The sequence below is a fragment of the Podarcis melisellensis genome, assembly GCF_964234715.1.
Source record: "Podarcis melisellensis genome assembly, chromosome: 7".
NCBI lineage: Eukaryota > Metazoa > Chordata > Lepidosauria > Squamata > Lacertidae > Podarcis > Podarcis melisellensis.
In genome coordinates, this window is record NC_138539.1 from 82,123,734 (window position 1) to 82,195,822 (window position 72,089).

The window sequence follows — 72,089 nt, forward strand, 5'->3', positions numbered from 1 at the left end:
GGCTTTAAAGATAAAGAGTGAAATTCAGACTGGAATCTGGCAATTCTAGCAGACCATAATCCTCTTCACACATTCAAAACGATGTAAGAGATATAGAGGGAGTAGGTGAACATGCCCCCAACATCTCCATTCACCCTATCTCCACCCCCTTGCCATTTTTAGCTGGAAGGTCTGAATGGAGCTTCTTCTTCTTCTTTGGTGATCATTCATAGCCGAGTAAGATTGTCTTCCATGAAAACAGCCTTAACAGTAAATGCATAAGTGACAGCGGAGGCCAATTTTGGATCCACACATCCTTCTACAGTGGGAACACAGGTTTCCAGGTGAGAGTTGATCATGGTGAGGGTTTGCCAGATGTCACTTCCTCTTTGCACATTTCTCCCTTTCATCCTGAGTTCGAGCGTCTTCAAAGTCCACTTCAGACCTTCTCATGAAACTCAGGAACATTGGGGTATAGAAGAAGAGGAGGAGGAAGAGGAGTTTGGACTTGATAGCCCGCCTTTCACTCCCTTTAAGGAGTCTCAAAGCGGCTAACAATCTCCTTTCCCTTCCTCCCCCACAACAAACACCCTGTGAGGTGAGTAAGGCTGAGAGACTTTAGGCTGAGAAGTGTGACTAGCCCAAGGTCACCCAGCAGCTGCATGTCGAGGAGCGGGGAAGCGAACCCGGCTCACCAGATTATGAGTCCACCGCTCTTAACCACTACACCACACTGGCTCTCAATATAGCAAGTGTACCTGTGAATGTCGGGGACAAACTGGTATACATACAGGCACACCCCATAGACACTTTATGCCCACATGCTTCTTTTGAATGTGGTAGAAGGAGCAGTAGAGATATTGGGAGAGATTTTCTGCAGTGGGTGATGTGGAGCAAAGGAGCTGGTGTTAATGCTATGCATACATTACCATCGCTACTCACTGCTCGCTGGCAGTACAGAGTGAACGTGGTGTCTGAAAACACCCTGGGGACCAGCATTTGGACATGATAATACCACTCATAAGGAGCCAGCCATGTCCGTAGATAATTCATATATTTCAACAAAGTGTCCTCTTGGAGCTTTTGTGAGCTCTAGGCTACAACCGCTGTTCTGAAGCATGCTTTGTCAAGCTTACGCTGAATCAAGAGAACTGACAACATAATTGGTTTATCAAGAGGAGAATCTACTTGATGTCCCTTTTTTGATTCTACCCAACTGGCTGCTCAGTAGAAAAGAACAAGAGTTCAGAGCAGATTTGGTTGGGTTTAGAACCATGGGGACCCTACTCTGCCTCCAGATGAGCATGTCAACAATGCGTCTGCCATGTAGCTTTGTGAATATGATGCTACTCTGGCCTTATGAATTAACTGCCAAGTACATTCTTGAGGCTTCATGTATTAAATATAGGAGAACCAGAAGATGCTTTCAGCACAGAAGGGTTTCCAGACAAGCTAGGTCAATACCCTCTAAAACTGTTCATTTCTCTACTAATGGATATGCCAGAAAGTACTTTCATTAATATCTATTCAGGTTATTAGGTTTATACCCTGCCTTAAAATTACCCAATGGATCCTCAGGTTGCCGGAACTTGAGGTTTCCACCCTTAAAGTGGATTAAAGAGCTCTGTCACCTTAGTGCACAGATCCACTGGGAGGGGGGGAATTAGACTTTTCCCAATCAGGAAAAGTAACAGAGAACTGCATTGAAACATGTGGGAGGAATGAACAAAAACAGGAAGACATATGAACACTCCACAAGCAAATCAGAATGAATGCTCATTCTCTTATAACTGCCAATCAGACAAATCGGAACAATTGCTCAAAAAAGGCAGGATATAATCTAAACTCTGTGTAACCTTTGTGCAAGCAAATCGAGATGAAGTCTCAATAAACAATCATCTGGAGAAACCCAGAGGGTGGCTTACAGCAGTAATGCAAAACCCACACTTCTAAAAATAACCAGTACATAATTGCCTTTACAGTGGTACCTCAGGTTACATACGCTTCAGGTTACATACGCTTCAGGTTGCAGACTCCACTAACCCAGAAATAGTGCTTCAGGTTAAGAACTTTGCTTCAGGAAGAGAACAGAAATTGTGCTCCAGCGGCATGGCAGCAGCAGGAGGCCCCATTAGCTAAAGTGGTGCTTCAGGTTAAGAACAGTTTCAGGTTAAGTACAGACCTCCGGAATGAATTAAGTACTTAACCTGAGGTACCACTGTATAATCACTGTGAAATAATAACTTACTCAGTACAAAATATCCTCTTTAAATTATTGTCTCTGTCTCTGTCTCTGTCTCTGTCTGTCTGTCTGTCTCTCTCTCTCTCTCTCTCTATCTCTATCTCTATCTCTATCTCTATCTCTATCTCTATCTCTCTCTCTATCTCTATCTCTATCTCTATCTCTATCTCTATCTCTATCTCTATCCTACCCTTCTTCCCAAAGGAGCCCAAGACAGCAAACACATCCACAACAAAAAAACATTTCTAAAAACAGTTAAAATATTCCAAAGACAGTTACAGTTAAAAACAGTTAAAACATTATCTTATCCAGTGATCTCAGGGTTGCCAGGAAGAATGTCTTTCAGCCATTAAATCCCTGGATGAACAGGAATGTTTTCAGATTCCTCCTGAAAGTCAATAGTGAAGGCGAGAGGCAAATGGGGAACTGCCAATGAAAGTAATACCCTGGCAACCAGTCGATGCCAAATGGGTAGCCAGTAAAAGGATTAGAGCTCAGGAGTTTGCAAACATTCTCAATAAGATGTGCGGAGTATAAATAGTGAAATTATCGTTATAGAATGGGACACCCCTATTTTCATCGGAGAAATGTTGGAGGGTATGTTCTCCCTGTTCCCCTCCTGACAGCAGGCTTAATCAGTGTTCAGACTCGAAACACTGTGCAAGAGATATGATTAGTTTCAGGGCCCCCATTCGGGTCGAGTCGGCCCAAGGTGAGATTGGGGCTATTCTGAAGCACTGGGCTAGCCACCAAATTGGGTCTGCGGGGCCATGCACATCCCAACTTTAAACAATGAGGGGAAAAAGCTTAAAAATAATTACAGTGGTACCTCGGGTTAAGTACTTAATTCGTTCCGGAGGTCCGTTCTTAACCTGAAAATGTTCTTAACCTGAAGCACCACTTTAGCTAATGAGGCCTCCCACTGCAACCGCGCCACTGGAGCACGATTTCTGTTCTCATCCTGAAGCAAAGTTCTTAACCTGAGGTACTATTTCTGGGTTAGCGGAGTCTCTAACCTGAAGCGTATGTAACCTTTAGTGTTTGTAACCCATGGTACCACTGTACCAGTACTAGTTATAATTAAGTCCCCCTTTTTGCCAGTAAAGATCTCTGAATCATTTATCTATCATTTCAGTCTACTTCAACTGATAGGATATCTGATGCACGCCAACATTAATATTTTATGCATGAGTTTAAAATCCTTTACCAAGAGAATCCCTGTGAGGAGCATTTAAAATAATTGCATTCCCACATTAGTTCATAGTGATTTAAGGTACTTATGTCTGTCTCATGGGTGCTTTGAGGAGAGTTTTTACATAGCAGAGGCCAATGCTTGCAAGCTGTTCATATGTGGAGCATCTGCAGGCATTCCTGGTGTCAGGGGAGTGGGGAGGGAGGCCAAATAATAACTCTGTGAGTGATGCAACAGTGTTCAGGGAGTTCAGAAAAGTTTTGTGAAGACTGGACCTTTGCTTATAGCATTTCTTCTACAAGTCGATAAGATCTCAAGGAACCACCAGACATTTTTCAGCCTAGTGAAACCAAGGTACTGGAAACTAACCGCTCGCTTGTTTTGGTGAAATTGTGCATGTAGAAATTTCATTCATTTGTTTGCAAATTATCAGAAACTTTGGCAAAAAATCGTCCTCATAAGGGTGAAAATACATTTCAAGGGACTAACGCATGAATCCAAAAATTCAGTACAGTGGTACCTCGGGTTACATACGCTTCAGGTTACATACGCTTCAGGTTACAGACTCTGCTAACCCAGAAATAGTACCTTGGGTTAAGATCTTTGCTTCAGGATGAGAACAGAAATTGTGCTCCAGCAGTGCGGCAGCAGCGGGAGCCCCCATTAGCTAAAGTGGTACCTCAGGTTAAGAACAGTTTCAGGTTAAGAACGGACCTCCAGAACTAATTAAGTTCCTAACCTGAGATACCACTGTATTCCTAACTTCAGGAGACATCTGTGAGATATTCTATGTAATGTTTAGGATCAGGTGTCAACAAAATGCAGATGACACCTAATCCTGTTTTGCTGGTGTTTTTCCCCATCCTGTTTAGGTGAAGCAGCGATGAGGTGAAAACAGCAGTGGGGTAATAATGGGCCAAACAACTGAAGCTTTTTGCAGACGAGATGGAGATATTGTGGATAAGAAGTGTATCTGCCCAGGTTGGTGGTGTTCAGGCTGCCAGGATGAAGTTTGCCTCCCTCACAAGTCTGGGGGTGCTCACAAATCCATTGTTGTCACTAGAGGTGCAGGTTGCCTCTCTAGCCCATTTAGGCTGTTCCTGTTGAAGGATCTTAGCCAGAACCTGTTGAATATAGCAGAGCATACGCAGACTGCCCAGAAGCAGTCAGTTGCAGGCAGGATGAAGCAGGAACTAGACGCTGCTACTAGTAACTTGGGTAAAGGTAAAGGGACCCCTGACCATTAGGTCCAGTCGTGGCCGACTCTGGGGTTGCGGCGCTCATCTCGCTTTATTGGCTGAGGGAGCCGGCGTACAGCTTCCGGGTCATGTGGCCAGCATGGCTAAGCCGCTTCTGGCAAACCAGAGCAGAGCACGGAAACGCCGTTTACCTTCCCGCCAGAGTGGTACCTATTTATCTACTTGCACTGCGTGTTTTCCAACTGCTAGGTTGGCAGGAGCAGGGACCGAGCAACGGGAGCTCATCCCGTCACGGTGATTCGAACCGCCAACCTTCTGATCGGCAAGTCCTAGGCTCTGTAGTTTAACCCACAGCGCCACCTGCATCCCTTTTAGTAACTTGGTTACTTAGAGGTTTATTATTTACAGCAGAATCACAAGTTACTATATACAGGATATAGACACAGATCTTAACTCTCTCACTGAACAAACTCCAATGAACTCTCAAACCACACACTGATCAACCAACTAACCACACAGGAAGGTCATGAGTCATCATGCATATGTGGAGATCTCGACCATTAGCAGAGTTGTATCCAAGGTCCCATATCTCTAGGCAGAATAACTCCCTCTGCTCAGTCTTCTTGGCCTTCGGCCAACTTCTTAATTGCTTCTGTGGGAAGCTGCATCAAATAGCACTTGGTCAAAAATCCCAACAGTTTCATCAGCTGCAACTTCCTGGACAGAGATCCATGCCTTGGCAACTTCCACAAATGGTTGGCATCCGTCAGTCTCAGCTACTATAATATGTTATACATGGGAATGCCTTTGAAGATCAGAAACACCCACTAAACCAAAATGCAGCTGGGAGGCTGTTAACTGGCATTCAGTTATGGTCACATCGCATGTTATGGACCTATGCATATACTCAGATTTTCAAACAGAGGCTCTTCTTTGAGTATAGTGGGTGGCTACAAGGTAGGGTTTCCATGTAGCTTCTTTTTCCAGGACACATCCTCTTTTTCAGGTATAACATTTATGTCCAGGTGGATTTTTTAAAGTGTCTCTGGCTATATTTTCTGGATAAGACATAGACATAACTGGTGGTTGAAGACTTGTTTTCCTCCTCCTCCTCCTCCTCCTCCTCCTCCTCCTCCTCCTCCTCCTCCTCCTCCTCTTCTTCTTCTTCTTATTATTGAAATTTACATGTAGCATATAATACAAAACACATACAGCACAAAACCACAACACCATACACTACACTACAATACTATACACCATTACACACTACAGTTTAGTTCAATAAGGTAAAGGTAAAGGGACCCCTGATCATTAGGTCCAGTCGTGAACGACTCTGGGGTTGCAGCGCTTATCTCGCTTTATTGGCCGAGGGAGCCGGCGTACAGCTTCCGGGTCATGTGGCCAGCATGACCAAGCCACTTCTGGCGAACCAGAGCAGCGCACGGAAACACTGTTTACCTTCCCGCCAGAGCGGTACCTATTTATCTACTTGCACTTTGACTTGCTTTCGAACTTCTAGGTTGGCAGGAGCAGCGACCGAGCAATGGGAGCTCACCCCGTCACGGGGATTCGAACCGCCAACCTTCTGATCGGCAAGTCCTAGGCTCTGTGGTTTAACCCACAGCGCCACCTGTGTCCCTACAGTTTAGTTGAATACAAACCTATATAATATCAACACCATAATGTAAAACTATACTATACATACTATCTATTTATCTATTTCCTCTTCTCTTATCCTTCCCTCCTCAGCAATATATCACAGCTTTTATAGCCTACATATAGTCGGGGTATTTAAAATGAGTGTCAGGCTGCTGCCAGCGACTCCCAGCCAGGAACGTACAAAGACAAGGAAAGGTTTCTTACCGTCCACTTTTTATTCAGTATTTACAGAGAGAGGCTATACAACCCAGTTTCTTGGATAATGGCGTTGTCCCGAATGAATCTCCACCTCCCGTCTCTCCCACTTCCTCATTTGTCACTTCTACGGGTGCTGCTAAGTGCCCTCTGTCTTTGAGCTCTTTGCTCTGCTACTCACAGGGTTCTGGGAGATGGGGGGGGGGTCTGGAAAGCTTTCTAAAGGCACCGTGTCCATCAGCTGTTGCCCCTCTAGTGCTTCCTCCTCCTCCTTGCCCATTATTTTCCAACTTTCCCCCTCATCTGCCCCTGAGCTGTGACCTCCTTCAAGCCCCTGTTGTAAATCTAAATTGTAATAATAATAATAATAATAATAATAATAATAATAATAATAATAATTTATTTGTACCCCGCCCATCTGGCTGGGTTTCCCCAGCCACTCTGGGCGGCTTCCAACAAAGATACACTAAAATGTCACATATTAAAAACTTCCCTGAACAGGGCTGCCTTCAGATGTCTTCTGAATGTCAGGTTTATCGCTTTGACATCTGGTGGGAGGGCGTTCCACAGGGTGGGCGCCACTACCGAGAAGGCCCTCTGCCTGGTTCCCTGTAACTTGGCTTCTCGCAGTGAGGGAACCGCCAGAAGGCCCTCAGAGCTGGACCTCAGTTTCCGGGCAAAACGATGGGGGAGGAGACGCTCCCTCAGATATACTGGACCGAGGCCAGTATATATATATATATATATATATATATATATATATATATATATATATGCAGGTTTTGGTGTCCTCGGGTGTCTTCCCGTGTAAAAGTTGGGGTGTCTAGGCGACGTTTCGACGAGGTCTCACTCGTCATCTTCAGGCTGGTGCTTTCGGCTTCTTGTTACTGGAACAGAGCAGGATCTCAGTGTTTGAGTTCCTATAAATACTGTTGAGGGGGTGTGGTGTATAGCCTCCAATGTTCTGGGCAGAGAGGAAGTTCCCAGGCTAGTGTGCCTTTTCTTCTTTTGTTCCTTAATTACTTGAGGGATATCTTGAGTGATTTCTTGAGTGATATCCTGAGTACCACTTAGGTGGGTCATTAGGTGTGGATTAGTTGCTAAAGTCTTTGTGTCTTGACCTCTTGAACTTTGTGAAGAGTTTTTCTGAGAAGATGGCTGTACTGCACTTAGTTGTGCTCTGGCTTGGCTTCGTGTATAGGGGCGAGCTGTGGTTTTGTGGCCTGTGTCAGCCAGATCTGTGTAGGGATTGCAGGGGGGTGCAGCATCCGGAGGTGCCACCATGGTTTGGCTACTGGATGGTGTCTGTAATTTATCTGTGGAGAGGGTCTGGGTTTGGGTTTGGTGTGGTTGATTGGTGATGGCGTTCTGTGTGCCTCTGGATCTGGTGTCAGTTTTTGTGGGGAGGGCTAATTTCCAGATGTCTGGCAAGCGGGATGTGTCGTCACGCTTGTTCATGTTGTGAGGGTGTTTCTCTATCTCGATGGCTTCCATGATTATTCTCTTGTGGTGATGTTCCATGTTAAAGAGCAATTTGGAATCTGCAAAATTAATTTCGTGTCCTGTTTCTTTCATGTGTTGGAAAAGAGAGGAAGTTTTTTCTTCTTTTTTGACGGCATTCTTGTGTTCTGCGATACGTGCATTTATTCGTCTGTTTGTTTGTCCAATGTACGTGGCTGGGCAGACTTTGCAGGGTATTTCATAGACCCCTTGGTTTTCCAACTGGATTTTATCCTTGGGGTTTCTGAGGATATTGGCTATTTTTTGGTTGGTGCAAAAGGCTGTTTTGATATTGTGTTTATGGAGGATTTTGCTAATTTTATCTGTAGTGCCCTTGATATAAGGAAGGAGGGCCATGCCATTGTTTTCTTCTGTGTCTTGGTTTTTTGGGGGTGTTTCTTTTTGGATTAGCTTCGTAACCCTGTTTTGCTGGTATCCATTGGCAATTAACACATTTGAGAGATTCTGTAACTCAGTTGTCAAGTGGTCTTTGTCAGCCAGGCGTTTGGTTCTGGAGATGAGAGTCTTGGCTACGGAGTTTATTTGTGCAGGGTGGTGGTGTGATTGTGCATGTAAGTAGCGGTTGGTGTGTGTTTTTTTCCGGTAGATAGTGTGTCCTAGGGAGCCATCAGGTTTTTTGTAGATTAGGACGTCAAGGAAGGGAAGTTGGTTGTTGGCTTCTATTTCCATAGTGAATTGTATTTTGGGGTGTAGGCTGTTGAGATGTGTGAGGAAGCTATCCAGTTTTTCCTTCCCGTGTGGCCAAATTACAAAGGTGTCGTCAACATATCTGAGCCAAAGTTTGGGTTTGTGTTCTGACTTGTCTAAAGCATTGGTTTCAAAGTGTTCCATGTACAGGTTTGCGATGACCGGTGAGAGGGGTGATCCCATAGGTGCTCCTTCTATCTGTTTGTATCTTTGTCCATTGTGGATGAAGTACGTGTTGGTTAGGCAGTGGTTGGTCAGGTCCAAGATGTATTCGGGGGGATTGTATTTGTTTTGAATGGCTGTCAAGGCTTCATTAATGGGCACTTGTGTGAAGAGAGATACAACATCGAAGCTCACAAGTAGGTCATTAGGATGTAGGTTTTGCTTCTTTATTGTTTCTATGAACTGGAAGGAGTTTGGAACGTGTGAAGAGATGGATTCTGCATAGGGCTGAAGTTGCTTGGCGAGAAATTTAGCGAGATTTTGTAGAGGTGAGCCTATGGAGCTGACTATTGGTCTGAGTGGTGTTCCTTCTTTGTGTATCTTGGGGAGGCCGTAGAGTTTGGGGCATCTGGATGATTTTTCTCTGGGGATGATTCTTAGCTGGATTTCTTCACTGATAGGAGAGGCTTTTATTTTGGATTTGGTGGTTTTTTCCAGATAAGTGGTGGGATCTGTTTTTATAGGTTGGTAGGTAGGATCTTGGAGTAGATTTGATAGTTTTGCTTGGTAGTCCGATGTGTTCATCACAACAGTGGCATTACCTTTGTCTGCTGGGAGAATGATTATGTTGTTGTCTTTCCTCAGGTTGGTGAGTGCTTTCTGTTCTTCTTTGTGTAAATTGCTTCTGGGTGGTTTGCTGGAGCAGAGGATGTTGGTGACTTCAAGTCTGATTTTATTGGCTTCATCTGGGTTGATTTTGGTTAGGCTAGCTTCGACTCCGCATATGATGTTTTCCGTGGGGATGCGTCTCGGGGCGACTGCAAAGTTGAAACCTTTGGAGAGTACTTTGGTTTCAGTTGTGGTGAGGATCCTGTCTGATATGTTATGTACTGTTTGTTTCATGGGTTGTTGTGGAGGGTGGCTGGGCTTCTGGCGTTTCTCTAGTTTGTGGAGTTTGTTGGTGTGTGTGTCTGTCTTATGTGAGGTCTCCGTTTCAGCTCTCCAGACGGCTAGTTGTTTGCATTTGTCCCAGAGAGCAGGGTGGATTTTGTTACAGAGTTTGAGGTGAAGAGTGAGCAGATCTTTGTTGGTTTGGTTTAGTAGGTATCTTTTCTTGTGTAGTTCGTTTCTGATTAGGGATAGTTCAGTTCGTTTCAGGATCCTTTCGGTAGCTGGGGTTTTAGAATGGAATTTAAGTTGGAAGCATGTGGGAATTAAGTTGTTGTCTCGGCAGTTGCGTAGGAACAAGAGATCACATAAGATGGTGGCTCTTCGGACTTCTAGTTTCTGGCTGACAAAGACCACTTGACAACTGAGTTACAGAATCTCTCAAATGTGTTAATTGCCAATGGATACCAGCAAAACAGGGTTACGAAGCTAATCCAAAAAGAAACACCCCCCAAAAACCAAGACACAGAAGAAAACAATGGCATGGCCCTCCTTCCTTATATCAAGGGCACTACAGATAAAATTAGCAAAATCCTCCATAAACACAATATCAAAACAGCCTTTTGCACCAACCAAAAAATAGCCAATATCCTCAGAAACCCCAAGGATAAAATCCAGTTGGAAAACCAAGGGGTCTATGAAATACCCTGCAAAGTCTGCCCAGCCACGTACATTGGACAAACAAACAGACGAATAAATGCACGTATCGCAGAACACAAGAATGCCGTCAAAAAAGAAGAAAAAACTTCCTCTCTTTTCCAACACATGAAAGAAACAGGACACGAAATTAATTTTGCAGATTCCAAATTGCTCTTTAACATGGAACATCACCACAAGAGAATAATCATGGAAGCCATCGAGATAGAGAAACACCCTCACAACATGAACAAGCGTGACGACACATCCCGCTTGCCAGACATCTGGAAATTAGCCCTCCCCACAAAAACTGACACCAGATCCAGAGGCACACAGAACGCCATCACCAATCAACCACACCAAACCCAAACCCAGACCCTCTCCACAGATAAATTACAGACACCATCCAGTAGCCAAACCATGGTGGCACCTCCGGATGCTGCACCCCCCTGCAATCCCTACACAGATCTGGCTGACACAGGCCACAAAACCACAGCTCGCCCCTATACACGAAGCCAAGCCAGAGCACAACTAAGTGCAGTACAGCCATCTTCTCAGAAAAACTCTTCACAAAGTTCAAGAGGTCAAGACACAAAGACTTTAGCAACTAATCCACACCTAATGACCCACCTAAGTGGTACTCAGGATATCACTCAAGAAATCACTCAAGATATCCCTCAAGTAATTAAGGAACAAAAGAAGAAAAGGCACACTAGCCTGGGAACTTCCTCTCTGCCCAGAACATTGGAGGCTATACACCACACCCCCTCAACAGTATTTATAGGAACTCAAACACTGAGATCCTGCTCTGTTCCAGTAACAAGAAGCCGAAAGCACCAGCCTGAAGATGACGAGTGAGACCTCGTCGAAACGTCGCCTAGACACCCCAACTTTTACACGGGAAGACACCCGAGGACACCAAAACCTGCATATATATATATTGTCTCCCTCTTCCTCCTCCCTGGAAGAGTCAAGCTGGGGAGGCGGTCTCCACCATTCCTCCTCTGTCCAGTCTCTGGCAATGAGAGTCATCAGACCATCCCCTTTTTTGCTCTTCAAAATATTTGGAGATTCCATTCTACCTTTTGTTGCAGATATGTGGGATTGTTACATGTCACATGTCTGTTTATATTCCAGCACAGATTGCTGGGTCCCATGAGCGGAACATCCGCTCTATGTCTTGCTTTTGTTTTTGAGTTTCTCTCTGAGAGGACGGTAAGGAGAGACGACACGTTACTTGGTCCTGATTTATGTAAAATAAATCCGTAGTTTTAGTATGTATCTGCAGCCTCAAGCCTCTTCTGTTGTACAGTTTACTCTGCTAAGTAAAGGGTGCTCAAGTCAGCAAGCTTGAGACGCTGATTTACGTTGGAGCCAGCAATCGATGAATCTCCACAGTGCGAAGGCTGAGAGGGAGACGATCCATCTGGGGCCGAGCCAGCTGGCCAATCGACCTCCAGATGCCGACACAAAATATGTCAATAAGGGAGAGGGCCTACTTTTTGGTTTCACCCTGACTACAGAATACCTACCTTAATGTCATTTTGGTAGGCGCCAAATATCTTCTTTTATTTTCCTCAGGCATATGTCCCTCTGCTATTGCTTTCATGGTGCTTTAGATAGGTTTTATTTCTTCTGACGGCCTTTATGATACTCTTTTACATTGTGTTTATTACATTATTTTTTTTTTAAAAAAAATCCAAGCCACCATTGTTTAAAGAGCATAAATCCCTAGAATAAATAAATAACTAGCCTTTAGAACAGGGGTAGGCAACCTAAGGCCCATGGGCCACAAGCAACCCACGGGGGTCATTTAACCGCCCACGAGCTACCCCTGAACCGAGCCGCCCACTCGGTGAGTCCCTGTGTGCTGCACTAAACTGGTGCAGTGCGGCATGTGGACTCGCTTCTGTGGCGCCAGAAATTGTGTCTGTGCATGCGCAGATGACAAAAATCGCATCTGCGCAGACACAGACACCGGAAATTGTGTCTGCGCGGATGCAGATGCTGGAAATCGCAGGTGTGTGTGCTCACACACACACACGATCCGGCCCATGGAGGGATCTCCGCTGGAGTGAACCAGCCCAGGTGAGATAAATCTTGATGACCCCTGCTTTAGAAGCACAGGCAAAGTTCTTTGTGGAACCGTGATGGAAGAGAGGGAGAGAGCCCAGCAAGAGGCTGTGACTCTCCTGTGGGGGCAATTTTTGGAGCTACAGGCCAAAGAGCCCCAAAGAGCCTGAAACACTATGTGCATCCCTAATGCTGCACTTCTGGCGTGGCGCAGTGGTTGTGGGAAACCCAGATTCACACACACACCTTCAGAGCCAATTTAAACTTCATAAAGGCAGGCATGTTTCCAGTGAGGAACGTACAGAGGCCACCATTTACTAAGTTCTTATTATGTGCACAGGTGGGAATCAAACCACTTGCGGAACGGCAGTGCCCTTGAAGCTAATGGGATATCTCTGGAGAAAGTGGTTTTTGGAGATGACTGCATGGCGACCACTGCACAGAAAGGAAGACTGAAGAGCAGAGATCTGAGTCCCAAACATTTTCTTTTCCCATTGTCCCCTTAGAAAGAAAACAAAAAGGAGAGATAGTAATGTGAAAGGGTAAAATTTCTATCAGAATTTATTCAGAAGCGAGACACGGGCGGGAGGTGGAAGCATGTACTAATATGGTCCATGGCACTAAAGTTTAATATTACTATCCAAATGCCATTTATCTTTCCCCTTTTCCCCATCAGAGTAGGGGGTTTATGTTGGAGATAATGTGATATTGCAGCATAAGCCCTCCTCAGATTTCAAACAGGTCAACTTGTCAAAGCTTTTTAAGGGAGCCAATTACATTAATTTTCCACAGCAGAGAAATACATATTTCATTTCCATCTCCCACTAGAGATGGGGCCCAGGGATTCTGTTTCTAGAGGCTCTTATCACTAAGTAACATTCATACCCCCAAAGGAACCTTTGGCAGTCACTGGTCCATTGATATAATTGAGCAAGCTATGCGCCGTCTGACACTGCCATGGCACTCTTCAATGGTCCTGTGCGCTAAGCACTCAGAACAATGAAGCTTTAGAAGACTGCCACATTGTCAATAAATTTCAATTACACTAATTGCCAAGAGTTCAATGAGTGCATTTTGAAAAAGCAGGGGAAAGGACGAATTAAAAAAATGGAAAGAAAGAAAGAAAAAGAAAAGCACAGGCCTACTGAGACTATAGAAAAGGAAGCAGTAAAAAAGAAAAATGAAACTGCAGTTTGTAATATGGGCATCGGTGTGTGTGTGTGTGTGTGTATGTATGTTTAAAAGCATGATTTAACAAGATTTTACAAGCTGGTACCAGTTTCAGGGATCTTGTTTTACATTTCTTTGTTGCTGTCACCAAACTACACATGCAGAGAGACACATTTATGTGGCATTGTCTTTCAAGGCAGAATCATTTTCTTAGTTTGGTTTTGCCTTGTTGTTGTTGTTCATGTCCTGTTTAAGACGGATAATGCTCCTGAAAGCAGAAGGCAGCAATGTCAGTTCCATGAGCAAATTAGACGGCTTACTAAATCAGCACAGTCAAGCCAAATGTGTCACCTTATGTCAGGGCAGGCATCCCAAATTAATTACAGCTCAGCAGGAAAGCACAGTACACAGACGTATATGAACAGACTGCAGCGGGCATCAATATTGAATGTACAGCATTGTGCACTTTCTGCAGGCAAGTGTTAAGGGCAGGTCGACACAACTTATGAACCACCAAACTGAGCACAGCCTGCCAGTGTCTCAGTGAGCATTCTCTTCCTATATGTGAGCTATTATTTACAGTACATTCCTATACGTGTCTACGCATGTAGAAAAGTTCATTTATTTCTTTGTTTCGGGAATTCTATACCGCCCTTCACCAAAAATGGTCACGTAGCAGTTTTGCAAATAAAGAAGTGATATGATACACAACCAACAGCAAAAATTTGCATACTGTACTTTGCATACCTTTACTTGCAAGACATCGGAGACATCACCTTGCCAACAAAGTTCCACATAGTTAAAGCTGTGGTTTTCCCATTAGTGATGTATGGAAGTGAGAACTGGACCATAAAGAAGGCTGATCGCCGAAAAATTGATGCTTTTTGTTGGAGATAAGCAGTGTCCAGTGCACAGCGGAATGATGAGAAGTATGAGCCAACATGCTCTATACTACTTTATTTACAGTTCAAAGCTGGTAAGTTACAGAAAAACATTTTCCCTCTGCCGGAGCAGAGAAAGCGTCATCTCTCCTCTAAGGCACGGAGAGAATCACAAACTGAAACTGCAAAGAGCAGGGAAAAACAGGAAACCAGTGTACGTCATATCCAGTCTCCCGTTCCCGTGGGAAAACCTCCAACAGTACAGACTCTGTGGAATGTAAACAACCTGTCTCGTGACAAGCACTTCGCTGCACAGAGAAGAAAGCAGAAACCAACATCCTCCCCCTTTCTGTGAACATCTCTGGGCAGCGTGTTCGTACAATATCAGTACAAACCCAACTTCTGCACATAGGTACAGTGTTGATCCCTTGATACAATCTTGGACAATACATCAGCAGGAATTTCATTACCTGGCATATAGGACACCGTTACGAGTCCCTTCTGAATACGTTCCCTAGCATGTTGCACCTTCAATTGCAAGTGCTTCGTGCTTTGCTTACAACCTTCAGAATTCAGCAAAGCCAAACATGCTTTGTTGTCCTGGTAAACCTGGATTGGACATTTGACAGGAATTTTCATGTCTTTGCACAATTGTAACAACCATTCACAATCTTTAAGTGAATAAGACAGTGCATTCAGTTCAGCTTCACAAGTACTTAAGCTAACTGTTGTTTGCTTCTTGCACGACCAATCAAATAGACCCTGATTGTACTTATAGCAAACTCCAGACGTACTTTTCCTGTCTGTAGTGTCACTTCCAAAACTTGCATCTGCAAATATCTCAAGACCACCAGACTTCTGATTGTTAAATCTCAGTCTGTAATGCATAGTGCCTTTCAAATACCGCGCTATGCGTTTCAGAGCTTTCCAATCCTTAACAGTAGGATTGTTGACTTGTCTGCTTAGCAAATTACAGCTTACAGCAATGTCTGGTCTTGAACATCTGGCAATGAAGTTTAGCTTGCCTAGCACACTTCTGTACAGTGTAGTGTCAGAAAATGCTTCTTCAGTGTCATCTACCTGATAACCTGTTATCATCGGTGTGTCCACAGGGTTAGCATCCATCAGGTTTAGTTTGCTTAACACATCAGCAATTTTCCGTGACTGGTGTACTAGAATGTTACCATCTTGATCTCTCTCTATTTCCAGAGATAGGTAGTTGTTTACCTCACCAAGATCTTTCATGTCAAAGTGCTCTTTGAGTTGAGCTAGGGCGTTATTGTACATTGTGACATCTTTCCAAAAGAATAAAAGATCATCAACATAAAACAAACAATAGTTTCTTTTGCCCCTCCTCTTTGACAAATACACATGGATCAGATTTCCCTTGCTTAAAACCTAGAGAAAACAATACTTCAGTGAGTTTTGTGTGCCAACACCGTGCACTTTGTTTGAGACCATAAAGGGACTTTTTCAGAGCACAAACAAATCCCTGTTTTACCTGTACGCCATCAGGTGGAAGCATATAAAGAGATTCACCTAGAGATCCGTACAGAAAAGCTGTATTCACATCATGGTGACTAATGTGTAGATTTTCCTCTGCAGCTAGCTTGAGCATAAGCCTAATGCTCTCATACCTCACTGTGGGTGAGTAGGTCTCGTGATAGTCTTCACCTGGTACCTGTGCAAAACCTCTGGCTACCAATCTGGCTTTGTGTCTGACTATCTTGCCATTTTGATCAGTCTTCGCTTTGAAGACCCATTTGCTTCCAAGCAATTTCATTCCTGGAACTACTGGAACAAGTTCCCATGTTTTGTTCCTTTCCAAGGAATCAAGCTCAGCCTTCATGGCATTTAACCATGGCTCAGCTTCCTTTGAATCCAAATCTTGGATTTCTTGGAAACTTGAAGGTTCAAAAACCTTCTTGGAGCTTTTAACAGCTGTTACTGCTATCTTAGCAAACTCATCAGCAAATCTCTTTGGAGGTCTGCCTTTTGTGGCTCTCTGTGACCTGCGAATTAGCCTTAAGTTTTCAACACTCTCCTCTTCCTTCTTAGGAGAAAAGTGACCTATTGTGAACAATGGTTCCTCCAATTCTTGATCAGAGCTTTCAGAGGGTCGCATAGAGGCTTTCGCACTCTTGAAATCCTCTGAATCACTCGATTCAGTTTCAGACTCAGAATCAGAACCTTCATCAGTGGGTGTGGGTTGTTGCGGTTGCTTTTGACTATCCTCAGTCTCATCACTGTCAACAGGATAACATTGGAAAATTCCCACATTCTCCCCCCACTTGGCATTGTACTCAACACTTCTTGTGAGCTTAATTTCCTTAGAGTCAGTCATCATTATTCTGTAAGACCCTTTCTGATAACCTAGAAAGATACCATGCAAACCACGCTTGTCTAACTTGGAGTGTTGTGGTGAGTGAACCCACATGTCCGAACCAAAAATTTTCATGTGTTTGATGTATGGCTTCTTGCCAAACATCTTCTCATAGGGGGTACAACCAATCGCTGAAGACAACCTGCGATTATAACTGTAAGTGAAACATGAGAGAGCTTCGGCCCAATAACTCTCTGGAAGATTTGCATCATGCAGCAAGGTTTTTAACCCTTGAAGCAATGTTTGATTTGCTCGTTCCGCAAGCCCATTCTGCCATGGCGAGCGAGGACTAGACAAATCATGTTGAATTCCTTTCTCAGCCAGAAAAGCTTCAAACTGCTGAGAAGTGAACTCTCCCCCCCGGTCGGTGAAAAGATTCTTAATCTTCTTACCATGCACATTTCCCAACCAAGCACAGAATTCCTTGAACCTAGGAAAAGCCTCTGATTTCTGCTTGAGATTGTACACAAAAATATACCTGGAAAATGCATCAATAAGAACCATGAAGTACCTATTCCCACCCAAAGAGGGCGCTAGTGGTCCAACCAAATCAGCATGAATAATTTGGTATGGTTCTGTAGCTTGCCTACCAGACACCTTACCTTTCGCAGCCATTTTCACCTTGTTTGCTGCGCATGCCTTGCACTTCATGTGGTACCTGCAGGGTTTAATTGTCATACCTTCAACCAAGGCAGGCATTTTAGATACTGCCTCAAAATGCAAATGAGCAAATTTCCTGTGAAAATCGTGAATACATTCTGCATGCAAACTTTTGTTAGAACCTGCAATGCAACAAGTGTCATCCTGCACAACATCATCATAATACAAAACAAACAAACGATCAACAAATTCAGCATACAATTGATAATCATTTTTCTTTGTGATGATACATCTATTGTTCTTAAAGGAAACGTCAATCTTCTTCTCAATCAGCTGTCCAACGCTGAGCAGATTATGTTTCGCATCCGGCACATAAAGAACATCCTGTATCGATAAGTCCAAACTGTGAAGAACAACAGTTCCGTAGCCTTTACTGGGGATTGTGTGGTCATCCGCCTGGTGAATCGCACCTTCCTGCGGTGTAAAAGACACGAACAGTCGCTTATCGTTGCACATGTGATGCGTTGCAGCTGAATCAACAACGAAGAAAGATCTAGACGTCTTCTGGACCTCTGCAACCTCTGCAACCTTTGCAACCTTTGGAGCGTAGCGTGAGACCATTGCCTTGTGCTGCGTTGTCCTGGACACCGGACCTTTGCCTTTGCTCTGGCCTTTTCCACGCGATGAGCTTCCGCTGCGCTGCTCTGTCTTGGCCCTGGGATATTTGCAATCCCTCTTCATATGGCCTAGATGTCCACACGAGTAGCATTTCACTGCCTTCAAAGCTTTGGCGCCATCTGGTGGTTCCACTGCACTATGGGATGACATCTGTGAAGTCTCCCCATTTCCCATGCAGCCAGCACCCCGCCGATCTGCTCCATTCTGAATCATGGCAGTTTCACAGGCTACTGTGAGTTGAGCATTTGGCTGATCAGTGGTATCAAATTCCCCACTTGCTTCATCCAGCCTTCTGCAGCTAGCCATCACTGCTGCTTTAAATCAAGCTGCTGTATACATGCTGCTTCTGTGTACAGCTGCTTCAATCCAAAGGCAAAATCAAAACAGCCTCTGCATGTGAGCCTGTGCCGCTCTGTATGCTGCGTTGCTTATCTGCAGCTGTTTCAAACTGCATTCCAAAAGCAAGCTCAAAAGTGAAAGTCCCCAAGTGCTTTCTCTATGCTGTGCTAAATTCTTGCTGCGTCATAGAGCTGCAGCTGCACTTTACTTTCGTTTTCCCCCAGCATAGTGTCCCTTTGAGCCATTTGCCTGTGCCGCGGCAAAACCGGCTATAAAAGTTCAAAGTCCAGCCATAAAGCCATTAATTAGAAGCTGGCAGGCTGCCCGGAGCAGTAGCACATACCTTCATCAATCATCTTGACGCGCAGAGCAGATACCTTGCGATCCGTGCCTCTGCCGCTGTTCCGATCCTCTTTGCTCCTTTATTCCTTTGCCAGGAGCCCGACTTCTGAAGACCAATCTCAAAACACTGCATTTTTCTGGGCCCATAACCAAATGTTGGAGATAAGCAGTGTCCAGTGCACAGCGGAATGATGAGAAGTATGAGCCAACATGCTCTATACTACTTTATTTACAGTTCAAAGCTGGTAAGTTACAGAAAAACATTTTCCCTCTGCCGGAGCAGAGAAAGCGTCATCTCTCCTCTAAGGCACGGAGAGAATCACAAACTGAAACTGCAAAGAGCAGTGAAAAACAGGAAACCAGTGTACGTCATATCCAGTCTCCCGTTCCCGTGGGAAAACCTCCAACAGTACAGACTCTGTGGAATGTAAACAACCTGTCTCGTGACAAGCACTTCGCTGCACAGAGAAGAAAGCAGAAACCAACACTTTTGAATTCTGGTGCTGGAGGAGACTCTTGAGAGTCCCATGGACTGCAAGAAGAACAAACCTATCCATTCTGAAGGAAATCAGCCCTGAGTGCTCACTGGAAGGACAGATCCTGAAGCTGAGGCTCCAATACTTTGGTCACCTCCTGAGAAGAGAAGAGAAGACTCCCTGGAAAAGACCCTGATGTTGGGAAAGATGGAGGGCACAAGGAGAAGGGGACGACAGAGTACGAGATGGTTGGACAGTGTTCTCGAAGCTACAAAGATGAGTCTGACCAAACTGCGGGAGGCAGTGGAAGACAGAAGTTCCTGGCGTGCTCTGGTCCATGGGGTCACAAAGAGTCAGACACTACTAAACGACTAAGCAACAACAACAACAACTTGCAAGTAAGGACCTCTCTTGTTCTGTTTTGGGCAGGAGTCAAGATAATCAGCAAGCCTGTGTTCCCCCATCTTCCCCTTGACAAATGTGCTTGGTCCCCCCAAAAAGGCCTGAAGCTGGGTTGAAAGAGATCTAGATTAGGGTTAGCGACTGTGGTACCTTCCTTATGTTTTGGACTACAACTCTCAACCATCCCAGCCAGAATGGCCAATGTTCAGGGGTGATGGGAGCTCTAGTCCGCAGCAATTGGGTGGCTGTTCTGCTGTCACTTTCTCAAGGACCCTGCCATGAGACCTACACTTTTGCACACTATTCCATAAATCACAACAGGGCATACTTCTGGATAATCACGTATAGGATTTCTTTGCATATCTCACTAAGTTAGTCTCAACTGGACATTTAAACTTTTTACTAGGGGTGGGCACTGACCACTGGATTCAGTGTGGACTCTGATTCTGCACTTCAGAAATCAGCCTACCTTGGTCCAAGGTATCCAATTATTTTTGAGGTCCATCCAAGTCTGCCTCCTTCCCTCCCCCTCCTTCCCTCATGTCAGGGAACTGCCATCACAGCCAGGAGTGGAGGTAAGGCTCCCCAGCAATGCCGGAGAAGGGCCCAGCAGGGAGAGAGGGAACTCTTCCACTGGGGAAGGAAATCAGAGTGACACCAGGAAGAAAGGGGAGCAGGGGAGGGCTTTGGAGAGATGGCTCCAGGACTCTTCTACAGAGACCAGCGGGGAGAGCACAGGTCCTCCGCTGGCCACGCCCACCCTGCGCAGAAGACTTCCACGCAGGGAGGCTAGGCGGAGACTTGGCGTCAAAGAACTTTTATGCTGGAAGAAGTTCAGGAAACGCCCACTGACGGATTCTGCCAGTGACTGACACAGCCGCGGAGTAAGGGCTGTGCAGCCAGGGAAAGGTTTAACCAGGCAACTTGGCCACGAGTAGCAGCAACCTACGCACGAGCAACCCCAATTCCCATTACACCTCACTACTGAGAAATCAAAAAACAACTGTAACTTGATTCCTCTTTTGACAAAAGTGGATGAAATTTGCAAGCATACCAGCCCATCCAGAGCGGATAAGGTGTGCTGAAGTACAGCCAAATAAGTTTAAGGGCAGTTGCGCTGCACAACTTTTAAAAAAGGTTTTTGGATGAAATTGGATGAAATTTGCAGGCTTTACCCTGTCGGAGAGCATGAATCCTGCCAAGTTTCAGGATAGCTGCAGTGTTTTTTCAACGAAGTATAGTCTTGGTAGTTTGGGGGTTTTAAAAGGGAATCTCTTAATCTCCCTAAAATTCCATAGGCAACTTTTTTAAAAAAATATTTTTTTATTAAATTTATGGGCAACTGGCTTGAAAATTGCAGACATGCAATTTTCAAAATGCAAAATGTCAGATAAATAGGTCCAAAAGCTTTTATGCTAGGCACCTCTAAATTGGTTTTTGTTTTAGATTGAAAAACTAAAAGGGATTCATTCTCCAGTAAAAGTAATTCCTTCAGGTTGCAAACCTCACCTGTCAGTCACAATAGCAATAGTCCTCCCACATTCACTCTGTTTGCTCTTCCAGCAACCATCACCCCACCCTGGCATTATGCAAACTTAGAGACATCACTTTCATTTTAGCAGATGCTTGTCTGCAGTAATTTTTTCCATGTTGGGATTGCCAAGGTGCTTTAAAGATCCCTGATTCAACTTATGCCACATCATACAGATCTTGGTTCACCCCCAGATAAGCCAAATATCCCTCTGTTTTGCCTCAGGATTTGGGTCATGCATTTAATGCACCTAATTTTTACAGGCTGCCTTGAACTGCAAAAATAGGGGAGCTGGTTGCCAAACCCACAAAAAAAGAGCAGACCAGAGAAAGTTTGGTGGGTTGCATTAGGATTGGTGGGTCATAGGTTGTTCCAACATGATTGATACCAGTTTCACATAAAGGTAAAGGGACCCCTGACCGTTAGGTCCAGTTGCGGACGACTCCGGGGTTGTGGCACTCATCTCACTCTATAGGCCGAGAGAGCCGGCGTTTGTCCGCAGACAGCTTCCAGGTCATGTGGCCAGCATGACTAAGCCGCTTCTAGCGAACCAGAGCAGCACACGGAAACACCGTTTACCTTCCCACCAGAGCGGTACCTATTTATCTACTTGCACTTTGATGTGCTTTCAAACTGCTAGGTTGGCAGGAGCAGGGACCGAGCAACGGGAGCGCACTCCGTCACAGGGATTCGAACCGCCGACCTTCTGATCGGCAAGCCGTAGGCTCCGTGGTTTAGACCACAGCGCCACCCGCGTCCCACTCTGTTTCACATAATTAATCATTATCCCAGACTACTACTGTCAGGAGCGAAGGAGGCAGGTATTCAAGTCTTCTCTTATAATAACACTTTTTTGAAATGTATATTGACCTTTCATAACAGCACTCCAAGGAGTATCACTTATTTACGGATGGATAACTGAGGCTGAGCCATAGAGTACTATCTGGTCCCTCTGCATATATGCAGAGTGTGAAAAGGCTCTTCAGATCACACACTCACTGCAATTCTGCCATTCCATGGTGTTGCACCATTCCTGGTAAGCTAAGGCCAACTAGCAACGTATATATACTTCTCCCCAGAGCCTGAGTGTGGAAGCTTATTAAGGGCTCCGTGGGTCTTGCAAATATCTGCGTGAGTGAGACACAGGAGGTCCTAGGCTTGGCAGGAACACAGCAGCTGGATCATGTCTGGCATTATACTGGCTTGGAAGGGAGAGGCGCAGGCTGCAATATGTGCTATGAAAATGTACATTTTCTACAGCAGCTTTCCCCAACCTTTATTCCTCCCGATATCCTAAGAATACAATCCCCATCATTCCTGGCCATTGTGGCTAGGCAGGGCAGCCACGAGGTGGAGTGAAGGAGCAGTCTTACCTTCACTGCTATCAGAGAAGTGGGGCTGGCACCAGTGCTGATTTCTGGTGAGATCTCACCGGAATCTACCGTCACCACCGCCATTTTGCAACGCCACAATACAATGCAGGCAAAGGATGCTTCAGCAGGGTTGCAGTGGCACGGCACTTCCCATTTTGCCTCAAGTGACAAAACAGGATGTGCTGCTTCTGTTGCTAAGGCTGATGGGAACTGTAGTTCAAACAATCTGGGGGGCTCTAGGTTGGAGACAGTTGAGCTTCTTTGGAGGTTATAGCAGGGGAGCACAGCTATTATATACCCTTGACCGAAGAACAGTACTGTGATAGCCTGGGATTCGGACTCAGAGGCTGAATGTGAGGAATCCCAGCCTGTACAGGAGTCCCTGCCTCCAGAACCAGCTGAGCCTGAAGGGTCCTCACCTGTGCTGGATCCTCAGGTGCAGGCACCAGCAGAGTCTGCTCTGGCTCCTGAAGTGATGGAGACCCATTGCCTGCAGGTGCTCCACTCTCAGCCCCGTCAGGGGAAGCTGAGGTTGCCTCTGGGTCCGGTAACCCTCCAGCCTCTCCTGAGCTGCAGAGGCTCAGGGCAGAGAGGTGGAGGGAACTAAGTTCTTGCAGGAGGAGTGCTTGCCTCCAGGCCAGGAGAGGCGAGCCACCTGTGGACTGGGGCCACCCTATGCCTCAGAGGAGATAAAGGCAAGCCTGCCCAGTCCCAGGTTGCGGCAGCAACGTTGTTGCTAGCCTGTTCCTGCCTGCACCCTGCCCTGCTCTTCTGCCAGAGTTCCTGACCCCACCTGACTCCCCGCCTTGGACCCAGCTACAGCTTTGACGGACAGCCTCCATACCGCACCATTGACCTCAGACTGGACTCGGACCTCGCCTCTCAGTTAGTCCCCCAGGACCAGCACAGGTACACTCCTTCTATCTGGGATGGTCGTCCTCTTCCACCAAGCGTGCAGCTTGGGGAGGGACGCACATGGAGCAGGGAGGGAGCCAGCCAGATCAGCTGAATCAACCCTGGCGATCAATGGGGTGACAGATGTCGCAGCCAGATCACCCTCACATCCGCTTGGAGACAGTTGCTCTACAGCAATGTCCACATTTGGATGGAGGCTTCCCAGCCCTGTTTTATAGGCAGGCCTGGTCAGGGGGAGCCTTCTTGAGATGTAGAGCCATGATGGAAGCTGGACTGCAAGAACAACACGGTCGCTTTTCCTTCCACTCAGCAGTCTCAAGGGCTTCACCACATGGGGCAGCAGTCAACACAACCCAGAAGACTTGCCATCTGAGTCATGACTGGTCTGACAAGTACAAAGATGGATTTTTTGAAACCTCGCATTTGACAACCTAAGCAAATAGTAGGGAATATTTCTTTTTGTCAAGGCCTAGTGTTGAGAATAATTCCAACTAAATTCATGAGAGGAAAAATGTAATGCCAGAGCTGAGGTTGATGGAATGGAAGCATAAGAACTTGAATGAAGGCCTAGGAAGGTGGCGGTGGAGGGGAAGCGTATAATTTGGAAGTGATCACTGAAGCAAGCTACAACATAGCCAGCCAGCTCTTGCTACGTAAAGCTTGTTGAGAAGTCAGTTTAATATTTAAACCAGAGACATGGGTGTTAATATAAAATTGCAGATGAGCTTCAGTTGGAAAATGACACGCCCTGTCAGCATAATAATGTCAAAAACTGCTGTGACATTGAAAAAGGATAAAAATAAGTTAGCAGAGTCGAAGGAGTAGCAGACTACATTAAGGGGAGCGGGGCTATTATCAGATAATGTGGAAAGCAGATAAGTCTACTGTGAGAAGTGATGTGGTCGGAGAAGTGATGAATTAAAATTTCCCCCTCGGGTATGATTGCTGCATTTACATACAAGGAAAAAGAACCAGGCAGAAGTGCCTTTCCTGAGGCCACACACGAAAAATATTTCAGGCTTAGGAAAAGAAACCTGGATTCCTGTAGGGAAACATATATGGATGGAAGGATTTCTGATAGGGCTGGCTAAAAAATAGATGGTTTTCCTGTCCTATTTTTTTTAAAAAAACAAACTAACTAACAAACAGAAATAGATAATAATTTCTTTAAAGAGATCTTTTGGTTTGATCTTAGACTTTGCATGCAATACAGTGGGCTGCAGAACCCTTTTTTGGCTAGCAGACCAGATCTTTATCTCCCCCACCACATGGACCACCTTTGACAGATGTGTGGTACCACCTACATGTCATTCAATGCACATCATTAGGTGATTGAGAGGCAGGTAGTCCCACCCACCTGTCAAAGGTTGTCTGCCAGGTGGGGGGGAGCTACTGGCTTCAAAGCACCACACTGACTTGATTTCCACCTCCTGGACTAAGGCGTGGATCAGAATATAGATATTCATGGGAATTTGCACTTGTGTGAACATTGCATTGTCGTTTTAAGTTTAAAAGCCATATAAAGATATTGTTGTGTTTTGAAATGCACTTATTGAGAGAAAGTGGGTTTATCCATGTGTAAGCTGAAGAAAAATACATTTCAAGTACACATACAGTGGTAACTCGGTTGTCAAACATAATCCGTTCCAGAAGACCATTTGGCTTCCGAAACATTCGACAGCCAAAGCGCAATGAGCGTTTGGAAAATTCAATTGAGAAAATTGAGAAATGCGCCGCAGAAGCCGTTCGACTTCTGAGGCACGTTCAAAAGTGGAAGCATTCACTTCCAGGTTTTCGGCGTTTGAAAACCAAAATGTTTGGCTTCCGAGACACTCGAAAACCAAGGTACCACTGTATATATAAACTTATTTAAAAGCAAATTTTCACAATTCTTGTTTTTAAATGCAAAAACAACAGGCGCATGCAAAAGTTGACATGAATTGCAGATCCATTCTTATCCAGCATAACTCATGGCTCACAGCTGATTTGGAGTTCACTTCTCCATTCCAAACAAAAAACTCACAATCCAAATACTCTTGGAGGAAGAGAGGTTTTAAGAACAGGGTGAGGGAGAACAACCACATAGAACATTTGCAAGAAATGATCAAGAAAACTAACCGAAACAGATAAGCAGTCTGGTTATTTAGTTCATGGCATTCAAAGGGGTTAACATTAAAGAACATCTGTGCTGGCTTTGTAGTTAAGGTAGTTTCACAGAAATCAAGGAGAGGTCTATCCTTCCTATTTCATGGAGAGTGAGATGAAATAATGTTGCAGTAAATGTTAACAATTATAAATACGTAGAGGCCAACATGAAATAACTTTTGTCCAAGTGTTTACAAAGCATCCTGCTCATCCTGACCACATATGTGGCAGAACTGGGTTTCACGTTCCCAGAAATAAAAACAAATCATGGGAGACATTATGCATAGTTAGTAGCATAGCCAAGCAATACGAGTTGGACAAATCTCGTATTGGGTAATTATGAACATCATCTCTAGGACGTTTCTGAGCAATAATTCTGCTGCTAATGATCATAAACACAGGCTGGATCCATTCATCACACATTATAAAATGTGCCATAAGTCGAAGGGAGAATCATCCACTACAGAAAGACTGCTAACAACGTGTCCTAGTTATTCTAAAACATAAAAAATGTTATCAGTGGTGTGTGTGTATGTGTATTCCTTTTTATGAAATTGTTACCAGGAGTTTAATGGGCCACTCTGATGTCTCTCACATTTATCGCAACTTCTTTTCTCCCTATACTATATTAGTACTAGTTCGTCATCATGCAGGTGACACACAAGTTTCTTGCCAATGTGTGTGTGTGTGTGTGTGTGAGAGAGAGAGAGAGAGAGAGAGAGAGAGAGAACACGTTGTCCGTTCATCTTTGAAATGTAGCTGGAGAACTAGAATTTCTGGTCATGCTACATTAAAATGAAAGTGTGTGTGGGAATCCTTATGGCAAATAAGGAGTTTCAATCATTTCCTGTCGTCATTCATTTGTAACTGCCAATAGCCACTGCTTAAATCAATGGCCCTGAAAAATACTGCTTGGCTAGGGAAACCAGAAGGAAAAAAAACTTCAAACAAAAATAAATAAGAATTTATTAGGAATGGATATCTGTCTTCACTGGTTGCATTCATTTTTCAGAAATGGATTTTCCTTAGTTGTTGTCTGTATGGTTTTATAATTAATACTGTCTTAAAACAATAATATTGCTATTATTATTAGTCACACAGAGTACAAGAAATTTTCTACACAGACAAGACAACAGAGAAAAAGGAGGAAAGTAAAGGCAGGAATGAACAGAAAAGAACATGTGTACCGTATTTTTCGCCCTATAGGACACACTTTTTCCCCTCCAAAAATGAAGGGGAAATGTGTGTGTGTCCTATGTGGCGAATGCAGGCTTTCGCTGAAGCCTGGAGCGTGAGAGGGGTCGGTGCGCACCGACCCCTCTCACTCTCCAGGCTTCAGGAAGCTATCCCCCCAGCCCGGCAAGCTCCTGGAGCGATGGCGAGGTTGCGTTGAACCTCGCCTTCACTCCTGGACCCCCAGCCCCAAGGCTAAAAACGAAGCCAGGACAGCAAGCGGGATCCATCCCACTCGCTGTCATGGCTTCTTTGCTCTTTGGGGCTGGGGGGGAATAATTCCCCCCCCCAAATAAGTGCATCCTAAGGGCCTGTGCGCCCTATAGGGCGAAAAATACGTGTGTGTTTTTCAGTTACCACATACCTAGCATTACGCATACAGGATGGGCACATACAAATTCTTTCAAGGGGGAGAGACTCCTGGAAGCAATGCATGGTATTGTTTTGTTTTAACGTCTCTTCTGTGTGGCTAGGACAAGACGCCATTATAAATAGTAATATGTAAACTGCACCCAATCAGGGATAGAACTGTACATAAAATGGTCTCTGGAGAGATGTATTTGATCAATTGCTATCTCTTCTTCTTTTGCAGCATTACAAAACCACAGCACGTCCTCTCTGGCCCTTTGTCAAAACTTCTGGTTCCTACCTTGGTCATCTCTTGCCTTACTCTTGTCATATCTTGGTTCTCTTCACTCCACCAAGTAATTCATTCACTGTTCTCTTTGCTCTGGTCACATGGCACCCTTGTACTGGCTTCTCCCAGATCCAGCACTGGCTCCTCATCCTTTAAAGTCCTCCATGCTCCTACTTATGTTGCTGCTCTTAAATCCTGATACATTGCTGCCCATGGCCTTCACTGGTCCAGCTCCTGCCCATAATATTTGCTGTTTCAGTTCCTCCAGCCCTGTTATGTACTGAAGTTCTCACCCTGGGCCAGCAGGGGGATACTGTAGATAGTTATGCAAATAAGGGATCGAAAGTGACGTTCAGTGATTGGATAGTTTTAGAAAATTGTTACAGTTACATTGTACTGGAGCTCTATATAAGCAGGCTGACTGAACCCTTCAGTTCAGTTCTGTCCTGGCCTATGAACAAACAAGAGTTGTTTGAAGAATCGCTGTGTCGTCTGATATGTTCACCCGCAACTTAACAAGCCCCACTGTCTTTGACCATCCAAAACTATTGCTTGGTCTCTCCAACAGCTCTACTCTTTCTTTTTTCTTGTCCCTTGTGCTTGGAACTGCCTCCCATAATCTCTGTATGGGGCTACCTCTTTTCCTTCTTTAAAACCATTTGATGCAACCCTCTCACCCTCATACCCAACTGTAACTAATGCTAGGTATAAAAAAATGTCCAGTAGCACCTTAGAGACCAACTAAGTAGTTTTGGGTATAAGCTTTCGTGTGCATTCACACTTCTTCAGATACATTGAAACAGAAGTCACCAGACCCTTCTATATAGTTGGAGGGTAGGGTGGAGTATTTCCCAGAAGGGTGGTAGGAGATGGGTGATTGACTTAATGGGTATGGTAAATCTGTTGACAACTGTTAATGACTGCAATTAGTCTTACAGGAAAAAGCAAGGGAAAGTATACAGATGACCAAAAATGATGATTCAGCATGTGTAATGAGACAAGAATCTAATATCTCTATTCGCACCAGGTCTCTCCATAGTTGTCAGTTTAGTAATAAGTTGTAATTCAGCAACTTCTCTTTCAAGTCTATTTCTGAAATTCTTTTGTAATAAGACAGCTGCTTTGAGATCTTGTATTGAATGTCCTGGGAGATTGAAGTGTTCTCCTACTGGTTCTCAGTCTTATGATTCCTGATGTCTGATTTATGTCCATTTATCCTTTGGCGTAGGGTCTGGCCTGTTTATCCAATATAGAGAGCTGAAGGGCACTGTTGGCATTTGATGGCATACACAATGTTAGAAGACGAGCAATTAAATAGGCCTGAGATGGTATGTTTAATGTTGTTGGGTCCAGTGATGGTGTTGTCTGGGTGTATGTGGCAGCAAAGTTGGCATCTGAGTTTATTGCAGGCTCTGGTACCAGTGTCCATGTTAAGTCTGGTTGTTGTATTATTGTGGGTGAGGAAGCACTTAATGTGATACATAAGAGATACTTGTGATTATTATCAACAATCTGTTGTGTGCCACATGACTATTACTGGCGGTGGTAATACGAGTTATGGTTGCCACATTACCAAAATGAAAAGAAAAATGAGATATTGCATCATGGAAAAGAGGATAGAACAAGAGACATATTTGCATAAGATTTGTCCATGCTACTTTAAATATATAAATGCATGCTTAGAAATAATTTAGTTTTTTTAAAAATGCAATGCATTTCATCATAGTGGCAATTGGGAAAATGGTGAGCAGGTGACCTACCATATTTTTCCATGTATAAGGCGACCTTTTTTCTTATTTTTCTTTTGGTGGAAAATTGAGAGTCATCTTATACACGGGTTAATAGGCTAAGTAACTGAGGGCTGGTGCTGCGGCGGTAGCAGGTAAATGTTGGAGAGGAGGCTGCTTACCCGCTCTTCCCTGCTTAGGAAGAGTATTTGGTGAGTGCCAGTATGCAGTGTATTACGGCACCAGTTCCATCAGCTGGAGCAAAGGATCACCGAAAAGCTGTTCAACAGCTCAGCAGACTTACAAAAGAAGTTCAACGACTGTTGAGGGTTCCCAAAAATAGGGGTCGTCTTATACATGAGGTCGTGTTATACACAGAAAAATACAGTGTGTGCCTGTTCAGTCTGCTCTCGCAGCGCTAACTGCTAAAAAGCTAGTTCAAGGCCTGGCTCTGCTTTCTTATTGTTATCTGTCTTTAAACCAGATCTGGACTGGACAATCCTTCAAAGCGAGGGTGCCTTCAAATTGTCGGCATCGCCCTTGAGCCAGTGCCACCAACTAGGCTCAACCACTTCAGCCCCGACTGGGCCAGGCGAGCTGGGGTAGCACTTCCAGAGACCTTCTTCTGCAGGAACAGGTCTAAGTGCTGTGGACTGGCAACTCAGAGCTGTGAGCACCAAACTCACTTCCAGAAGACAACCGTGCCCAGCAGAGTATAGCAGAGCATAAATCACTCGGACGACGGTACTGAAGAATATCTTCTTTTATTCACTAACAGCTACTGTACTATACAAACTATATACAAATGGAGACGCTGGACTGCACTGAGTGTTACAGCTGCTTTCTGCAGCGACCTTATCTACACAGAGATAACAGTAGTCCCCCCCCCTTTGAAGTGGAATAAGTACTGGAGTGGAATAAGTACTGGAGCACAATCCGCCCCCTCCTCTCTGGAAAATCAGCAGATTCTTGCAATGGGAGGGGTGAAATATCCTCACAAATAGAGGACTGTCAAGCGGGACATTTGGCCTAGTATGCTAGCAGGTTTTACGAAGTATCTGACTTTACATGGGAGTAGGGGAGGAAACAGCTCCTTGCCTCAAAAGGCTTACAGTCTAGTTCATGGGGGACGGGTGTAGTCAATGGAGAGAAAGGAAGGGGCTAGAATGGGGGTGTATATGAAAATAAATAGTGTTCTGGGATGGAATCATGGGGGAGTGATTTTCTGAATGCTGCTACAGTATAGCTAGAGATGAGCCAAATTTTCACGAGCTTTGATTCTCATGCCAAAACATGCAGGTTCAATGAGGAGAAACTATTTTTGTGTGAACACCTAAAGTGACACATTGGAGAAGTTACAAAGCAGAGGCTCACCCAACTCGGTGTGTCCAGGACAACAAGAGGTTGCTACTTCGACGGCCTGGTGAATGGGAAGCACGAGAACTGAAAACACCTCTGAACATCTGCCCTCCATACCTCCTGCTAGCCATGCACCTGCCTCCAATTGCCAATTACCACCAAGCAAGCCTCTTGCCACCAGGCAGACAAGCCTAGCAGCTGAGAGCGATGGTGCCTGAAGACTGTGCAGCTGTTACCACTTTTCATTTTCAAGGCTCGTCCAATGTGATGGGCTGCCATCTGGCAAGACCATGGGGTTGTCACAAGGGTGAGAGGGAGACATACATAGGTTTGTGCTTTTGGAGTACCCAGTATGAGAAATTGAGGGGTCCTAGATGGTTTATAACTCCTGGGTGTAGAAAATCTACTGCTTATGCCCCAGGAGAAAGATGGGATGGGATGCCTGTATAATATACTGTTTTGTTTTGTTTCCTCAGCTGGAGGGTTGGCATGTTTATGGTGGACTGTATGTGCTCTTGACTATTGTGGATTGATGTCTACGTGGCCTGGTGCATGATAAATCGTGCACTGGGTTTTTCTAGAAGAGTGTTCTATACACAGGGTGTGTCTCAGCAGAAGGGTATTGGAGGAAGGGGTTCAATCTCAGTGATTGAAAGGAGGCATGTTGGAAGGTTGATGATAGGTAAAGGTAAAGGGACTCCTGACCATTAGGTCCAGTCGCGAATGACTCTGGGGTCGTGGCGCTCATCTCGCTTTATTGGCCAAGGGAGCCAGAGTACAGCTTCCAGGTCATGTGGCCAGCATGACTAAGCCGCTTCTGGCGAACCAGAGCAGCGCATGGAAACGTCGTTTACCTTCCCACCGGAGCGGTACCTATTTATCTACTTGTACTTCATGCTTTCGAACTGCTAGGTTGGCAGGAGCAGGGACCGAGCAACGGGAGCTCACCCCGTCGCAGGGATTTGAACCGCCGACCTTCTGATCAGCAAGTCCTAGGCTTTGTGGTTTAACCCACAGTGCCACTTGAGCCTAATATCTCCCAGCAAGCTCCCTCCTATCCCTGGTACTAATGAATGCTCTACCATTGCTGCCAACAGTCTGGTGGTTCTGCAGCTGAATGCTAAGCTGGTCAAGTAATAAAACCATGCCTATGCACGATTTAATTGTAGATAAGTGAGCTGACCTGGTGTGTAATACTGAGACCTGGGTAGAGTAAATGGGCGGGCCAGACCTGGCTCATCTCTGCCTGCCTGGGTAGCTCAGCACAACATCAGCCCAGACTGGAGGGCTGTGTGGGAACTGTTACTGCAGTCCATAGGAGTTCATGTCCCATCACTCAGAAACCTCTCACCCTTGACGTGAGACTATAAAGCAGGGGTTGTCAACCTGGTCCCTACCGCCCACTACTGGCCGTTTCAAGATTCTAGGTGGGCGGTAGGGGGTTCTACGGCACAAGCTGAATCCTCCTTCCATCGAGCACTAGGGGGCGGTAAGGAAATTTTACCATCAAGAAAGATGCATTAGTGGGCGGTAGGTATAAAAAGGTTGACTACTCCTGCTATGATACCTGAATTGGTGTTGGGCCAATGCCCCAAACTTCATTGGTTTAGGATAGATATCTTATTTATTAAATTTATATTCTGCCTTTCCTCCTGAAGCATCTCAGGGAAGCAAACACATTCGGATTGTTTTTTAAGCATTCTAAAACAGTTAAGCATTCTTAAAACAGTTTTGGTTTAAAACATGATTTTATCTAGGGCTCCCAAGAATTCCAGGAACAGAATTCGTCTACCATCAAATGCCTGGGTAAACAAAAATGTTTTCAAGCTCCTTATATCTCAGCTCCTTCACTCAGATCATCCGCAGAAGTGTGGCTGGTCATTCCCCAAGTTGGCAAGGCTCATCTGACAGCAGCAAGAAAGCAAGCCCAGTTCTGTGGAATGCTCTGCCAATAGAGATTCAGCAAATGCCTTCTGATTTAACCTTTAAATGTCTGCTGGAAACTTGCATCCTCTTCGTATAGTTGTAGCCACTCCTATTTAATGGGGAGAAACTTTGCTTAGCATACTGTTGTGTTTTGAGTAGTAGCAGCAGCTGCACAGCAAGTTGCATATGCAACTCTATTCTGTAGGTCCACAGAACTGACTAAAAAGGCATTTTAAACCAAGCTTCACAACTCATGCCAAATGCATACCACTGACAATCAAAGCCTGAACAACTACCCTGTTTTTCTTACCTACATGGAACCTTAAAAACAGGGGCAAGAAGACATACCATAATAAAATATTAAACCATGCTGTTTTATTATGTTTTTGTATATGTTGGAAGCTGCCCATAGTGGCTTGGGCAACCCAGTGAGGTGGATGGGGTGCAAATTTTATTTTATTTCTTGTTTACTGTTGTTGTTGTTGTTGTTGTTACTACCACCACATGGCAGGTCAGTTATGTTCAGCTATGTGTTGTTTAGGCAGGCCTTGGCCTGGTCAATACTTCTCAGGCTGGCTACTAGTCCCCTCACTTCCCCTTTGGTCTAATCATGGATGCAAAGCTACAAATCAGTCAAAAACTAAATAGAAGATTCTGTCCAAATTGTATTCTCTGTCCTGAGAAAATTAGCCCTTTGTTGACTAACATCAAACAAGTAAGTGGCATTGCACGATGGAGTCTGAACACAACACTCTGTGTGATTGTTGAGACAAAGCTCCGGGATTCATTTGAAGTGTTTTCTAGCACTTGTCAGGTCACAGTACTGCACCCGAAGCCGTCATTTGGAATCTCTCTTCTACAGCAAGCTGCAGTGCATGGAAAATATTGGTTTACACACTGCTTTTTTCCAAGGCAAAGTTGATTTCCAGTAAAGTCTATAATTGCAAGGAGAAGAGCTTCCATTGCTCACAGCTGCCAGTCAGAAGTGCGTAAGATTTCCTCCCTAGAGACCTTTGGTGCACAAGGCTTAGATTACACTGCCACCCACCGGCTCTCCTGTGCAAATGGCACAAAGGGAAATAAATGGGGCTTTACATTTCCTTGGCTTAATTCCTACTACAGGGCAAGCCATCCCTAGACAGATATCCTCCCAATTCATTTCCTCTTGCTTGCGATAACTGTGAAATTTACCCAGCTCAAAATGGAAAGGAAATAATTTCTCTAATAGCCTTAATGGGTTTTTAGAGGTCTTGGCTAGCAGCCAAGAGAGACTTAGATATGACTGCACAGGCAAACTGAATACACAGTTTATTCCATGCGTGTGTGAGAGAGAGAGACGGGGGGAGAGTGTTCATTGTCAGATAAGTTCCAGAAACGATGTATTAATTGAACTCCCCTCTGTCGTGATCCACCCGGCAACAGCTTTGCCTGACAGCATCAATGGATGGAAATGAAAACTAATTGTGCTTCAAAGAAAGAAAGAAAAATCCTAAGACTGTTGTAGGGTTATGTTCTCTTTAATAAGAGGATGGGAGTAAACAGGAATAGTAGTTGCTGCAGAAGTGTTACTTTTTTTGTTCTACTTTAGTTCCACTTTCTTATTTGAAAATCAAAAACTTTAATAATGCACAAAAGTAGATCAAAGGACACACATGCACACACATAGAATCATAGAGTTGGAATAGATCACAAGAGTCCAACCCCCTCCCGAGCAGGAAACACCATCAGAGCACTCCTGACATATGGTTGTCAAGCCTCTGCTTAAAGACCTCCAAAGAAGGAGACTCCACCACACTCCTTGGCAGCAAATTCCACTGTTGAACAGCTCTTACTGTCAGGAAGTTCTTCCTAATGTTTAGGTGGAATCTTCTTTCTTGTAGTTTGGATCCATTGCTCCGTGTCCGCTTCTGTGGAGCAGCAGAAAACAACCTTTCTCCCTCCTCTATGTGGCATCCTTTTATATATTTGAACATGGCTATCATATCACCCCTTAACCTCCTCTTCTCCAGGCTAAACATGCCCAGCTCCCTTAGCCGTTCCTCATAGGGCATCGTTTCCAGGCCTTTGACCATTTTGGTTGCCCTCCTCTGGACACGTTCCAGTTTGTCAGTGTCCTTCTTGAACTGTGGTGCCCAGAACTGGACACAGTACTCCAGGTGAGGTCTGACCAGAGCAGAATACAGTGGCACTATTACTTCCCTTGATCTAGATGCTATACTCCTATTGATGCAGCCCAGAATTGCATTGCTTTTTAGGTGCCGCGTCACACTGTTGGCTCATGTCAAGGTTGTGGTTAACCAAGACTCCTAGATCCTTTTCACATGTACTGCTCTCAAGCCAGGTGTCACCCATCTTGTATTTGTGCCTCTCATTTTTTTTGCCCAAGTGCAATACTTTACATTTCTCCCTGTTAAAATTCATCTTGTTTGTTTTGGCCCAGTTCTCTAATCTGTCAAGGTCATTTTGAAGTGTGATCCTATCCTCTGGGGTGTTAGCCACCCCTCCCAGTTTGGTGTCATCTGCAAATTTGATCAGGATGCCCTTGAGTCCATCATCCAAGTCATTGATAAAGATGTTGAATAAGACCGGGCCCAAGACAGAACCCTGTGGCACCCCACTAGTCACTCTTCTCCAGGATGAAGAGGAACCATTGATGAGCACCCTTTGGGTTCGGTCAGTCAGCCAGTTACAAATCCACTGAGTGGTAGCATAGTCAAGACCACATTTTACACACCCAAACACACTCCCTCCCTAATGCATCAATTAAAAAATATTTAATCTTTACTCAGGCACAGTGAATGGTGTCTTACGATACCCTTGGGCAGTGGCAAAATGGCAAGGTCTGCAATTGGGTTTTGTAGGCAAAAGATCTGCCATGGCTCTCCCACCTCCATCATGGTGCTGCCACTGCTGCTCATAGCAAACAATGGGTGGTGTTCTCCTCCACCACTGCTTCATAGTCAGAACCTTTTGTAGAGGCTAAAGAGTACAGCCTGACATGCTCTGGCCTATAGGTGCAATGAGGCTTTCTTGGTGAGTCCCCCAGAATTCGCTCCTTTGGCCGGAGTTGGATGGTGATGCCCAGGCTAGATTTTCCTCAGCTCTTATTCCCTTAGGTCACCAATTCATCTCCTGTGGGTTTGAGTCTCTTTATTTATTGGGAGGTGGAGGGAAACAGTGTCATGTTTAGAGGAATAATTTAAACAATATTTGCTTCCAAGCTATACAGGCAACTAAACAAAAGCTGTACACTGTAATATCAAGCAACGCACATGGTCTTGCTCCATCGTAAGACCAATACCACAGTTAGCACGATAGACCTTTTACAGTTTCATGCTGAGGCAGGGGGTGCAATTATTATTATTATTATTATTATTATTATTATTATTATTATTATTATTATTATTATTGAAACTGGGGGTGATAGTGCTAAGTACACATCTGCCCAAATATAGACTGTGTTAATGAAATTGTGTGGGAAACGTTCGAGTGAATAAATAGTTATGGAGGCTAATGTCTCATGAAATTCTCAGTTTTAGCAGATGAAACAGCAGCTATTCCTGGTATAGAACAACTATCTCTAGGTGAAAGATTTGTGAAATAAAATGATGAGAATGCACATGTACATGAGGAATTCTTGGGTTGATTTCAGTCTCAGACCAAACTGCAATAGCCATATCCAAAACAATCATACCTGTTTGTTCTAATTTTTGACCAGGTCTCAATTAGTTACTTGGACAACAATACAATGCGTTTGGAAGCAGGACAGGAAAAGAAGGTTCAAGCACAAATCAAGGCATTCTATCCTCGGGCAATGTTTGCCTCCCTACTGCTCATCCCATAGACTTAATCTCTCTGTTAATTATCTGAACAGTGTAAGTGATATGTGTAACACAGTTGACACAATTAAGGTAAGGTCATCATAAGAAAATACATTAGGTTATCCAAAAATGACATCTAATACCAACAGACCAATGCTGTGTGAAAAACGGTGGACTCAGAAATACAAGAGCATCTGTGTGTTTGCAGCAAATCACACAAGCATTGCCTCGCAACTGAAGAAAACTTTCATACCAGTTGTTGCGTGATCATGGAGATCAACTCATATTGATTGCCTTGTGATTATAAGCAAATATTCTTCAGTGCCAGGGCCAGGCACCCAAGCTGTGAAAAGTTAGATGTAATGGAAATGAAAGCCCGTATGCAGCATTTGCTGGGTTCAATACAGCAACACAGGGAAGCTAGTCAAGAGACCTTCAGCACAATAGCAGAGAAGTGCAAGAAAGTAGCAGATGAAGTGGATGTAGAACTTAATGCACCTAGACAAACTGTGCAACAGAAGAGTCATGCCAATCATCCCAGCCAATCCATGGAAGAGTTCTACCATCAAACCATCTACATTGCCTAGCTGGACTTGCTTATTTCCTCACTGAGGACTTGTTTCAGTGATGAAAGCCAACCTGCTTGCAGTTTGCTGGACCCATATTCATCTCAGTCCCACACAGAACAAAAATAATATTTTCATGCCCGTGCCAAATCCATTCTGGCACTTTACAAATCTGAAAACCTTTTGGATGAATCTGTGACTTGGTATGGGGTTGTGGGCAAAAAAAAAAAAAGTTGAATACCTAACTCAAGGGAAAAATTATGAAGGAAGTTATTGGCCGTCTTGGCCAAGACTCTCAAAGACTTCACTTTTATTTAAATCATGATCAACCTTGTATTATCTTTTTGACAGCATTAACAAAACAAAACAAAAAACTGACTGGTCTCAGATCTTGTTTCTGGCATTCATCACAGCCAAGGCAGAATTTTGTAAAATGTGTGAAACTGAGCCTTGTTTTGTTTTTGTTTTTTTAAAAAATTATTTTTAGTTGGTTCTGAAATGTATAATCTAATAAAGGTAAAGGGACCCCTAACCATTAGGTTCAGTCATGACCGACTCTGGGGTTGGGGTGCTCATCTCGCTTTATTGGCTGAGGGGCGTACAGCTTCCGGGTCATGTGGCCAGCATGACTAAGCCGCTTCTGGCGAACCAGAGCAGTGCACAGAAACGGCGTTTACCTTCCCACCAGAGCGGTACTTATTTATCTACTTGCACTTTGACGTGCTTTCGAACTGCTAGGTTGGCAGGAGTAGGGACCGGGTAGCAATGGGAGCTCACCCTGTCATGGGGTTTCGAACCGCCCACCTTTTCATCAGCAAGTCCTAGGCTCTGTGGTTTAACCCACAGCACCACCCGTGTCCCTTGTATAATCTCATAAAATGCAGTAAATCATCAACAGGCATAGTCCTGTTGTGTCACTTCAATACCATGTCATGGTGCATAGGGTTCAGAAGTCAGTCAACAACCTTGTTGTTACAAGTCATAGACCACCCCTCCCCAGACCGAATTATGGGATGGACTGTTTTCTGAAACCATGTGATGTTCCACAGCTACAACACTCGCTGTACTAAATGGTTCTGGGAGAAAAGCTTACGGGAGATGATCAGTGCCGGATTTATGTATACGCTAAACAAGCTATAGCTTAGGGCCCCACTCTCTTGGGGGCTCCCAAAAATATACTTCTTCTTAATTGTATTTCACTATTACTATACTTCTTCTTAATTGTATTTCAATTCAACAATTACTTTGATAAAATACATATTTTGTTATGTGCAAATGGCTTTAGATACCTATTAGGTCCATACATTATCATATAGCATATACTCAACACAAAAAACAGTGACAATTTGTTGTTGACAAAGGACAGCTGGACATATAAAGGGCCCCATTACCTTCAGTAGCTTGGGGCTTCATCAAACCTAAATCCGGCCCTGAATGAGATTCACAACATAGCAAATATGGAAAGGAATATCCTCTTTTTTAGATTAAACAAACCACTCTGCCACCTGGTACAATGTGGTAAAAATGACAGGCCCACAAACTAAGCATTTGTTGAACTTCAGCACCCCCCAACCTGTTTGCAGGCCAGTTCACTCCACACCCTCCCACAACAAACGGCTGAACGAGTTCTTTGTTAAATTCCATTTCTGCAAAAGTAAAATACAAATTATACAAATTTTAAACACGCAAAAGGGGAAAAGAAGATGACAACGAGTACTAAGAATTAATATTTTTACATTTGCAGGTATTCTGTTAGAAACAGCAAGACCTATAATTCAGGATGGAATTAAAAATAGTTAAATCAACCATATAAAAGCACAAGGTGGTGTTGGACATCTTATGAACTCACTAAAAATACCTGGTTTAGACAGAAGAGAAAGACATTTTTCATTTGGGGTATAACTCAGTGGTAGAGCATTTGACTGCATTTACTAGATATCACATACTGCTATGAATAACTGAAAAGAATCCTTCATTCATCAATATGAATTGAGGTAAGCAAATCCAAACTTCAATTACTGGCAAAATGGAGATTTCTGGAGTCAAGGTTTAGAAAGATCTCCAACATGATGCTATACAATAAGTAGATGAAGTTCATTAAGGGGGCGAGGATGTTAAATTCAGAATCAGGCAAATGCTTCTGCTAATTAGCTGAAACCGTCACATATACTGTAGATTATTTTCATGGCAAGATGTCCATAAAGGACTTAAATGTTGGCGGCTCATGAGTTAGCAACCCTACCTACAAATTGTTCTAAAACTCCCTTCCTATGATAGCATAACTCTAGCTCCCAGGCAAACTTGTTTATCACCACCTGGGCTGGGTCTACACTGACCTGTTTGTTGTTATTAGAACAATATTAAATTTGCCGTTCTAAAACGTCACAGAGCATACTTGTAAATTAAAGCAATTCTTACCTTTGTTTTCCCCTGTCAAAATGCTGTTTCCCTAATGTTGGTTCCTGGTTGCTCTGCAGCGCTCTCTGGTGTCACATTTTAATAACGCGTTACGAACGTTGAAAGTAGGACGTAATTCATCTAAATATGAAAACCATTCCTTACTTCTCCCTTGACGTTAAAAACCATGAGTGTAGATCCTCCCCTGGTCTGAACATCCAGCCTGACTGTGTCCAGACTCAGTCTGACTGTTAACTGACTTTCTTGTTGGCAGGACTTTGAGCTTATCTGTTTGTGACATCACACATGACATCACAGCGCCATGTTTGCATTCAAGCCAGCTATCTCTGTACCAGCTGCAGTGGATATTAGACTTCCCTAAGGAGCTAACCAACCTCCTAACCAACTGACTTTCTTGTTTCCAAGACTTTGAGCTTATCTGTTTGTGACATCACGCATGACATCAGAATGCCATGTTTGCATTCAAGCCAGCTATCTCTGTGCCAGCTGCAGTGGATATTAGACTTCCCTATGGAGCTAACCAACCTCCTGACTGTCCAGAAATTCCATGTTTAGATTTATTTTTATTTTTATTTTGCTCTCATGACCAAACCCTGAAGAAGAGCTTGGTGCAACCTGAAAGCCAGATTCTTCTTTAAAACAAAACTTTGCCAACAGCAGCCAACTCTCCCCTCCAAATATGGAAAGTCCGTGCACATTTGGAAAAGTAGCAATATTTGCCATGCTTTAGCTTCTTTCTGGTATATGTGCAACCGCCCTCAGACCTTCGTGGCTTTAAGCTTGAGCTCACAGCAAACCAACTGTGCCAGACAGCAGTTTCAATTTGCAAGCTATAGAAGTATTTTTCCACAATGAACTAATTATCTTCTGGCATATAACTAAATTAATTACTGTTCCATGTCAGAAGTAGTTATATTAATGTTTTAAGTAGTCTATCAGTAGCATATCAGTAGATATAACAAGAGATACAATACACTGAATCGGAGTTACAATGAAAGATTAAATATTGGCAGGGGCAGCTATATATCTTGTGTTATTTCTGCCCCTTTTAAAAATATCTATTTTTCATTTCAGGGTTTCTCATTCCCTTAGGTACGGAATGAACTTAAAAGCAACCTAGATTTTTCACAGGACTTTTAGAGTGTGTGATAGATCGATAATTTGCTCTTTTTTTGTTTATGAAATATGCCAACTTACTGGGACAGAGTCATTTTTAAGAGGCAGCCAAGATCAATACATGTGTGCATAGATTTATGGGTAGTTTAGTTACAATCAAAATAAGTCTTTCTGCTTAAAGAATTCTAAAAGGGAAACTTGGATTTTTTCACTTCTGTTGAACTGAAGAAATGCCAGCTGCATTGGGGCGAGGGGGTATTTTGCTAATTAGCATTCCGACAATGGTACTTGCTGAATTTCACCAAATTGGCACTCATTTTAGGCTGGTAACAGAACAAGTTTTCTGGCCAGTGCTTTTTTCTCAGGGGGTACTCAAGGCTACACAGTCACAGCACCTCTTTTTGTTGTTGTTAAAAGGTGTGGCACTTACTTTAACCTACCCTCCAACATTTCTCCAATGAAAATAGGGACATTCTAAGGAAAAGTGGGACATTCCAGGATCAAATCAGAAACTGGGACAACTTCTCTAAGTCAGGGACATCCCTGGAAAATAGGGACACTTGGACACTTGCTGTAACAACTTCATGGTGAATTCCGGCACCTAATTTTTTGGAAAAATTAGCACTCCTCAAGCTTATAAATAGGTGTGGCTGTGGACGAGCAAGCAGTGTTGTATACTCAAGTAGTTAGAAGGACACTCTGTGTGAGCTGCATGTGACATGCCTAGCATCCTCTGCCAATCTCTTTTTAAACTCTATTTTGGGAACCCTGGACTGACATGTGTTGGGATTCACAAGCAGCTAGACTTTGAGAGACCCTTGGACCTGAGTCAAGGCCAAACCAATATCTTTTGCTTCTTGAGGGTAAGGGCAAAAGCTGGCCAGTGAAATCCTACTTCAAAGCTGATGAAGGGGCAGCATCCTGCACTACATAGTGCTAAGGATGTGAAAAGACATCCATTTCTGTCCTGACCTCTGTTAGTCACATGCAGGGCTGTTTCAATTCCACTGCAGTTCAGCTTCTGACAAAAGCGGTGTTATTCAACTCGCTGTTCACTGCAGCAGAATTTTTCATAATTCTGTAATTATTCTTACCTGTGTTACGTGCAGCTTCCTTTCAGAACCAAATCTCTTGAGCCTCGGAGATCCTTGAGCCTTCATGCTCACTTGCCCATCCTTATTCTTTTCTCTCTCGCTCTGACATCCCACCTCTGTTTATGTTGGTTGCAAAAAAACAGGAATGCCTGAAGCTGATTCCTGTCTTCTAGGCAGTAGTGGTTAGAGTGCTGGACTATAACCTGGGAGGCCAGGGTTCAAATCTCCACTTGAAGTTTACTAGGAGACCTCCGGACAGCCACTGTCAGTTTGCATTTCTTAGTGCAGAAAGTATTGATCTGATGCGTAGAGATCTTTCCTATTCTAATAAATTCAAGAGGGTTCTGGAAGCTTCTCTGTGTGAAAGAAACAAGCAGAAGGTTCATGATGTTTGGCTTATTCCTTCAGAGAGGCTGAGCACAGTTGGTTTAAACTGGTTCTCTTATCTTCTTCTTCAAGGTCATGATAATAAGAGTCCAGAAGGAGCCTGGGTGTCACTTTTTCTCTATACCTCTCTTTTCCTTCTGGTGTGGTGTTCTGTACATAGGATGCTTAGTGTTAAGGTTTTAGACTTACTATTGTTGTTGTTTAGTCGTTTAGTCGTGTCCGACTCTTCGTGACCCCACGGACCAGAGCACGCCAGGCACTCCTGTCTTCCACTGCCTCCCGCAGTTTGGTCAGACTCATGTTTGTAGCTTCGAGAACACTGTCCAACCATCTCGTCCTCTGTCGTCCCCTTCTCCTTGTGCCCTCCATCTTTCCCAACATCAGGGTCTTTTCCAGGGAGTCTTCTCTTCTCATAAGGTGGCCAAAGTATTGGAGTCTCAGCTTCACGATCTGTCCTTCCAGTGAGCACTCAGGGCTGATTTCCTTCAGAATGGAGAGGTTTGATCTTCTTGCAGTCCATGGGACTCTCAAGAGTCTCCTCCAGCACCAGAATTCAAAAGCATCAATTCTTCGGCGATCAGCCTCCTTTATGGTCCAGCTCTCACTTCCATACATCACTACTGGGAAAACCATGGCTTTAACTATATGGACCTTTGTTGGCAAGGTGATGTCTCTGCTTTTTAAGATTTACTATAAGTTATTGTAAATTTAAGTTAAGTCTGCTGCAACTGGATTTCTTATGGACAGTGCCAATCCTGAATGTATTGGATTTATGACTATTATGCTCATTTGTCTTCAGTAGCAGTAAAGCTCTGCTGGATGAAATAGTAATTGCCTCTGGTCTATTTTGGGGGAATCCTGCAACGTGTTTAATTTTTTACTCTGCTAACTATACATTGGAGTTCTGCTCTGGATAACTATTGAGTAGAATTCCATGACAGTCTCATAGCCTAACCTTCCATTTAAATCACCTTTAGCTCCATGGAGGAAAGGTGGACTATAAACATTACATCTGGTCCTGCTCTTAGGTCCTACTCCTTTAATTTTACCCTCTTCCTGCTCCCATCCCTCAATATGCACCTAGCAGCCATCATGTATTGCCTGATTGCAGCAAGCATCTTCCCCACTCAAGGATAAGCTCCTCGTGTCATAATTTACCTTTTGAGAGAATCCTTGATCATATCAGTAGGCAAGTTATATAAAAATTGATTTTGGAGGTGGCTATTTCACATGGTGCTACTGATTTTTATTTTATTTTTAAGCAGCAACCTTCCTAAGAAGCAGCCTTTCCAAAAACTGCTGTAAAAGAATACCAAGCACCCAACAACTATCCCAACCTCCACAAAGGCCTAAGCAGTCCAGACCAATGCAAATTATGTACCAAAGCAGGGCTCAAAACAGTGAGCAATGAAGGAAATTGCCAGGCTTTGAATCCCAGTGTTTAGGAGAGGGAAATATCATCTCCATAAAACAGAGAGCAAAGGATAAGGATAAAGGCATGCACCCAGGTTAAGAAGATGAGTCCAGTTTCATTTTTGTGATGCTATGGCTTTAAAGGGGAAATAATGGAATCAAGTCTCATTTCCTTGTTCACAAAAGAGACTTTGTAGAATCTCTGTTTGTTCCCGTTCTAACCTTGGCTCTGAGAAGGAACAACATGCATGGATCAATATTATTGCTTTTTGGTTTGTGCCTTAGGCTTTCCTTAACAAATAGTATAAAAAGGTAGAATTCGGGTTGATTGAGGTTCTGGAGAGATTTCCTCATTTGCAGGAGGTGTGTATCGAAAGCCCCGATGGTTGAGAGTTAAATAATTACCAGTGAACAACAGTTCCTCTTTGAAAAGACTGCCCTTTTGCATGAGCACAGTGAAGGTATCCAAGCCCAAACTGCTCATCCAGATACTAGTTCTCTTTTAACATGGGGTGAAGGACTTCAAACAGGGACAGGCAAGGCAGAGAAAACCTTGCATAGATGCATAGCAGCAGTTTCACATTGGCTTATTAGTAATTCAGTCTCCCTGGAAGTTGTGTGTCGAGGTCCCCAAGCCACCCCCCAAATAACTCACAACGCACACTTAATTTTTGTTTAAGGTTTTTGGCATAATTTTGGCCACAACTTTATTTAAATACAAAACCGTGAGTGGTTGTTTAGGCATTGGTTAAGACTATCTGTCCCCCCGCCTGAGGGACAGAACTGACTTCCGGGCACCACCGAAAGACAGTGCGGGGGAAAGCAAGTCGGGGAGAAATGGAGCTGAGTCACAGACCCTCAATTCTCATCCGCATGCTCCCCGAAGGCTTGCCGGCCCTAGTCCCATTCCAGAGATTGGACGAAAAGATGGCAAGCCCCAGGATTCCTTTAACGGAATTCCCTTTCCGCAGCAACCATGGAGGGGCAGGCCCAGCCTATCCTAACCCCTCCTCCACCAATTTATAACCAATGCCTAACCGCAACCTTACAAGTTGTGACGATTTGCTACGCAGTAGGCAAAAACCAAATGGCCCAGCCAATCAGCCAGATGGACAAAATTCCTACCAGGCCCTTGCCCCAACGGCAGACGACCCCATGACAGGCATAGCAAGGTGAATGCAACAACCCCTTACTCAAGGGCGGGTGGGCGGGTGATCCATTGCATGCAGCAAAGAGAAAGCTCCAGGCTGCGTGCAGAGTATTTAAACATTTTACCCCTCCCACCAAAATTGCAACATAACTTTTAGCCCAGCAACCCAGTGAACCAATCACTGCCCCAGGCCATCTTTAGAGACCCTGCCTGGTAACAGAAGGGTGGCTCAGCAGAGCCCACCGCAACACGTGCTCTCCATGAAGAACACGCTCTACAGAAACTGTAATTCTGTGCATGTGCTAAACACTTAAGCATCTTAAACACTGAAGCTGAGACCAGGGCCATCTTTACCTGGGGGTACAAGGGGTGCAGGGCACCCAGGCACCAAATTCGGGGGGTGCCAGGCACCCGCCGCTGAAGCCACCTAAGCTCTTAACTATCTACCTCTTATAAAATAATAAAAATTTTGGATCAAGCTAGAAAAACAAAATAAATATATACCTAGGTATTACCGAAATGTATACCTACTGTTTCACTAAAGGACTTTTGACTTAGTGCGCTCATTTACCAATGAGCGGCACTTGTCATTCACAATGGCGGTGCTTGTCAGACTCAACGTGTATAAGTGTATTGTAAATAAATGAGCAAATTTTAAAAATTGTTTCTCTTTCCTCCCTTCTTTTGTAAACAAGAGGTAAGGTGTAAGCGTGGTGTCTGACATAAGCATAATAAAATTTAATTGGGGGGGCTAATCTAAATTTGGGGGCGCTGGGTGGATCTTTGCACCCCAGCGGCACATATGCTAGAGACTCCCCTGGCTGAGACCACATGACTTTCTTTCTACAAGTCACCCCTTATGTTCCTATACACATAATGTAGGAATTTTCACCTTGGGATTGTAGTACATAGCTTGACAAAGATGCCCAGTGTGTGGCAGCTGTGAAAAGGGCAAGTTCTGTGCTAAGGATCATTAGGAAAGGAATGGGTATTAAAATTGCTGCCTTATTTTTGTTATACAAATCTAGGTGCAACTTGGGGAACTGTCCTCAGTTCTGATCGCCTGACCTCCAAAAAGATACCGTAGAGAGGGAAAAGGTTCAGAATGGGACAAGCAATGGCATAAAGCAACTCCCCTATGAGAAAATGTATAAAATTTTACATGATATGGAAAAAGTGGGTTGAAATAACAATTGTGAAAAAGGGATATAAAATTTACAGCATGGTTTAAGAGAAAATTATATGAAAATGATATATCGATGGTATCTAACACCAAGTAAACTGGCAAAAATGTATAAAATTAAATCAAATAAGTGTTGGAAATGTAAAGAGAAAGAAGGTTCTTTTTATCATATGTGGTTGTCTTGTAGTAAGGTTAAAGCTTACTGGGAAATGATATACAATGAAATGAAAAAAAGATGTTTAAAATAACGTTTGTAAAAAAACAAACCCAGAGGCCTTTCTCTTGGGAATTATAGGAATAGAACTACCTAAATTGTATAGAAATTTATTCATGTATGTGGCTACAGCAGCGAGAATGTTACTTGCCCAAAAATGGGAAGAAGGAGGAGGAGGAGGAGTTTGGATTTGATATCCCACTTTATCACTACCCGAAGGAGTCTCAAGGCGGCTAACATTCTCCTTTCCCTTCCTCCCCCACAACAAACACTCTGTGTGGTGAGTGGGGCTGAGAGACTTCAAAGAAGTGTGACTAGCCCAAGGTCACCCAGCAGCTGCATGTGGAGGAGCGGGGAAGCGAACCCGGTTCACCAGATTACGAGTCCACCGCTCTTAACCACTACACCACACTGGCAGATGTTCACACAGTGCATCGTTAAATTACAGAATTTACTTCCAAAGGAGGCAGTGATGGCTACCACCTTGGATTGCATTTAAAGAGGATTAGACAAATTTATGGAGGGTTCAATGGCTTCTGGCCATAATGGCTATGTGCTTCTGAATCCTAGTTGCTAGAAACCTCAGAGGACAGTGCTTTCACCCTGCAGTCCTGCTTCTTGTGGGCTTCCCATAGGCATCTGCCTGACCATGGTGAGAACAGGATGCTGGACTAGATGGGAAGCTGTCCTGATCCAGCAGGATCTTCTATCTATATTTATATTTATTATCCACATCTACATCTGGATATGGAACAACTGATTGGTTCAAAATTGGGAAAGGAGTACGACAAGGCTGCATATTATCTCCCTGCTTATTTAACTTATATGCAGAATTCATCATGCGAAAGGCTGGACTGGATGAATCCCAAACTGAAATTAAGATTGCCGGAAGAAATATCAACAACCTCAGATATGCAGATGACACAACCTTGATGGCAGAAAGTGAGGAGGAATTAAAGAACCTTTTAATGAGGGTGAAAGAGGAGAGTGCAAAATATGGTATGAAGCTCAACATCAAAAAAACGAAGATCGTGGCCACTGGTCCCATCACCTCCTCTCAAATAGAAGGGGAAGAAATGGTGGCAGTGAGAGATTTTACCTTCTTGGGCTCCATGATCACTGCAGATGGTGACAGCAGCCACGAAATTAAAAGACGCATGCTTCTTGGGAGAAAAGCAGTGACAAACCTAGACAGCATCTTAAAAAGCAGAGACATCACCTTGCCAACAAAGGTCCATATTGTTAAAGCTATGTTTTCCCCAGTAGTGATGTATGGAAGTGAGAGCTGGACCATAAAGAAGGCTGATTGCCGAAGAATTGATGCTGTTGAATTATGGTGCTGGAGGAGACTCTTGAGAGTCCCATGGACTGCAAGAAAATCAAACCTATCCATTCTGAAGGAAATCAGCCCTGAGTGCTCACTGGAAGGACAGATCCTGAAGCTGAGGCTCCAGTACTTTGGCCACCTCATGAGAAGAGAAAACTCCCTGGAAAAGACCCTGATGTTGGGAAAGATGGGGGGCACAAGGAGAAGGGGACGACAGAAGATGAGATGGTTGGACAGTGTTCTCGAAGCTACCAGCATGAGTTTGACCAAACTGCAGGAGGCAGTGGAAGACAGGGGTGCCTGGCATGCTCTGGTCCATGGGGTCACGAAGAGTCAGACACGACTAAACGACTAAACAACAACACATCTGCAGATGTCAGGGTTCCTTGAGCCTGCTGCTCCCTCTCTTGGGTGTGGATGAGGCCATTTTAGCTGCATACGGATAAGCACTTGGAGAATGAGTCCACTATTGGTATATGGGATTTATTAAGTTGCCACAAGTAGAGATCAGAATGCATCACAGGTTAAAAGTCCGTAAGGAATAACATTCTTACTTCTTATCACTTTTCTCCCCATTTTTCGGTGCTTGTTGACAATGTTTTGAGAAAAAAACCTACCCAAAATGATTGAAAAGACTGCAGAAAACAATTCCAGAATGCTTTAGGCACACTCTGTGTGAGTGACAACAACAAATTTAAGTGCTGTAATTCTTTGATTAATATAAAGAAAGTGATTTAGATTATTTTGATAACAGCCTTTGGGGGGGAAATGACATTTAAAGGAATATAAAGACTTGAAGTTTGAATTACTCGCCTCCCGATGTGTTTTTATAAATAACCTGTCACTGTCACCTGCACTTTGGAGAAGGGAATAAAATATAGTTGTTTTGCTTTTTACAAAGTTAACTATATATTGTGCACCATGAGATGACATTACACATTTTTTTGGAGCATTCCTTCTTCTGCCTATAAGCGCAGAATTCAAAACACAAAACTTTTGAGCCTTTTCTGAACAACTATTAGGTCAAGTATCCATACACAGCAATGTGCCTGAAACAAATTCATTTGAATCCATATCCAATAAGGGAACAAAAGGCCATCTAACTCAGAGGTGGGGAACTCAGACTAGGAGTCCAAATGGGGCCCTATAAGCCTCTCTATCTGGGCCTCAGGATTTTTCTTCTCTAGAAAGTTGCCCAGAGAGGAACGCAACTGAAAGAGATTTCTCCCCACCCCTGATCAGGCCCAGGGTATGTAACATCTCACTTGCAGTCACTGAGATCAAGCTAGATGAGTCAACCTGTGTCCAGGGCAGAAGCTTAGCATACAGTGGTCCTGCTGTGTTGGCCAGGCAAATGGAGAAGACCAGGTTATTTCCTAGCATTTATCCCAAGCCAGGCCAATAGTTCGACTCCCTGCAGAGAGGAAAGATATAGCCTGGTTTCACCCAATGCCTAAGCCAAACCGCTCACATATGTAACCAATAAAGTTGTGGGCTGTTTTATCCCATAAACCTAAATACTCATGTCCATGTGTTTATTATCAAAGGGAACTGCAGGACCCGGGGCCTTGGCATGCAAGGGAGTTTGAATACTGGTGGGAGGGTTTAGAGTTGGATATGGATGTGTTTGGGTAGGGGTAGGGTTAGCGTGATAGGATAGGGTTGGCATCATTATTAGTCACTGTTTTGTAGAAACCAAAGTAACAACTAAGCTAGGACGTAACTGAAACCATGTGCTTCTATGTGCTGAGTGCCTTTGGTTACTTCTGTTAATATTTCAAAATTGTCCCATCCATACATGCCTACAGTAGAGGTTAGGAATCATTCAGTAATGTGGTATCTGTGGTGGCAGTGGAAATAAGGAGAGTTTTAAACACCAGGCAAAAACCCACCTCAGAGCTGTGTGAAAGTGAAAGAAAAGTGGTGGCACAGGGGAGTTGAGGTAGATAATTGTTGTTGTTGTTGTTGGTGGTGGTGTGTGTGTGTGTGTGTGTGTGTGTGTGTGTGTGTGTGTGTGTATATATATATATTTGCTTTCGTAGATTTTCACGGGTACAGGAATGCAGGTTTTGGTGTCCTCGGGTGTCTTCCCGTGTAAAAGTTGGGGTGTCTAGGCGACGTTTCGACGAGGTCTCACTCGTCATCTTCAGGCTGGTGCTTTCGGCTTCTTGTTACTGGAACAGAGCAGGATCTCAGTGTTTGAGTTCCTATAAATACTGTTGAGGGGGTGTGGTGTATAGCCTCCAATGTTCTGGGCAGAGAGGAAGTTCCCAGGCTAGTGTGCCTTTTCTTCTTTTGTTCCTTAATTACTTGAGGGATATCTTGAGTGATTTCTTGAGTGATATCCTGAGTACCACTTAGGTGGGTCATTAGGTGTGGATTAGTTGCTAAAGTCTTTGTGTCTTGACCTCTTGAACTTTGTGAAGAGTTTTTCTGAGAAGATGGCTGTACTGCACTTAGTTGTGCTCTGGCTTGGCTTCGTGTATAGGGGCGAGCTGTGGTTTTGTGGCCTGTGTCAGCCAGATCTGTGTAGGGATTGCAGGGGGGTGCAGCATCCGGAGGTGCCACCATGGTTTGGCTACTGAATGGTGTCTGTAATTTATCTGTGGAGAGGGTCTGGGTTTGGGTCTGGTGTGGTTGATTGGTGATGGCGTTCTGTGTGCCTCTGGATCTGGTGTCAGTTTTTGTGGGGAGGGCTAATTTCCTAATGACCCACCTAAGTGGTACTCAGGATATCACTCAAGAAATCACTCAAGATATCCCTCAAGTAATTAAGGAACAAAAGAAGAAAAGGCACACTAGCCTGGGAACTTCCTCTCTGCCCAGAACATTGGAGGCTATACACCACACCCCCTCAACAGTATTTATAGGAACTCAAACACTGAGATCCTGCTCTGTTCCAGTAACAAGAAGCCGAAAGCACCAGCCTGAAGATGACGAGTGAGACCTCGTCGAAACGTCGCCTAGACACCCCAACTTTTACACGGGAAGACACCCGAGGACACCAAAACCTGCATATATATATATATATATATATATATACACACACACATACATACAGTGGTACCTTGGTTTACAACCATAATCCGTTCCGGAGGTCCAGTTGTAAACCAAAGCAGGTTGTAACCCAAGGTGCGCTTTTGCCAATGGGGCATCCCCCCCAAAAATTGGTTATAATCCCCCCCAAAAAATGGGTTGTAATAAAAAAAGGGACACGCGCTTCCAGGTTTGACGTGGTTGTAATCCAAAATGGTTGTAATCCAAAGCAGTTGCAATCCAAGGTACCACTGTACATACATACATACATACATACATACATACATACATACATACCCTGCCCATCTGACTGGGTTTCCCCAGCCACCCTGGGTGACCTACAGTACACATAAAAACATAGTAAAATGTCAAACATTAAAAACTTTCCTAAACAGGGCTGCCTTCAGATGTCTTCTAAAAGTCAGATAGTTGGTTTATTTCCTTGACATCTAATAGGAGGGCGTTCTACAGGGCCACTACCGAGAAGGCCCTCTGCCTGGTTCCCTGTAACCTCACTTCTCGCTCTGAGGGAACCGCCAGAAGGCCCTCGGAGCTGGACCTCAGTGTCCAGGCGGAATGCGATCTGAGAGCGGTACCAGAGAACCACATAGCTGAAGGGGTGACAGCATGACAGATCGTTTCACAGGTCAGCCTGCATGTGTATATAGACCGTCACATATTCTGTCAACCTCAGAAACTTCAGTTTTATCTCGTGTAACCTCCCACACAATGATTTCCCATGGAATCTCCTTCTTTGGAGGTTTTTAAGCAGAGGTTGGATGGTCATCTGTCAGGGATGCATTCGTTGAGATTTCTGGATTGGAGGAGGTTGGACTAGGGTGCCTCCCAACTGTACAATTCTATGACTCTAGTTCAGATATTCAGCTCCAAGTCATCATAGAATCATAGAATCATAGAGTTGGAAGAGACCACAAGGGCCATCGAGTCCAACCCCCTGCCAAGCAGGAAACACCATCAGAGCACTCCTGACATATGGTTGTCAAGCCTCTGCTTAAAGACCTCCAAAGAAGGAGACTCCACCACACTCCTTGGCAGCAAATTCCACTGTCGAACAGCTCTTACTGTCAGGAAGTTCTTCCTAATGTTTAGGTGGAATCTTCTTTCTTGTAGTTTGGATCCATTGCTCTGTGTCCGCTTCCCTGGAGCAGCAGAAAACAACCTTTCTCCCTCCTCTATGTGACATCAAGTGTTTATGTGTAGAGAAAGCAAGTGATATGCCTGCACAGGTGAAATGGGAACTTGGCATTCAAAGGACTACCAGCCCTCATGGCAAATATACACTAGCATTTGATCAGAGTCAAAGCTGGCCGCCACCCAAGTAGCCCAATTGAGTGCCATAGGCAATGCCAAGTTGCATTGGTATGAGCAGCAGCAGATTTTGCCAAGCACCCTGCTGTGAGCAGATCTAAAAATATGAGATCTTCATTACCTGATGGCAACTGATCAAGCAAATTGGCAGGAGGTCTCGGTCATCTATTATTCTGCATATGGTTTGAATCCAGGTTTCGAAAGGGAATGTTATGGTTTTATACACTTTATCATGTTATGGACCTTCCAACTCGGTTATACATCAAGCTGGGCCAAATTTTCCAGCGCAGTGTTTCTTAATTGGGGAAAAGGGAAGAGAGGGTAGCGAGAAAGAGTTGAAGAATCAAGTGAAATTCAGTAGGCAGGAGAAATTTTGAAAAGCTAACGAACACTGGCACCTGGAGGGGCATACGGTAGTATGTGAGGGCGGAGTGACTTCTGTGCGTAGATGCTTATTTTACACATTGCTTCACCAGTGCTTGCAGAAGGCTATCCTATTCCTCCACAATGACTGTGTAAGGCTGTTGCATCTAGGTGTATGGTCATTGCAGAAGCATTGTGGTTAAAATGTGGGAGTTTTGTGGATAGTAGGAGAGGATATGGGACGTGGGTGGCGCTGTGGTTTAACCCACAGCGCCTAGGACTTGACAATCAGAAGGTCACGGTTCGAATCCCTGTGACGGGGTGAGCTCCCGTTGCTCAGTCCCTGCTCCTGCCAACCTAGCAGTTCGAAAGCACGTCAAAGTGCAAGTAGATAAATAGGTACCACTCCGGCGGGAAGGTAAACGGCGTTTCCGTGTGCTTCTCTGGTTCGCCAGAAGCGGCTTAGTCATGCTGGCCACATGACCCGGAAGCTGTATGCCAGCTCCCTCGGCCAATAAGCGAGATGAGTGCCACAACCCCAGAGTCGGTCACGACTGGACCTAATGGTCAGCGATCCCTTTACCTTTACTTTTTTTAGGAGAGGATATATTGATATTATCCTTCCCCACTCACACTAGTGAGCTGGTAGCAGAGTACATTCCCCTGTATATTGCAGGAAGCTGGTTGGTAGATTCGTTAGAATCTCTTGAGTTAAGCAATCTAGTCTGGCTTATCCAGATTGGATTTGTTCCTGGTAAATCCTCTTTAGTTCCCTCTTAAAAACAACAATGACACAACAGTCTTCTTTTAAAAGTAATACAAAGTTTACTTACATTCAGTTCACTGTATGATCCTGAAGGCAGGCTTTAGCTTGTAGTTACGGAAGAGAGTATGGATTCATCCCATACGGGGATTGGGCCCATGTGCTGCTAGCTGAGAGCCAGCACACAGCAAAAGCATCAAGATGTGAGATATAAATGTGAGAACATTAACAACAACAACAGACTGTGGCATCCACTGGCAAGAATGCACACACAAAAGCCGCTGTGCTTCTCAAGGTAAGCTTTCTCTGAGGTGCCATTTTTAAAGAACTTCTCCATCCTCCAGAACTTCTCCAAAACTTCTGCTCCTCTTCTGGAGTCCGTGAAAGGGGTCCCAGAAGTGGGGGTGGCAGGTGGCATTTTGGGCACAGTTTTAGTTCCAAGCTGTAACATAATGCCGAATACATTGAGTGCAGATATAACGAGGAGGCAATTGTATGGTGTCAAACGCATCTCTTGGCAAGCTGCCAGTGATGGTCAGATGACATTTCCAGAGACACCAGCAAGGATGGTTGGTTAATTATTTTTCACGGCAAGAAGATGCTGATTCAATGATCTTGAATGGTTGGTGTCTACAAAACAAAGGCACCTCTCACCTGAAGCTCAGGTTACGGCAAAAGGGGAAACGTTTGAAAATTGGAATAGAGCCAGCAGATTTCTTTGCAGGTGACTAGAAAGAAGGAACCCTAAAGAGCTTCAAGTCGATGCTATTTGACTTTGGTTTTGAGGCTATTTTGAGAGCCAGTGTGGTGCAGTGGTTAGAGCAGTGGACTCGTAATCTGGTGAACTGGGTTCGATTCCCCGCTCCTCCACATGCAGCTGCTGGGTGACCTTGGGCCAGTCACACTTCTCTGAAGTCTCTCAGCCCCACTCACCTTACAGAGTGTTTGTTGTGGGGAAGGAAGGGAAAGGAGAATGTTAGCCGCTTTGAGATTCCTTAGGGTTGTGATAAAGCGGGATATCAAATCCAAACTATTCTATTTGAGCCTGGTTTTACTAAGCCTACAGTTTATCACTCCTTCTCAAAGTGACCTCAGGTTGTGAGTGTTCACAGGATTGCAACTTGAATAGGAAATGTCAGGCTAGGTGGGGGAACCCTAAGGTTTGCACAGGGGTCCAAAAGGTGTTTATTTAAAAAAAAAAGGAAAAACGCAAATGGATGGCTGCACACCCTGAGAGCACTTCAAAGAAGAATGTAGGGTTGGATCCAGCTAAGTGGAATGGCCCCTCTGCTCAGGGTGGAGGGGAGCTAGGGAAACCCCCAGAACAGATGGGGCATGAGGAGGAGGAGGGGGGGAAGTTATCGTGCACAAACAGAAGTTATTTTGCTTTGTTGGGTACCTGCATGCGCAGTAGGCATGGAACACTGATCATCAGTATTGAAGGGGGGAAACAGAAAACAAGGGAGAGAGAGAATGGCCTGATGATAAGGTGAAACCTTATCTGGAGATGATTATGCATTGCAGTGTTTTGTTACTGGATCCACTTGTCATATACTTCCGCTCCGAATGTTATCTCCCTGATCACTGAACAGGCAACTCCTTGGTACTCAGAAACCCTACATGAAAATGAGTCACCCTCCAATGGTAGTGAATTTTCTTGGTGGGGGATAAAAACCCACAAATGACCATCTTATTCCTTTCCAGTTGTTGTACAGGAGCTTAATCAATCCTCGTCTCATTTAATACTCTCTCTCTCTCTCTCTCTGTCTTGTAGACCATAACTTGGCTCGGAAGTGGATGAGCTGTGGTGGCTACTTATTATGCAAATTATTATTTATTATGCAAGCTTGTTTTACCACTACCTCATTCTGCCCTCCCACATTTATCTGCTTCAGACACCTGCTGTGTACAAAAGAGTGCATTCATTGCAATGGCAGGAGTCTGCCATCAGCTCAAGCAATTCCCTTCTTCCATTACGACCTAATGTGATTTGCATGCTGGCATTTAATTGGTTGGAACCCAGACCAAAACTGGGCTGAGGTTGGGGATATATATATATTTGTTCCTGGTTTATATATATATATAAATATAGCAAAACTCTGCTATCTATCCAATGCTTTTCTCCTCCTCCCCACGCCCAAGGATTCATTGAGTATATCTTCTGATGAAGAATAGACCTATTTGCAGTTTCTTCCCATTCATTCATCCACAGCTGAAACAACCGCATATTCTTCCCCATTTTCCTTGGCCTCAATTCCACACCCCCTTCTTCTTCAGTTGTTTCTCCTTTGTCTATTTTTAGATTGCAAAACCCCTCGGGAGAGGGGATCCATCAAACCAGTAAAGAACATGTACATAGAAGGGGCTAGAGAACAAGTATATGCATCAAGTGAGGCTATAGGAGGGGGCTGTAAGCTTTGTTTTCCCTGCCAAGCGGTCCAGGTTCAGTCCCTCCTATCTCCAGCTAAAGAGTGTCTCAGGTAGCAGGTTGGACATCTGCCTCATAACTTCTGCATGGACAACTTAGGAGATGTATTTTTTAAAGTAGTGTCCCCCTATGCATACAGTTTGCATATCCATGAGAATGTAGAAAACTACCCATCTAGCTCAGAATTGCCTGCTCTGTATGGCAGTGGCTGTCTCTGGTGTCAGGTAGAAATGTTTCATATCACCTATTCCCTATGTTCCTAGCTGACCTGGTAGCTGTCTCTCAGTGTGTTAGAGAGAGGACTGGGGGGACTTTAATTCACATCTGCTCCCTTGGCTCCCGGCAGCTTTCGGTAATGGAGGAGCTGACAGCTGAAACCTGTTCCAGCAGAGATAAGTCTGCAACATCTGGCTTCAGCTTGTGCATCTTGGTGTGGTGGGCTACCAGTTATGGGTCAGCCTCAAAGGGAGTCATTCCTTTGTCCTGGGGGGTGACAGTATCACCCCTATTGTTTTTGGGTTCTTGTCGAGAGGGTTTGCTTGGATATTTGTTGTCCTGTGCATGTGAATGTGTGTCTGTTTGGGTGAGAGGTGGGTTGTGTGTGGAGGACAAAGCCATCTGACCCTCTCTAGGTGAGAGCCTGTCCTGGGGTGGGAGTGGAGGAGAATCTCCCTTGGTAAGAGACGAGTGACTTTGTTGCCCTACATTAGAGGTGAGGGGTCTGGCTGGGTTTCATTAGATTGAACCCTTTTAATCTTTGCTTTCCGTTGCTGAGACTAGAAATGGTTAACAGAATTGTGTGGCAGGTGGGGGAAGGAAGAGGTGAGTCTGCCATCTCTGGAATGGGACATAGGGGAGGTACAAAGATGGGCAAAGGTATTGGGTATTACATCAAAATCCTTTTTTTAAAATTTGCAATTTATTTATTTGTTAACATTCTTATATTACAGTGGAACCTCGGGTTACATACGCTTCAGGTTACAGACTCCGCTAACACAGAAATGGTACCGTGGGTTAAGAACATTGCTTCAGGATGAGAACAGAAATCGCGTGGCGGTGGCGCGGTGGCAGCAGCAGGAGACCCCATTAGCTAAAGTGGTGCTTCAGGTTAAGAACAGACCTCTGGAACAAATTAAGTATGTAACCAGAGGTGGTACCACTGTACATCGATAAACGTTGTCATATTACATTACAGAACTTACTATAAAATAATTTCCAACATGTATACAAAAATTATATACAAATTTTATATACATAGAAAGAAAATGAAACGAAAAGAAAAAACAAAGAGAAAAAACAGAAACGTCTCCTCCAATATGTCAGAATTTGAAGGTGTCAATCCACTCATCTCCTAGTCTGGTCGTGGTATTGTTTGATCACAGAATCACAGACAGGGGAGTCAATCTGGTGTGTATACCTGAGACATGCACAGGTGATCTGGGTGGCCTTAGGTTAATCCAGTTGTTTCCACTCAGTGAAGCACCATTTCAGGTCAGGGCAGGGGGCAGGAGTCGTGATTGTCCATAAACAATTCCTCCTCTTCAGGATATCAATCTCCATTGTGTCTGAGTTCAAATGTTGGTTCATGTTGTTGGCCTAGAGCAGCGGTTCTCAACCTGTGGGTCCCCAGATGTTGTTGGACTGCAACTCCCATCATTCCTAGCCAGCATGACCAGTGGTCAGGGATGATGGCAGACCCACAGGTTGAGAATTGCTGGCCTAGAGGAACAGAAGAGAGGTTTTGTTAGTGTACCATCCACCCTCCTGTACTACAGGCTTTTTAAACTGAGCTGGCAGACATTGTCTTGGATGTGGTGATGGAGAACCTGGTGTTGGGGGTCTTCAATACTGGTAGCCAGGCTTCCTGCAGTGGTCCAACTCTGGACTTCATGATATGAACATACTCATTGACCTAGCCCTACGTGTCTGAACATATCCTCACGCTGATCCTTGTCACTGAGGAATACTCTGCTGATTGGAGATGGAGAGCATATCGTGAGACCATTATCATGGGTGAATCACTGCCTGGTGAGCTTTGGGTTCAATGCCACTACTTCACTCTGCAGGGGTGGGGGGCCCTTTTGTATGGGCTGCCTGTTGAGGTTTATAAAATCTCATGGAATCCTGAAGGCTCTGGGGGCTTTTCCACCATTCTAGTTTTGACCCTATTCTCCTCTCTGCTACAAGGAGCAACTCTGAGATGAAGGAGGAAGAAGCTGACAGGCAGCAGTCAGGGCCACTCCCTGGACTGGTCGAAAATAAGAAGGCAGGCAAGTGAGGGCAGGCTGAGTTTGGTGGGGCAGTGCCCCATTTGCCCTCATGGAGCATTCCCCACTGGATCACTGGCCCTCATCTCCCTTGTTTCTGCTATGGGAGGCCATTGATGGTGGCCATTGATGGTAGGCTGCTACGGTTCAAAGGCTACTCAGAGCTGCTTGCACTGAGATTTTCCTTCCATGTAGCCAAAAGTATGAAAACCACACATACTTCTTCTGTCGTCCCAACTCCTCTCCATGCCCAAAGGCAAGCAGTAAATCTTTCACCTTTGCAATATGTGTTCAAGTCCCTGTGCAAAAGCAAACAGAGGAGACACCTAGGCTGTTCCAGCTCTTCATTAAAATGATTACTTATCTGGATGGGGAGATTTTGCATTTGTGTACATATAGTTAAGCTTCAGAAAGTCAATTTTTAAAAAGAGAGAGAGAGAGGCTGAAAAGCTTAATCTTAGCTTTCTCCTATCTGTTTTTTCCAGTAGTTCCTTAAAACCCCTAACTTGGAAATCAACAGTCACATGCTGTCTTCAGAAGTTCACTCAATCAAAGGGCCAAGCTCTGCGTAATCAAAGATCTCAAATAAGTGGAGCTCCGAACATTGGTCGCAGGAGGATTAAAAATCCAGTAGCCAGGAATGCAAGTCTTCGATCCAGCATGCACCAGCGCATAATGAGAAATCCCTAAAGCCCTAGATCACAGCCGAGCCTGGGCCTGCTGCCAAGCTAAGTGGAAGCCCCCTTTAATTCCTTAGGAGATCTTATCTTGCCAGATGAAAATAGATACTGGCCTCTGTGTGTAGGATGATTAGAAGAATGGAAGAGGATTAGACAAGATGCAAGGGGGAAAGCTCAGAGTGGCTCATTTACATGGTATTACTGCTGACAGATAGGTGTTAACAGAACAGAGTAACCTGGAGGCAAAACTGTATCTGAATTAAAGCTGTATTTATTTACCCAAGTTATAAAGGGATTAAGCCCTGTTTATTTTACCACATCCAGCACAGTTTTATCTGTCAGGCACGTTGATCCTTCCTCAGTTGTTCTGTGTCATGCGCTGCTCAGCTGTTTGAGGACGCATTTATCTTAATTTAAAACAGAAGCTTTTAAATGTTCGAAGAAGAGAGCAGACATGCTAATGGCAAGCGAAATATCCACGGCTGCCTCCCTCACCACCACCAGCAAACTTCCTTCCTAAAATGGAGAATAAACAACAACAAAACTTTGGAGAAAAGGCAAGTGAGAGGCAGCGTGATAGAAGTTTTTAAAATTATGCCTGGCCCTGAGAAAGCAGATGCAGAGAAAACACTGGAACTTGTGGAAATCCAATGCAGCTGAATGTTGAGAGATTCAGGATAGATAAAGTCCTTCACATGGCACAGAGCTAAACTGTGGAACTCCCTCCTGCAGCAGGCAGGGACCAACCTAGATGGCTTTAAGAGAGGATTGGGCAAATTTCTGGAGGAGAGGACTAGCAATGGCTACTTGCCATGATGGCCAAACTTTCCCTGCACAGTTGGGGGCAGAGATGCTTCTGAACACCACTTGCTGGGAACTGCAGGAGGGGAGAGAGTTCGCTCTCGTGCTCAAATACAAGAAAGAAGATTCCACCTAAACATTAGGAAGAACTTCCTGACAGTAAGAGCTGTTTGACAGTGGAATTTCCTGCCAAGAAGTGTGGTGGAGTCTCCTTCTTTGGAGGTCTTTAAGCAGAGGCTTGACAACCATATGTCAGGAGTGCTCTGATGGTGTTTCCTGCTTGGCAGTGGGTTGGACTCGATGGCCCTTGTGGTCTCTTCCAACTCTATGATTCTATGATTCTATTTAAGTCGAAAGGCTCACACACCCATTTCCTAGGCCAGTGACAAAACTTGGACAACAACTTTTCACTGGGACACACAGGGAATTTTGGGGCTGCTTTCCATCGAAAGCTGCTGCACAATTGTCTCAGAGATGCGATGATTCCTGCAGTTTCCTAACAACTGTTGTGACCACATGTGTTTCATGTGACACTGTTTGTATATATATCTAAAGGAGCAGCTGCTACAACTTAGTATAAGCAGTGTAGTTTTTTAAGATGGTTTTACACAGAGCCATTGCATGTGCAAAAGAAGGGGAAATTGGGAGAAGAAAGCCTGAGATGAAAGATGCTCCTTCACACAAGCTTAGCGTTCTTCCTTAAACTGAAAACATTTTACACCCACAGCAATCCTTTAAGGTGAATTAGTCTGAAAGATGGTGATTGAGCAGCGTCATCGTGACTGAATGGAGATCTGAACACAAACCTCTCCTGTTCAAGTCCAACACTCTGCCAACTCCAGGTTTTCAAAAATTATTGGTAAACTACCATAGCTTAGAGAAAAGCAATGCAATGGCTGAAAGAAGAAGAAGAAGAAGAAGAAGAAGAAGAAGAAGAAGAAGAAGAAGAAGAAGAAGAAGAAGAAGAAGAAGAAGAAGAAGAGTTTAGATTTGATATCCCGCCTTTCACTCCCTTTAAGGAGTCTCAAAGCGGCTCACATTCTCCTTTCCCTTCCTCCCCCACAACAAACACTCTGTGAGATGAGTGGGGCTGAGAGACTTCAAAGAAGTGTGACTGGCCCAAGGTCACCCAGCAGCTGCATGTGGAGGAGCGGAGACACGAACCCAGTTCCCCAGATTACGAGACTACCACTCTTAACCACTGCACCACACTGGCTCTCAGATGTATTTATTAATCTTCCTTCTCAAGCCTTAAGCATTGGCTGGTTGGAGTCTGAAGATTGGTTTCAAAGTTCCACCGTGCATTTGTGTCAGAAAACAGCAAGTTTCTACCCCCACAACAGATAACTTGTGAAGTTTCCTAGATTCCATTCTGTGATTTGAGGACTACTTTTTACACCAGCTAACAGGAAGAAAACAGAAGGAGGATTACCTATTTTGGTTTTCCTTGCCTTGGTGCTGATATTAATGCCAACAAAATTAGTAATTTGACAATTAGTTCACCACTTACCAGAAAAGAAATGAAAGGCAGAGAGTAGTTTAACTAGATTATAATGTAGCTCTGACAAGTCAGGTTCCTGTCATGTTGTCACCTTCCGCTTCCCCGTTTTCATGTCTGCTTGGCAGGTTATTAAAATAAATGAGGGTGGCTGAACCGCTGTTGAGCTATCCTCTAATGGGAGTTCAGGAATTTGCAAACCCCGGCTGCAAATTGACCGATTGTGAAGTCTGAAAGAAGTTGGCTAAAGTGGACAATTAGGAACATTTCTGCATAGCTGAGTGAAATATTCCTTGTTATTTTAATAATTCAGTCACAGGCTAATTTTCAGAGGCTGGGTTTGTCAAGATAATGTGCTTTGTGCTTGTCTGCTTGTCATTTTTAACTCAATCCCACATGTTACAGGTGCAGTCTAGCTTACAAAACAGGCAAATCACTCATTGGAGAATTTGCATATGAAATATAGATACACTATACTTAGTGCATGTGAGAGAGAGGGGTAGGGGGTGAGGTGAACAGGCCAAGAATTTGACAGGCATTCAAAGATGAGAGGTCGCATGATGGTAAAACCCTGTGATGTTTGATAGTTGATGGCTCCCTATTTATGCTGAAATAATTACAAACCTTATTTAGCAATATGGATACACCAATGCATATAATGTGTAACATCAAACACATTCCCCTGCCATCCCCCCACAGTCACAAATTTCCCAAGTGCCAGAGGAATGAACTGCGTTATACCTCATTGCTTTGAAATAAACTGTTTTCCAACAAGCAATGTGGTTCATCTTCAATCAGGGTTGCCTCAATAGTTATCTCTAGGAATTCCCACCTGTAGGGAAGATTTCACATTTTTGTTGTTGTTGTACTGGAAAGATCAAACCAGTGCCAATTTAGAATACAGTATATTCATTTAGCTTTCAATAGGAACAGAACTTGGGCACAAGTAGGGAACTTCTCTGGAAAAGAGTACAGAGGAACAAGGGAAAGGCAAACTCTACCATTATGGTCTGTCCCTGTGGATTTGCCTTGAAGCAATGGTGGTTCTCAGTTTGGGTTGAGTGGAAGTGTTCTTAATAGCCAGGGATACTCCTCAATGGGAGAAAATTGTGAGAGGATTGCTTTTTGGTACAGAGAACATTTTGGAATCATCCGAACAGAGGAAGAACCACCTTGGAGGCAAAATTTCATCCAAATAACTGTATCTGGAGAAATTTGCATTAAAAGTCTGGTGAATTTTCATGAAGACTTTCTTGTTGTTGTTATGCAAACTGATGTGGAAATACAGTGGAACTTAATTCATTCCAGAGGTCCGTTCTTAACCTGAAACTGTTCTTAACCTGAGGTACCACTTTAGCTAATGGGGCCTCCTGCTGCCGCCGCACGATTTCTGTTCTCATCCTGAAGCAAAGTTCTTAACCAGAGGTGCTATTTCTGGGTTAGCAGAGTCTGTAACCTGAAGTGTCTGTAACCTGAAGTGTCTGTAACCCGAAGTACCACTGTATGGAGAGCTGAACTGAAGAGTGGGAAATGAAAAACAGAAAAACCATAGAGGACAGATTAGCCCATCCTTAAGCACAGCAACCATATGCTTCAAGACCTGGACACTACCATGGATGTGTGGTTTTGCGGAGGCCTTAAGCTAGTGGTTGCTGAATGCTCTGGACCCTCCCAATCATGGGCTCCCTTGCTGAATATAGGAAAGAGGGGCTGTTTCAGGGAGGATTCGTGGTGTGGGGCTGCAGCAGAGAGGCAAGGGGCCTGTCTTAACATTATATAAGGGATTCATGAATGGACCTTGTGGTGTAATTTTCTTCTAAAAGCAGTGGATGGGGGCCATTCAGGCCAAGGCATGGGCAAAAGGATCTAACGCATGGGTAGGCAAATTAAGGCCTGGGGGCTGGATCCGGCCCAATTGCCTTCTAAATCCGGTCTGTGGATGGTCGGGGAGTCAGCGTGTTTTTACATGAGTAGACTGTGTCCTTTTATTTAAAATGCATCTCTGGGTTATTTGTGGTGCGTAGGAATTCATTCATATTTTTTTTCCAAAATATAGTCCAGCCCCCCACAAGGTCTGAGGGACAGTGGACCGGCCCCCTGCTGAAAAAGTTTGCTGACCCTTGATAACTCCTTCCTACTGTTCTGCAAGGAGCTCCATTTCATACACACCCTGGATCTGGTAACAATAATTATCTGTTTACTGAGTTCAGGGCAATTTGGAGGGAAGGCGTGGAGCCCTCCCTCCATGCCATGGGCCCAATCCAAAGTGGAGGGCTTTATGGCTCCTCTTAGAAGATAATTATACTGGAGGGCTAATCTCTCACACAAAATAGAGCATGGCCCAATGTGAAAAGAGTCAAAAATTAAAGAATTTTCAGTTGAGCACCACAGAGGGCCAGATTCAACTGAATAGCTGCATTAGTGGGAGCCAGCGGAATGAGTCCCGCTGGCTAAACAGGATTTCCCACCTTCTCCCCCCACCCCATACACACGTTCCTGCATCGCCCCCCTCCAAATCTGCTCAGAGGTGCAGGCAAGAGAACCCCGAGAACAGTGGAAGCAGGAAAAGAGGGGAGGCAAGCCAAACTGCTGGTAGAGCAATCTCCTTAGTGCTATTTTGAATACCACCCAGGGCTGTTACCTTCACAAGTGAGCAGTGGCGTAGCGTGGGGGTGCAGGGGGGGCCAGCCGCACCGGGCGCAACATCTGGGGGTTAGGGATAGGGGGCGCAAATCCACGGGTTAAGGGGCACAAATCCACAGGTTAGGGGGCGCAAATTACTTGCCTTGCCCCGGGTGCTGACAACCCACGCTATGCCACTGCAAGTGAGCATGCAACTTCCACTTGCCCCGATGGGAGATAAAACAAGAGAATGCTACCCCGAGCTCCTTGGAGACTGGGCAAGACACAAATACAATACATAAAGCATGAGTGTAACATAGCAGCTGCAAGACGGAGCTGTGAACTGGAAATGCCCTGGTGCTGATCTTGCCTGTGCCAGGAATTCACTAGGTGGTCTTAGGCAAGCTGCCGCTTCTGCAAAATGGGGATAATAGTGCTGGCTTACCTTGTATGGTTGTTGTAAGGATTAGCCCGATAATGTACAGAAAGCACTTTGAACACTGAGAAATTACAATACTGAATGAATGAATTAATGCCGTGCAAAAGATCTTTTCCAGGTTTCTGTTGCTATAGTATTTCCTGAGCTCCTTGGATGAGGAAGATTCCAAGTCTGAATGATAAATAAAAAATGTGTGAATGATCCAAGGGAGACCAATAACAAGAGTTGAGCCCATTAACATTTTCAAGGCTAGTGAGAGGAATTATGGCGAGGGAAGCTGGTGATCTGAATACTCAAGCTATTGTACCCACAGTCCTTATTCTTTGTTTCTTCCAGGAGGAATTTCTAAATGCTGCAGCTTGCTGAAAAATGATGTGAATATCCACATTTTCATGCAAGCCAAACTGTTCATGTGTGAACAAGACTATCTGTTATTCATTATTCATCATGGGCTCTGTTATTCTGTTTCAGAAGTTCCAGTCGGGGAGCAGAGACAATGCTATACAATTTAGGTGGCCAATCACACAGCACAAAGAAGGATTGGTTAAAAGGAATGGTTAATAGGAACACTTTTGCAAACAAAATTGTGTTTAAAGGAGATCAAATGGAAGCTGATTCAGTGAAGTTAGCAAACAGAACTTGCCAAAGTTCAACGAGGAAGCTAATTGCTATGGAAATAATGGCTGCCATCAGTGGAGACTGACGGCCTCAGTGTGGGCTATGGTGGAGACAGGGGAACTGGCCCAGTGACATTGGGGGGACGGGGGTTAATGCAAAAGACTCTGTCCTTGTAGGAGGAGTCCGCACTTGAATTGCCTCCCCAGGAACTGTCGTGGAGGGGAGCCGCACCTTGTCATCTTCCCACATGGCCCAGAGCTTCTCAGTGTGATAGCCTGGGACTCGGGCTCAGACTCGGAACCAGAGGAGACTCAGTCTGCACCGGATCCTTTGCCTCAGGCATCACCTGAACCAAGTCTGGGGCTTGATCCTGAAAAGTCCCAGTCTACATAGGTTCCCCTGCAACAAACACCAGCTGGGCCGAGTCAGGGGCCTGAGCCTGCCCTGGCTTCAGATGCAGGGATTACCTCGTTGCCTTCAGCTGGGCCATCGCTTACAGCTGCTCCACTACCGGTTTGGTCAGGGGAGACTGAGGTGGCCCCTGGGTCTAGTAACCCACCGACGTCTCCCGAGCTGCAGAGACTAAGGTCTGAGAGAAGGAGAGACCTGAGTACTCGCAGGAGGAGTGCTCGCCTTCAGGCGAAACAGGGAGGTGAGTCGCCGGGGGATCAGGACCGCCTGCTACCCCGACAAAGATAAAAGGCTGTCGGGAGCAACATTGCTGTATGCTAGATCCTGCCTGAGATCCTGTACCTGTCCTTGCCTGGTTTCCTGCCTTGTGTCCTGCCTTGGCCCTGTCGGACTGACTCCTAGCAGAACCTCTGGATTCTGGACTGGTCATGGACTGCGTTTCATGGGCTGGACTGGTCATGGACTGCGTGTGTATCTGAAGAAGTGTGCATGCACACGAAAGCTCATACCAAGAACTAACTTAGTTGGTCTTTAAGGTGCTACTGGAAGGAATATTTTTTGCGTTTCATGGGTTACCCCCGGGCCAGCACACTCAGATTACCCCAGATATGCAAGAAGAATGCCATTCCACACATTGAAAATGAAAAGGGGCTTCTAAATGGGGAAAGCATGGTGCAGCATCTAAACCTGGAGTGGTAAGCCTGTGGCCCTTGTTCCAGTTTCATATTGCCACTCTTGCTGCCCAAGACCACCCTTCTGCGAATTACTTTGTCTTTTGCTTTGCCAGAGGGGGGGGGATATGATTGTGTGTGTGCCCAGGAGATAACTGTACATTCCTGCAGTGCTGCAAACTCTGTCTGTGTTTGGCTCCGGATCAGTCCGCCATCTGCTGTGACCCCAACTGATTTTTCCTGTGGGTCAACAGCCCTTCATAAGAAAAGTGTTATCCACCTCTGTTCTTAACAACCGGACACAGGGGCAAACTGGAAACACTGATTTCTTCAGCAAAACCCCAAAGGTTTGATGGAAGAGGGCATGATGGGATGAATAGGGATCCATATATGCAAGAGGAGACACTCATATTAGATTTGGTGTTTTGTCCTAGATCAGGGGTCAGCAAACTTTTTCTGCAGTCCACTGTCCCTCAGACCTTGTGGTGGGCCAGACTATGTTTTGAGGGGGGAGGGATGAATGAATTCCTATGCCCCACAAATAACCCAGAGATGCATTTTAAATAAAAGCACACATTCTACTCATGTAAAAACACGCTGATTCCCGGACCGCCGCAGGCCGGATTTAGAAGGCAATTGGGCCAGATCTGGCCCCCGGGCCTTAGTTTGCGTACCTATGTCCTAGATGGATGGTGGTTGAGCGCCAGAGAGCAGCAGTAATAATACTGACCTATTGAATGTGTGAGGTTTTACACACCACAAGCTATCCCTGTCTGCTGTTCCCATATGAATGCGCACAAAATCACTTCTTTTGAATGTAGCATCCATCTTCTGAACTGAAGCAACACAGACACGTTGAGGGGTATTTTGATGGCTGTTCCACATTCGCAGAACCTCCTTCCTAGAGAAATCTATCAAACGATGAGGCATTGTCAGACTTCTTTTACTGGACTTGCTTTCCAAGGAGTGGGGTTACAGCCATGTAGGTATGTATGTGTGTAAATATATTTTGTTTTTATTGAAGGTCTTTTCTTAAATCTTTGTTACGTTGAACTCTTGGGAAGAAAATGGTTCAAAATATATAATACATGTAGTTGAAGGAATCATGTTTGGCCCCCTAAATGCTTAGAGAGGCAGAGAGATATTCAAAATAGCTTGTTTTCATTCATCAAAAACGTTGTTAAATATAATCTACCCGCCTATCTGACTGGGTTGCCCCAGCCAACAGAATATGTATATAAAAAGAAAATATAACATAAAACTGTTACAAAGCAGTTTGAGTTTTTCAGTGTTTCTGTATGGGCCCTAGGAGATCAATCTGAGGATATGCACACACAAACACACACACACCCTTTCCAGCAATCGATATCTACTCAGTACATTCTATAGAGTCCAATGGAGCTTACTCCCAGGTAAGCTTTTATAGGATTACAGCCAAAATACTAGTTATGAATCAGCGCTTCCATGCTAGGTTTTATTTCTACATCTCCAACGTTTCAGCTAATCGTTCTGATGAAAAAAATAAACATGTAAACAATATTTTCCTGTTTTGCAGAATTTATAAGCTGATCACTTTGCTATTAATAGTCCTCTTTTTTGGACTCGCTGTGTCAATTTTATGCTTTTTAAGCTTATTATCTAATTGCATGCTTCTGCTGGCTTCCGAAATGGCATGACATTAAGTCAGACTTTGCGCCGCGTTCTGTAGTAGCGGAATATTCAATTATTTGTTCTGGCTCATGTAATTCCCTGTATTCCAAGCTTGTTAATGTCATTACAGGCCTGAAATAAAGTGATTACTCTAAATGAGTATTTATCCAATCGGCAACTTGGTTCTTGCACGCTCCGGCTGACAATATATGATGGGAAGGTTCTTCCTTGTCTCCCTCTGTTTTTTTCTCTCTGCCCCAAACACCACCTTCGTGTCAAAGAGGCGCCATAACATTGTGGGTGCTCTGTGAAAAACTGTCATGCGGTGTTAAAAATAGGACCTATATATATTATACAATAAAAAAAGAATTGCAACTTCCCCCTGCAGAGTTAAAGCTAATGACCACTGCTTCCACTCCCAGGCAGAGATGACAGCTTGAACTAACTGAAAATGGCAGGCCTGCTGTTGAGCCGGCCACTTATGTTATTTCTCTTGACATGGTTCTGGGGAAGACCTAATTTTTTTGACATTTGACCATGCAAATTTGAGTCCTGATACATTATTCTGCATTTACATCCTCCCAGTGTTGCTGTTTAAAATGTGCTACAAGCTCCAGGAGCTCGGCTAATAAAGGCCACGGAATGAAAGGAAAGTTAAATATGAATGTTAAGAGGAGACCTAAATGAAGGGGGCTGGCTTGTACATCTCAAAGATGACCTTCTGGAAACGAGCGAGTGGAGAATGCTTAAGGGGCGGGGGGAAGCAAATGGCAAAAAGGGTGCAATCATCTTTCCTTTTCCCTAAAATATTTAAAGAAGGTACTAAAATATTCACCCCAAAATGGAGAAACATTCAGTTTTACATGGAAATTTCTTTATTTGGCGATTCTGCTGGATGTATGCTAAGCCTTCATTTCGTTCTTCGCTTTTAGTAGTACACCTTGCCCAAAAAGCTAAGAAAGCAGAGTTGTTATTCATTAAGCAAAGAGCTTATGCGGCCACACTTCTTCTATTTCTTCTCCTCCTTCTTCCTCTTCTCGTTCTTCTTCTATGTCGCCTTGCACTTGCCTCACCTTATTCATGTTGTATATAGGCAACATTGCTCAGTTCATGTCTTCTCTTCAAAAAGTTCTTTTGAACCTAGTACTTTTGAAAAATCTCCTTTTGACAGCCATCACATCCGAATGAAACTCTCTTGAACAGGCCAGCTTTCTGAGCCATCCTGTTCCTGCCCAGCAAATGTTCCTTTGCCCACCTGATTAAGCTGCATGTATAGGAAACAAAGGTTATGTAGAAGGAGAGTTTGGATTTGATATCCCGCTTTATCACTACCCGAAGGAGTCTCAAAGCGGCTAACATTCTCCTTTCCCTTCCTCCCCCACAACAAACACTCTGTGAGGTGAGTGGGGCTGAGAGACTTCAGAGAAGTGTGACTAGCCCAAGGTCACCCAGCAGCTGCATGTGGAGGAGCGGAGACGCGAACCCGGTTCTCCAGATGTAGCAGCAGCCTCTTGGTTGCTCAGATTTTGTTGAACCACAGCTCCCATCATCCATGATCATCAGCTAAGTGGACTGCAAAGGATGCGGGTTGTAGTCCAACAACAACATCTGGGTTGCAGCAATAGACTTACACACACATACAAGGGATAGCTGCCTGCCACTCTTGGTTTTGCACCAACATTGTTTAGGCAATACCTAAGTGCTACTGCTCATGTAAATTACTACTCCTGTGACATGGGACAGCTTGTGCCTTGGGGATGCAAACTTTTAGAGTGATTGGCATGGGAGCAACTGAGGGACCAGAAGCATATGGCCACTAAAAGGCACTTAAATAATAGATTCAATAAGGAAATAGATGCAAATTCTTTGGCGGACAGAAAGACAGAAGCAATAAGTTTAGTGTATGGCTTCAAAGATGAAAGAAGACACAGTTATGCATAGCCTCTTAGTTAGATCAGGATTAGCTCGGTCTGTAGAGCACTAGATTCTTAATCTGAGGGTCATGGGTTTGAGCCCCATGTGGGGCAAAATGATTCCTGCATTGCATGCGGTTGAGCTAGATGACACTCATGGTCCCTTCCAACTCTGCAATTCTACAAAGCGTGTTCCCCTTCATGGAGAGCACGTGTTGCGGTGGGGTCTAGCAAGACACCCCCTCTAGGGTTCTGGGTGGAACCGTTTGGATGGCCATGACTGTGATTGGACCAAGTCGGGTTGTTGGGGAGATTTTGATGTTACCATTTAGAGGGTTGGCCCAAAGGTTATATATTCTTGGCACGCAGTTTTTTCAGCCTCTTTTGCTGCATGCATCGGATCGCCCGCCCACCCTCCCTAATTAAAGGCTATTGCGTTTGACCTTGCTATGCCTGTCATGGGGTCGCCTGCTTTGGGGTCAGAGGCCTGGTAGGAATTTTGTCCATTTGGCAGATTGGCTGGTGCCATTTGGTTTTTGCCTACTGCATAGCAAATCGTCACAGCTTGTAAGGTTGCGGTTAGGCATTGGTTAAAATTTGGTTGGTGGAGGGATAAGGGTTGGCAGTGCCTGCCCCTCCAATGCTGTTGCTGCAAGGGAATTCCATTAAAGGAATCCAAGGGTTTGCCATACATTTGACTGTATCCCCGGCAAGGGCCGTGCAAGCCCCTGGGAGCATGCAGGGAGGGGTGATGGTATGGTGCCCAGCCCCATTCTCTCCCCAATATTATTTTCCCTTACTGACTTTTGCTGGAATACGGGGCGGGGACAGATAGTCGCAACCAATGCCTAAGCAACCACTCACATTATGTATTTTAATAAAGTTGTGGCCAAAATTATTCCAAAAACCTTAAACAAAAATTCTGTGTGTATTGTGATTCATTTAGGGGGCTGGCTTGGGGACCTCGACACGCAACTGGGTAAGCGTTTCAGCCCAAATGGGCTACCAACCCTTTTAAGAAAGTACACGTGGTGTAGAACTCTTCACCAGTTATATCCTCTAATACTACTTTATCACCTTTGAAATACCCACGCAGGTGAGCCATGAGTCTAAAGAGTTTTAAAAGCCAATGTTTTCTCATTTCTCAACGATACTGGTTGCTGTAGGAGCATTGATTTCTGAATGGCAGATAACACATCTTCATTAGAAGACTCTGTTCTTCATGTGAAAATGACCTCACAATGCAAAAAATTGACATGTTTCTCTGTTTATAGTTAACCTATTGGCTACCACCTTTGCAAGACGGGATTAGATTTACTCTGGGAAAGTCTTTAAAAATCAGTGCAACAAGGCGTCTTTTCGGAGCCAGTCAAATAGTTAAACTGGAGCAAAGTTTTAGACATATCTATATGCATCAATAGCTTTAAAGAACACTCGCTTCAAATAAAATATCCTCTGATCAGAGAGCATTGTGTAAACATATAAAATATATTCAAAGCTGGATGGCATGGGCAGTATCTACCTTGGGGAATTGTAGCAGACAGCAAGGACCGGAAAGTCTGTTGGTTGAAAACTCAGAGATTGTGAGAAGTAATGTGTCTACAAACTACACACCATGACTACAACAACATGCCCCTAAGAACTAGGTACTGTCAAAAAAGGAATAACAAGCCCAACCTATATAGGTTTACCTTTTCATAATGGGAAGAAAACATTGAAAACAAGGGAAAGGTAGAGAGAAAATCTGAGGGACTGCCAACTCACCAATGAAAACACTCAGATGGAGTCTAGTTTAACCAAAGTACATCTGTGATATTTTTTAAGACAGGGAGAAACCAAATAAGTAGGCAAAAGGTAAATGACTCCTGGACAGTTAAGTCTAGTCCAAGGCCACTATGGGGCGCTCATCTCACTTTCAGGCTGAGGGAGCCGGTGTTTGTCCACAGACAGCTTTCCAAGTCATGTGGCCAGCATGGCTAAACAGCTTCTGGCACAACAGAACACTGTGACGGAAACCAGAGCATGCAGAAACACAATTTCCTTTCCTGCCACAGCAGTACCTATTTCTCTACTTGCACTGGTGTGCTTTCGAACTGCGAGGTTAGCAGGAGCTGGGACAGAGCAACTGGAGCTCACCCCATCAGAGGGATTCGAACCGCTGACCTTCTGGTCGGCAAGCCCAAGAGGTTCAGTGGTTTAGACCACAGCGCCACCCGCATCCCTAGAGCAAATAGATCATACCTCAGGTAGCCAAACATTCCAGTCAGAATGGGCAGCAACAGAAAACGAGAATTGATGCCTGTGCCAGAGATCCACCAAGATATGTGGAGCTCCATTTGGCAGGAATGATGGAGGCAATCTCCATTGCCATGCCCACGTTTTGGAATACCTTGCCCCAGGGAGACTCGTTTGACTCCCTTGTTGGCACATGTCCTTGATCGCATGTGCACAAACTGAGGGATGTATAAATGTCGCCTCCAGGGGTGCACTCTTCTGCAGGGTGCCACAGGGAAACAGGATACCTTTCTTCTAGGGTTTCCATATTTCAAAAAGTGAAATTCCTTACACCCACAAAGTTGTTGAGCTTCTTTTGGGAACAAATTGTTGAGCTGTGTTGGCCAAACCTCCCCCCTGCCCAATAGTGATTTTAAGCTTTTTGAGCTGTTTCTGTTGCTTTTTCCATCACATTGCCATATATCCAGGCAGGACCGGATTTAGGTTTGATGAGGCCTTAAGCTATTGAAGGTAATGGGGCCCTTTATATGTCCAGCTGTCCTTTGTCAACAACAAACTGTTGCTATTTTGTGTTGAATATATGTGATATGGTAATTTATGGACCTAATGGGTATCTAAATCCATTTGCACATTACAAAATATGTACCGGTCCATCATAGGAGCCTACACAACACAAATTACTTTTGCCGTATGTAGCCTTCATTTTATTTGTTTTTTATCTTATATTTTCAAAATGTACATCCAGTTTTTTCCCCTTTAAACTTTTGGGCGGGCCCCAAGAGAGTTGACTGCAAGAAGATCAAACCTCTCCATTCTGAAGGAAATCAGCCCTGAGTGCTCACTGGAAGGACAGATCCTGAAGCCAAGGCTCTAATACTTTGGCCACCTCATGAGAAGAGAAGACTCCGTGGAAAAGACGCTGGTGTTGGGAAAGATGGAGGGCACAAGGAGAAGGAGATGACAGAGGACGAGATGGTTGGACAGTGTTCTCGAAGCTACCAGCATGAGTTTGACCAAACTGCAGGAGGCAGTGGAAGACAGGAGTGCCTGGCGTGCTCTGGTCCAT

At 44.4% G+C, this 72,089-nt stretch overlaps 2 long non-coding RNA genes across 2 annotated transcripts; both read right to left on the reverse strand.

Moving 5' to 3' along the window:
• Positions 1–13,036: 13,036 nt before the first annotated feature.
• Positions 13,037–20,293, reverse strand: LOC309374890. Its single transcript, XR_014170751.1, has 2 exons — positions 20,234–20,293; positions 13,037–13,931 (listed from the first exon to the last, which is right to left on the reverse strand). It is a non-coding gene; the product is annotated as an uncharacterized lncRNA (long non-coding RNA).
• Positions 20,294–32,413: 12,120 nt separating this feature from the next.
• On the reverse strand, positions 32,414–39,650 carry LOC309374878. Its single transcript, XR_014170740.1, has 2 exons — positions 39,560–39,650; positions 32,414–32,719 (listed from the first exon to the last, which is right to left on the reverse strand). It is a non-coding gene; the product is annotated as an uncharacterized lncRNA (long non-coding RNA).
• Positions 39,651–72,089: the final 32,439 nt, after the last annotated feature.